This window comes from Gossypium raimondii, chromosome 8 (assembly GCF_025698545.1).
Source record: "Gossypium raimondii isolate GPD5lz chromosome 8, ASM2569854v1, whole genome shotgun sequence".
NCBI lineage: Eukaryota > Viridiplantae > Streptophyta > Magnoliopsida > Malvales > Malvaceae > Gossypium > Gossypium raimondii.
Genome location: NC_068572.1, coordinates 22,236,181 through 22,308,269, shown reverse-complemented (window position 1 = coordinate 22,308,269; position 72,089 = coordinate 22,236,181). Strand labels below are relative to the sequence as shown.

General features: G+C 33.1%; 3 protein-coding genes and 2 non-coding genes across 10 annotated transcripts; 3 read left to right on the top strand and 2 right to left on the bottom strand.

Annotated features, from left to right (window-relative positions):
* Window positions 1–8,383: 8,383 nt before the first annotated feature.
* On the top strand, window positions 8,384–8,489 carry LOC128032231 (small nucleolar RNA R71). The gene has a single exon (XR_008188359.1). It is a non-coding gene; the product is annotated as a small nucleolar RNA R71 (small nucleolar RNA).
* Window positions 8,490–22,735: 14,246 nt separating this feature from the next.
* On the bottom strand, window positions 22,736–22,842 carry LOC128032189 (small nucleolar RNA R71). Its single transcript, XR_008188317.1, has one exon. It is a non-coding gene; the product is annotated as a small nucleolar RNA R71 (small nucleolar RNA).
* Window positions 22,843–44,804: 21,962 nt separating this feature from the next.
* On the bottom strand, window positions 44,805–45,435 carry LOC105791038 (alpha-mannosidase At3g26720-like). The gene is made up of 3 exons (XM_052635367.1): window positions 45,260–45,435; window positions 44,986–45,054; window positions 44,805–44,897 (listed from the first exon to the last, which is right to left on the bottom strand). The coding sequence occupies exons 1-3, from the start codon at window positions 45,374–45,376 to the stop codon at window positions 44,820–44,822; spliced, it is 264 nt and encodes an 87-aa protein (XP_052491327.1). The 5' UTR covers window positions 45,377–45,435; the 3' UTR covers window positions 44,805–44,819.
* Window positions 45,436–50,220: 4,785 nt separating this feature from the next.
* Window positions 50,221–52,380, top strand: LOC105791036 (actin-related protein 2/3 complex subunit 3). 4 transcript variants are annotated; one of them, XM_012618904.2, is made up of 6 exons: window positions 50,252–50,375; window positions 50,643–50,680; window positions 50,817–50,898; window positions 51,017–51,125; window positions 51,214–51,483; window positions 52,046–52,380. In XM_012618904.2, exons 3-6 carry the CDS (start codon window positions 50,896–50,898, stop codon window positions 52,186–52,188), a joined length of 525 nt encoding a protein of 174 aa, XP_012474358.1. In that variant the 5' UTR covers window positions 50,252–50,375; window positions 50,643–50,680; window positions 50,817–50,895; the 3' UTR covers window positions 52,189–52,380. The 4 variants fall into 4 exon arrangements, with proteins under 4 accessions (XP_012474357.1, XP_012474358.1, XP_052490251.1 ...); XM_012618903.2 differs by lacking the exon at window positions 50,643–50,680 and having other exon boundaries at window positions 50,221–50,375; XM_052634291.1 differs by lacking the exon at window positions 50,252–50,375 and having other exon boundaries at window positions 50,558–50,680.
* Window positions 52,381–52,530: 150 nt separating this feature from the next.
* LOC105791035 (ubiquitin C-terminal hydrolase 22) lies at window positions 52,531–58,913 on the top strand. Of its 3 annotated transcripts, none has more exons than XM_012618901.2 (4): window positions 52,531–52,778; window positions 52,958–55,453; window positions 55,623–55,747; window positions 57,490–58,913. In XM_012618901.2, exons 2-4 carry the CDS (start codon window positions 54,591–54,593, stop codon window positions 58,263–58,265), a joined length of 1,764 nt encoding a protein of 587 aa, XP_012474355.1. In that variant the 5' UTR covers window positions 52,531–52,778; window positions 52,958–54,590; the 3' UTR covers window positions 58,266–58,913. The 3 variants fall into 3 exon arrangements, with proteins under 3 accessions (XP_012474355.1, XP_052490250.1, XP_012474356.1); XM_052634290.1 differs by having other exon boundaries at window positions 52,889–55,453; XM_012618902.2 differs by having other exon boundaries at window positions 52,531–55,453; window positions 57,493–58,913.
* The last annotated feature ends 13,176 nt before the right edge of the window (window positions 58,914–72,089 follow it).

The following is a 72,089-nucleotide window of genomic DNA, read 5'->3' as shown; positions in this document are numbered from 1 at the left end:
TGAACGAGTGCATAACAAGATTACCTTGTGGTTTCACGTTATCTTAATAGTCCTTTAGGGGAGTCACAACCTAAATTTTTCGGTTTATTCAAATTACTTCAATTTGTTACAATTTAGTATTTTATCCAAATGGTTTAGTTTATCCACATCTCTATCAACCAACCTCCTTAAAGGTTTAACTACACATGCTCAAAGTGAAGAAAATAAACATAGTAATGGAAAGCAAGGCATTCATGTAAAACTTGAGAAAAATATAAAACTTAAGACTTTTATGCAGGAAAACTTAAATAGCATGAAACCAAAAGCATTTAATAGAGAAATCTAAAGCAAGAAACATAAAAGGAACAAGCTTAGACAGATTTAAAGTAAAATAAACTAAAATACATTAAACTAAAGCTTAGAGAGTCTTGAAAGAGAAGAAAAGAGACTGGAAATGTAAATAAACCTTAGCTACAGTGTTAACCAACTTAACTAAAATAAAAAACAACAAGAATGCGAGTTAAATGCACAAAAATAAACTCTAATCTAAAGTAGTGGAAGAGAAAATTAAAAACCTTAAAAATGTAAAGAAAACCTAGAGAAAACTAATCCTAAATTATCTAATGTGTGTGTCTCTCCTCCTCAGTAATTTTTGGCTATTTTGAAGTGTATTCTGATGACTTTTCGATGCCAAAAATGCCTAACACTTTTTGTGATTGGCGGGTTGGGTAGAGAAAGGTTGCCCTTTTTGTCTAGGTTTTTCCCTCTAACGAAGGTGATTCGCGATGCCCAGAAGAGGATATCGCGATATCTTAAGCAGTGTTGAAACTTGGGGTCTTCCTTGGGAGGTGGATATCACGATACCTAAGGGGATATTGCGATACCACTAAAGGTAGTCTTTGTTCTTCTACACTGTCGGAGGTATCGCAATCCTAAAGGTTGGATATCATGATAACTTTTCACTTGGTGTCGTTCTCGCTCGTTTTCAACCTCCAACACGTCCCTACATCACTCAAATACACTTTAGGCCTCCAAATGGCACTAACAACCAATTTGGGTCAAAAAATAAACAAAATTCAGAAATTGTCACTTATTATCCAAAAATATGAAAATAACGAAAAACTATGCTAAAACCTTTATTTTGTTCTAGAAAAAGCTACGTTGATTTGTGGGAAATTAATCTGTCGCACCCAAGTCTTTGCTTGTCCTCAAGCAAACACACAAAAAATGCAAAAATACGACTCTTGGACTACATTAGGTAATTAAGTTATATAGTCGCACAACATCAAATTTGTAAAAGAATTACTTCACATTCAACTTAGGAATGATATCTAGCTAATTTACTTACTCTTAATGTAGACATTATTGGTTTAAGAAGTTAAATTGTCAATAGAGGTAGAGGCAATTTAAATGAACATATGTATAAATGTTATCCTTCAAAATAAATTATATGGATCGCTCATAGATATTTAAAAAGATTGTTCATGCTCGTTCTAACAAATGCAAGCTATATATAAATTAATGTGTCGATGACTTATTCAGGTCTCAAAGGTCTTTTAGGCTTGTAATGTTCTAAGGCTAACTTGGTACTGATTCAAAGGAAGTTCATCTCAAAATGGTTCAAGCATTATGAATAGTATAACACACGGCATTTTTCTCAATTCCCCCCAAATGTGATCGTTACATCTCACTGTCTTATTTCTCCTTCTCTTGCCTTCCTTATTTCTCTAATAATGTGGAAGAAAATGGTTGATATAGCTCATTTTTGGTGCACTATGATTTCAAGACTATTTTATGCTCCATTCTTTTCATTGTTTTTGTGCATTTTTATACTTTGTTTGTTCTTTTCTCTTGCAATTCTTTTGATCCTCACTTTTTCCTTTCAAACTATTCTTTTCTTTTTAATCATTATTTCTAGCAAGAATCAATTACGAGCTAGCTCGACCCCTATTCACTAATCACTTGAGTACATTTTTTTTTGAGAAGCCTCTATAATGTTCTGACCTAACTCTCGATGTCCATGGCCTAACATCCATTCAATAGTGCATTACAAAGTTCAAACACTATGCAGGGTTGAGTTTCGAACTCAATTTCAGCTCAAGGTTTCAAACATAAAGGTTCATTAAGAAGGGCAAAATAAAGCTCAAATTCGAGAACTAGGGATAATGTAATGTTTAAGGTTGGTCATTTAAGCCCAAGGCTATACAAACAATTCCTATGGTATTTCCCAGATTAGTCACCTAGCAACGGTCTATTAAGCATGCATATATTTAAACTAACAATTAGCAATTCAAATTGTTTATCTACAATGATTCATATCTATTATTCATCCCACAGTACATTTTATACATTTTCATTTCGGTTATTGCCTCTAATCTATTATACCTATTAACTAAGTGAACTAATTAATCCACAATTAAGAGTAAGAAATTATCTAGTATCATTCAAAATTTACAAGTTTGGCAATCCTATATACGCATTTGATATGTAAAACTACTAACTTATTACTTAATATTAGTCCAAACACCATGTAATAAAAATAAAAACAAAGAAGAAAAATATTTTTGAATTTTTTTGAAAATGCATAAAAACTAAAATAAACATAAGAAAATAAACACACATACAAAAGGAAGGTTAGTAGGTTACCAGACTTCCTTAGAATGGAACATCAGACTAGCTCGGGTGTCTATCTCCTCGTTGAAGCTTTATATGTTTTGTAGCCTTTTAGTGTAACTCACTGCACATAAGAAAAACAAACAAAGAAAAAGAACAATAACAAACATAAAATAAAAATGTCCAAAAAGATAAGCTAAAGGTGTTGAATAGTTTACATGTCGCCTTAAAAATAAAATACAAAAGACATGAAACTAATTCGAGTCATCCTCATGGGCCTTTGCTCGGTCCTACTATTTATTTTCACTTGCCTTGCACGGTTGACTTCTTGTAAGGCAATTTAGATTGTTCGGTTGATTCTCTGATGATAGGGCCTTTCGTGGATGGTTGTGTAGACAAAACTAAATCCTCGAAGTTGTCACAGTATGGTGTCGCGTCATCATCTTTCGTAGCTTCATCATCATCACCTTCTTCCTCCTTGTTCCCTTCCCCGTTGACTTCCTCCTTCGTGTCCTTATCATCGGACCTCGTTGGTCACTAAATAGGATATTTCCCTTAGCTCTCCATGAATGTATTCGTGAAAAGTTTCATTGCATCCAATCTGTGGTTAGCATATTGGATCTCCCTAAACAACTTTTCAAGTTGTTTTTTGAGACCCCTATATGCGAATTTAGTAGATGCTTTCTTCGGACAGTACGTGGTATGTCCATATTATTCTTCCATTTTTGGTTCCAGTCTTTGATTTATTCTCGGTGAAGAGCTTGGAACTGATAAAGCATCGAGTCGCCAAGTATACTGTGGACCATTTGGTGGGATTGCTTCATTGGGTCTATAATCACCTTCATCTTATGGCATAAATTTGTAATCAGGTGAGGAATATAGATCCCAACTTTACCTCCTGCCACACGCTTTTCATTTCTCAATTAATCTAGCGGCCTAAGCAGATACACTTATATTGCAAAATGGAGAAAAAAAAAAGCACAGCTCGAAATACGTTAACAATGTTAGTGTTGAGTAAAGGGCTAACATGTGTGCAAATGAATTGCATCCACATTTTAGCTATAGGGAACATAATTTCTTGTTTAAAAGAAAGTGGAAATTCGGTGGCCCTGTCACATTTCCATACGCCTAGGTCCCTGATTAAAAATTTTAAACGACATTCATATCTATGTTTGTAAAATGATCGAGGTCCATGTTTTGAATATCGCCTCTTTGATAAAATGGGGCATCGTAATGTTCGCAAATACATTGAGGGGCAATGTCTATCCACTTATGCCTTACATATATCTGATTATCTCTTGTAAATTTTAAATTAGTGTAAAACTCTAGTAGAAATATGGGTATTACTGCAGGCGTGGTTGGTAGAATCGTAAATTGATTCCACTGATGCTGGCAAACAAAGTTCCAAATTTCGTGATAATCCGGGGTGGCTAAGACAAAACCACGTTCATAAATGAATGATCAACTTTGAATTGATTGAAAATATTTTTCCACCTCTTCAGACTCAAATTTGTCCTCATTATATCCCAATGATAGGACAGGTTTGGATTGGGTGCGAGATCGTTTGGGGGCTCTTAGTGGCATTTTGAAAAAAATAAATTGTTTCTTTTAACAAGCAATTCATAAGACAATACTATAAACTAGCCTACTAACCAACAATCAAATAACAACGGTAATAAAAAAACAAAACGAAAGAAACCAAAAATTCAAGAACATATTAAAAGAAAAGGAATATTTAACCAAAATGATTTGATGTTCTCAAAGGGGATTGACGCAACGTTTCTCTATTGATCCGATGCAAGGATGAACTCAAACCTGTAAATAAAAAAACAGAAATCAACTAACAAAAGCGTGATTAAAAGAATTGAAGAGAGAATTGGGAGAGCTTGGAAGAAAATATGAAAGGAAAATAACTATTTCAAGGATTTATGTTGCAAAATATAGAAATGATGAAGATTGATTGAAATTTTTTAGGGTTGGTATGCTTAAAAAGCCTCCTAAAATGTGACGATCACGATACCTGAAGCTGGGTATTGCCTGACCTGACTTGGATATTGCTATACCCTATAGTGGATATCCGATATCCCCTACTTTGGGACTCCCCACATTCCATTCTATTTGAGGTATCGTTATACCAAAGGTTGGGTATCGTGATACCACAATGTAAAACAAACTTCTAGGGGTACTGCGATATCAGGGACCCAATATTGCAATACCTAAAAGATTTTTGGTTCCTCTTGAAATTGTCTAGAAAATCACGATCTCCTTCCTAATTTCCCACAAATCAATGTAGCAGATTAAACTAGTTTTCGCACTTTAGGAGCTTGAAGACAAGCGTTTTCTTAAGTTTTAATTATGTTTTCTTAAGTTCACATTAAGTTAATAAAATGTGGAAATTGAGTCTTTTATTGAGCTTGGGGCCGAATAAGGCCCAAGCATGAGCTAATGAACTTTATAAGTGCGCAGAAGACCATTAGAAGGCGTACCAAATCAATACTAGTCACTATGACACAACAAGAAAGGTCCGATGTCGCAACATAGGGAGTAGAATTGAGAAATCATGAAATGCCTTCAATGTCGCGACACAGCCTATGGGTGTCGCGACATAGCCTTGGAGATAGCTCAAAAGGATTACGCAGACTGTTATGTCCCGACACAGGTACTAGTGTGTCGCGACATTAACACTAGATGAAAATTAAAGATGAGACAGGGGTGTTTTGGTCCGCACAATCAAACTTAAAGCTTGGGAACGTCAGCTGACCTAGGGTTAAGGATGACGGCCACTTAAAATTTATAAATAGGCTCCTTTGTCACATATTATTGACACCATTCACTTAGCCTAGATTTAGTCTTTTAATTTTACTTTAGTTTTCTTCTTTCTTAAGTTGGATTTATTTTCATTTTTTCTTGTTCTATTTTGAGAGATATGTATTATGGAGACAGTCAAACATTGTGGATTCGCAATCAATCTTAATACAATTAGGCTCTTTTGTAAACTCTATATTTTCTATTTATTTAGCATGTTTTCTCTTTATATTGATTCTATATTGTCTATGGAACCATGAGAAACTAATCTCTTTATAGGGGATTAGCGAGCAGAGGTATGATCTGTTAACTATTTTGTAGGGATACTCAACGGGTCAATTGTTTGGTAAAGGAAGAACGTGAAACAAACCCTAGGCCTGACAACCCTGGGAAGTCATCAAGGTGGGAATTAACCCAAAATTGGTATGGCCCATCTGTGAACACCTGCACCCTAAACCGATCTGGATTGTGAGGTTGGAAGATAAGTAGTTCTCGTCAACTCGTTATTTGAGTAGAAGATCGAAAGATCCTCCTGGGATAGCAACTAGATGATTGACGAGGAACCCAAAATGACAGTTGATGGGGATTATCGAAGCAAGCTAATCACCCATAACCAGATTTGATTATTTCTTTTCTTCAATCTCTCAAATTTTAGTTATTTATATTATTTGATTTTTATTATTATAAAAACCTTATAAACTCCTTTTATTTTACCTTCATACTATAACTAAACTAAAGTACTAATTAGATCTTTCAATGTTTACGTTAAAATTGATCTAGCACTCGCCTCCCTTGGGTACGATCCTCGGAGTCTCACCTACTCCATCGTAACTATATTACAATTGGACCCGTATACTATGGATACCACCTTGTTAATATATCTTTTACTACAGTATTCACCCTCTGGATGTTAGTACGTCCAGAGGCGGTCACCCCCTAGGTATTGCGATTTTATTGAATTATCCCAAAGCCACGAAAAAATTATTAATTTTCATCCCAATCCTCGAAACTTTGACCTACCAAGTTTAGAATTAAACTAACACAAATTAAAATCCTAATCTAAATGCAGGAAATAAATGGAGTCCATGCTCAATACATCTAATTATTTAGAAATTTTTATTCATTCGCCACAGGCGGTGAGTTAAAAATTCAACTTCAGGCGGTCAGTCACACCATCGAAATGGTGTATCATCGGTGTCATCAACACTCGAACGCGCCTAGAGCTTGTTAGGAATCACATTTTTCATCTTATCCTCATTTGCTTCTTGTTTCTTTTGCGTGGCCTGTGAATACCTAAAAAATCAAACCGTTCTCTGAAATTTGAAAATTTGTTAGCATGATAAGTCTTTGTTTCAATTACTTGACACTTATACTCTTGTGATGGCTGCACTTCCTTAGACCTAGACTCGGGTTTGAAACATTTGAAAACTTCTGTTTCCCCCTTAATGTCCATAGTCAATTCACCCCGTCCTATGTCTATAGTAGCCCTAGATGTAGCCAAGAAAGGTCTCCCTAATAGTATTAGAATTTCTAGATCCTCCTTGAAGTCAAGCACGATAAAGTCGACAAAAACATGAATTCCCTAACCCTCATTAACATATCTTTAAGGACTTATTTGGGACATACTAAGAATCAGTTGGTTAATTATAAAGTGACTTCCGTGTTCTTAAGCTCTCCCAAATCTAATCTCCTATAAATTAAGAATAGCATGAGGTTAATACTGGCACTTAGGTCACAAAGGGCCTTCCTGAAAGTCACCCCACCTATCTCAATGGGAAAGGTAAAGCTACCGAGATCCTTAATTTGAGAGGAACTCTTCTAGACACTACTGCGCTACATTCTTCTTTAAGTACAATTTGCTCTCTTCTCCCTATTTTCCTCCGACAAGACATAACTTCCCTAAGGAACTTGGCATATTTAGCAATTTTCTCAAGGAGTTCTAATAAGAAGAGGTTCACATTCAAGGCTTTAAACATCTTAAAGAAGTCTATGAATTCATCGCCATCCCTCTTCTTCTTCTCCTTTAGGTGGCTCAAAAAGGGTATGGGTCTTGGGCTAGGTGGTGGTAGTGAAATGGTCTTATCCTCGGTTTCGACTTGTGTAGCATCACTCTCAGGTTTTTCCTTCTCTACCACCCCGTCTCCAACATTAGCAATGCAAATGCTCTCATCCTTCTCACTCACTTCTTTCTCCCCACAATTTGGTCAGATAGGTTCCTTAACCACAACCCCAAATCTAAAGGTGATCATTTTGGCATGCTCCTTTTCTTCTCTCTTCAAATAAGGTTTAGTATTACTGAGTATGCTAAAGGCTAAATTGTTTTGCAAAAGTTGCAAAACTTGGTCAAGTTTTCTATGGATTTGGTACACATCAGCTTGCATTACATGCAAACCTTCCTCTACCTTACCCTAATTGGTAATGCCAAGTCACTACTATAGGTTGGTTTCCTCTCTTGGTCTTGGGTGCTCTAAAAGGAAATTAGGGTTGGTATGGTGAGTTGGGTTTTAGAGGGTTAACATTTTGCTTCCTTTGAAACGAAAGTCTCGTTTGGTTCCCTCCTCACCTAAGGTTAGGATGGTCATGCCACCCGGGGTTATACGTGTTGGAGTAAGAGTTATATCCTTTATTCCCCACATAATTCACCTCTATATGGTTTCTCTCCTCATTGTGTCCTACATTAAAATTAGTTAGATTAGGCTAGTTCTGGACTTGCACCTTAGTCGCACTCATCTCTAATTGATTAAGCCTTTCGAGGACTTATTGATATTTATCCTCGCCACTAATAATGTTTGTTGTGGCTTGTTTGTCTCGATATGTGAACCGCGCAGCCGGCCACATGTAGGAGTTCATCGCCATATCCTCGATTAGTTGACAAGCTTCAGCATAGGTCTTTGACATGAATGCTCCAGCAGATACTCCATCAAGACTAGAGCGTAAATTCTTATTAAGTCCGTTGTAGAAGACCTGAAGTTGGAGCCAATCTTGTAAACCATGGTATGGACACTTGTGCAACATCAATTTGAAGCGCTCCCAAGCCTCATATAATAACTCTCCTTCCAATTTTCAAAAATTTGTAATGTCTATCCGAGTTTTTATTGTCTTGCTTGGTGGGAAGTATTTTGCCAAAAATTTGCTCGCAAGCTTGTCCCAAGTGTTGATTGAATCTACTGACAATGAATCTAACCACATAAAAGCATCGTTAATAAGAGAAAAAGGGGATAGCTAAAGACGAATAGTGTCATCAGATACCACATTATACTTGAAACTATAAAAAATGGTTAGAAACTATTTAAGGTGTTGATTTGGATCCTCATTCATAGGCTGTCGAACAACATTTATGTTAGGCATCACATAGTCACGCAAAGTTCTTTGCTCTATGGGTGGTTGTGATGGTTGTCAAATTTCTTCTTGTGGATTTTGAAAGATTGCTCTCTCGATAGAAATGGTATGTCTCTCGGATGTTGCGCCTCTTTGCATCTATGATGATACGTTTTGGTTCCGGCTCAAATGGTAAGACACTGTTACTGGTTTAAGTCATACAACGTTCCTACAAGCATGAAAGATTGAAAAAACATTAATTAAATCTAAAATCAAAATAAAACCAAAAGAAACTAAAGTCGTTTCTATAAATCCTATTTTGGCTACTTATCTTTATTTAAAAGTGTACACTAAAAATTACACAATCTTACACCGTCTTCCCCCTGCAACGGCGCCAACAACTTGATCGACTGCGCGTATGCGAATTAAAACACTGAATTTATATAATAATTTTTAAAGCTCGATTTTACTACAAGCGTATAGGTCAATTGTAATATTTATAGTGTTATAATGAAATACCAAAGTATTCCAAGGATCGAACCAAAGGAAGAGGCGATTAAGCAATAACTAGCATACACAATAGAGTCTAAATGACTACTAATATGATTTTTGTCACATCCCAAAATTTGGTCTAGAATTTTCGAGGTTAGTTTTGGAAATTATAGTCCAAAATTGGGTTCAAAAAATTAGAATTTGGTAATCGGAAAATGTCTTCGTTAAATAGCTTTTGAAAATAAAATTTAATTATGAAAGAAATGAGGAAAAGGTTTTTAATTTAAAGAAAAATATTTTTTTTGTAAGAGGGTTTAAGTTGAGAGTAGCTCAAGGGCAAATAGACCAAAATTTTAAAATCAACCCATTTTTCCCCCTTCACCTTACAATTAACGCATAAGACCCCTTCTTCCCCTTTCTTTGTCGTCAATTGAAACCCCTAAAATCCTCAATCACTAATTTTAATCTCTAGTGCTCCAAACTTTTTGATCTCTATCGTCTTCCACACACCAAATCTTTTCCAAATTCAGATAGGAACATCAAGAACACATTAATTTCGTTACCATATGTCTTGTGTGTTTTTCTTTCATTTGCATCAACCATTCATTTTTCTTCTCAATCAAGGTAATTTTTGTTTTTCTAATTTATTTTGATGCAAAATAGCCTTTCAAATCAAGTTTTAATTTGTTGAATCAAGAATTTCGCATGATTAGCTAAAATTGGGGTCGTTATTGGTAGAATTTATATTTTTGAACAAAAATATTGTTTCTATGTGTTTCTCAACTTATTTCAATGAGATTAAAAGGTTTTTAAACTCGTTTTAAACTTTCATTAAAGGAATTGAATATTATATTAAGTTTTCTTTAAAAATAGCCATGGATGTCGAAATTTTTTGAAACCATAAATCTGAATAGTTCTGGGTGTTTTAAAGGTTGAAAATAATTCTTAGATGAACAATTAGATTGTTAGAATTGATTATAAGCAATGAGAATAAGTTTAGATTAAGAAATCTGAGTTTTGAATAAGCTAGTCAAAACTTTTGGTTCCAAGAGGAGCTAGTTTTAACCTGAGTTTTTGTTTGAATTAAGATGTGTTTTGGCTATTAATTGTTTGTAGATGTTGTGTGGCTAATATGTGAGAAGATTTATAATTTTTGGAACCCTCTACGAGTAGGCGAAAGGCAAGGAAAAGCTAATTTGAACTTTTGGCAAACAACAAAAAGCGTGATCGGTGAGTGTTTTGAGTCGTTTCTTGTAGGCACAATTCATAGTGTTAAAGAGGAGCTTAGGAGTAGCCTAAACCCCTATCCTAAGTTCCAAGTGTAAGCCTTCTTACTCTTTTTTTTTTCATTGTACAAAGCTATGAATACATGATTGTGTTAACATGTGACATAGAATTATTGTTTTATGCATATATATGTATGTGTGTGATTTAATATGGTTATAGCTTGTGGAGCAATGTGTGTGATTTAATATGGTTATAGCTTGTGGTGCAATGTGTGTGATTTAATATGGTTATAGCTTGTGGAGCATTATGTTTGCACTTGTGATTGTATCAATGAGAAACATGGTAAGCAAGCAATGTGAAAGTGATAATGTTGTGCGTACAATGGTTAAGAGAAGCTATAATATGCCTTAAAATGGTAACTAATAATGTGTGCAATGGTGGGTATTTTTCCCTTGTGATTTCTTGAAATCGTTGGATATAGTTAACATTGAGGCTCGGAACAGATTAGAGAAATAAGGGAATATGAGCTAAGCTCCATTCATCGAGATATTTTGGTGTGTTGGAGAGTGATAGCTTGATGCTACACTTATAGGATATGTTGGACTCTCTGAGTCATTGGTGTGTTGGAGATTCGTATATCCAATGTGTGGTGATAGAGCCCACTCTTATGTTTCATAGTCTCTAGTGGACAAATTATCATAAATGATTTATATATATGTTGTATGTAAATGCATGAAAAATGAAAGCTAAATATTTGAGTTAACGAAGCATGAACATGATAGATTTCCTGTTACAAATGTGCTTGAGAATGCCTTTGTTTTAAACTATGTTGATGTGCATGCTTATGGTAATTTCTGATACATTCACTAAGTTTGTTTAAGCTCACACACTCCTCCCTAAATTCTTGCAGATAGTTAGCATTTCTGGTGTGAGCGGTGCGGCCAAGGAAGTGATCCAAGCTAGGCAATAAACATTTAAGTAGGTGGTGTTATAAACTTTGAGTACTTTTTGAATAAAGCCAATGTGGGTTAGAATTTCAGTTGGTTATCATCATTATTTTTATTAGATTTTTATGATTTAGAGTTTTGGTTGATTAATATCATTGTATTATTCATTCTACTATGGTTTTGGACTTTGTTATTGGTATTTGGATGTATGATGCTGTGATTGGTAATGCATGTGAGAAAGATATATTGTTTAAGCATGAATATTTCTCTATTTTGTCGTGTTTTTGTTGATTTGTACAGAGGTATCAAAACTTGGGGCATAAATATCGATACCTCGGTGTTGAACATATGTGCAGGAAAATAGTAGCTCAATTTGGTATCTATACCCATTCACGATTATCGATACTCGGGATAAAAATATTGATACTCACGCTAGTGTATCGTGTTAGGGCCTATTCTGCACTGCTTTAAAAAAACAGTTCTAGCTCCAAAAGCACTTTTGGAAGAAAAGTTGTGCTAAACAAGCTACTTTTGGCTGGAATTTTTAGCTTTTCAGAAGTGCTTTTTAGAAGCACTTCTGAAAAGAAGAAGCTAAAATTTTTAGCTTTCCCTCTCCCAAAAACACTTTTAGTGCTTAATTACTTTTTCACCCCTCCAATAACATAGTACTTTTCCTTTTTCTTTCTTGGTGTTTAATTACAAATGTGTTAAAATCATTAATTAAAAATAAAAAATATTTTAAAATACTAATTACAAATATTTAATGGTTATATTTAAATATTTAAAATATAGTTTATATATTCTAATTAAATTTTATAAATAATTAATATTTATTTCTTAAAATATTTAAAATTTATATTTCATATATTAAAATATTAACAACAAGTTATAATAATTTTTATATTTTTACTAAAATATAATAATATTAACTAATTTAAATATTATTTAAATGCATATATGTTACTTGATAATAACATGTCTAAAATGGACATTTTATTTCTCAAAAGCACTTTTTGGCAATAATGCTAAACACTCAAATTTTAAACCAAACTTTTCAAAAACACTTCTCTAAAGCACTTTTTTACAGCACTTTTCAAAAGAATTTTTCAAAAGCATTGCCAAACTAGCCCTTAGAATTGTAAAATAAATCTGAAATAAAACTTAATAAACTAGGATCTATCATGTCAAATCATCACGAATAAATCAAAAATAAAACTAGATGCGGAAGCGGAAGCGGAAGCGTACCTGAATTCATCGATTTCTTGAAATCTACGAATCTTGGGGTTTTGATCTTCCAAATTAGCACACAAGAAATTTAGAGAATATTTGCTCTCTCTTTCCTAAGGATGGGATATTAGAAAGGTTATCTTGTATATAATTTGGGGACCATAACCCTAATATATATAACTTTGGCACATTAGCCCTAATTCTTAATTAGCCCATCATTAATTAGAAATTGATTAGAACTTAATTACTAGAGTATCTACACATATTTGACCTATACTTTATTTAATAATTAAAGCCCAATAAACCTTGACCAAATTATATCACTTTTAATTTGGGCTAACCTATCATGATAGTAAATAATAACATGTAATTACCCTTATTATATATGTGATGTCCATATTTTCCAAAAATCTCCCACTTGGATCACACACATATATATACTAATTACTCTATAATTACATGTCATTATATAACCTTATGATCTCAAAATTTTACTATCATATCCAAAAGGTATTTCAAAGAATCTCGTCCATTAATTATGTTAACAGAGAACCAAGGCGACTTTCGTTACATTAATCGTAACTAAATCCATCCCTGATCACATATATTAACACAACCAAATGACTTAGATCAAGTCTGGATGTGTAGTATGGAAATTACATGTATTATGATCTAAACATGTCTATTTCCAGCTGGTCCTTCTTAGTGAAATCAAACTTTACCAAAATTAGAATGCGAATAAATCAAATAAACTTTATTTCTGTAGAAAATAAACTTGATATCCGTAAACTAAAATAACTAGAAATGTGTCTATAACATAAAAGCATTTAAAAGTACAAACTCCCACTAAAACCAAATATCCTTAAATGATATTACACCCATATAAGCAATGTGTCATGAAAAACCTTGGGTGTAGTCCCTTAGTAAGTGGATCCGCAATTATGGAGTTTGTCCCAATATTCTTTATAAACACCTAACACTTTAAACTTTTACTTTAACAACCAAGAACTTTAAGTCTATGTAATTTGACTTTGATGTGCTCCTGTTGTTATTGGAATAAATGACTACCAATTATTGTCACAATTTGCACCCTAGTGACAAAATTTTGCATCACTATTCCATCAAAATCAGAGTTTGTATACTTGATGATCTTTAACCTATTAAACCTCCGATACGTGAGCATGTAATCTTTTGTTCTTTGAAGATACCTCATAACCCTCTTTCCTGCTAACCAATGGTTCATACCAAGGTTGCTTAAGTATCTGCCTAACATCCCAACAATGTAAGCAATGTCTGGATGCATACATACTTAAGCATACATTAGACTGCCACTCTTGAGACGTAGGGAATCTTATGCATTTCCTTAATCTTAAAATCATTCTTGGGGTATTGGTTGAGACTTAACTTATTATTGACAAGTAGTATGTCCTTAACATATAAAACCAAATATAGAACCTTACTCCCATTGAACTTGTGGTATATACAATTATCGACCAAATTCATCTCTAAATTGAATGAGATAATCATTTGGTAAAATTTGTAATACTATTGACGAGAAGTCTACTTAAGCCCATAGATGAAGTTCTTTAATTTGAAAATTATTAACTTTGCATCATTAGACACAAAGTTTTCTAGTTGCACCATATAAATGTATGATCAATATTACCATTGAGAAACCATTAACTTAATATTCATCTGATGTAGCTTAAGGTCAAAATATTCCACGAAAGTCATTATAATCCTTTCTCTAGTGAACCCTTTTTAATGAAATTCATTCTTGAGGTTGTTGAGTTTTTTTTTCTTGACCAATTACCTCATCTTGAATAGGGAATTGTTCAACATTGTCTTATTGAGGTTCTGGATTCACTTCTTGATTAGTGATAGGTATGAGAACCAGAACATCATCAAAAGTGATAGCAGGAATTGAGTTAGAATTCAATTCCTCCTCAAAAGCAATGTCTCTAACTTTATTTCTCCCTCCAAACTCAACATTCTAAAAAAATGTTGTAGTTCTCATCTCAAAAATATTCCTTATTGTGGGATCATAAAACTCATAGCCCCTAAATTGCTCAAAATAAATAATAAAGTAGTTATTTACTGTTTTGGAGTCCTTTTCATGTTGCCTATAAGGCCTTGCCTCAAGTGGACATCCCCAAATGTGAAAGTTCTTTAGATTAGGTTTTCGACCTATCCAAAGCTTATAAGGTGTTTTTGCAACTTCTTTAATGGGTATTCTATTCAAAATGTAAGTTGTTGCCTTTAGAGGCACTGATCAAATGAGCACTTTCACACTTATCATGTTTAAACCTTTCTTCCTTTTGCACACAATAAGAAATGAGTTCATTTAGAGTCCATTTCTCTTATTGACAGATCTAACCAATTTTAAATTGGTTAAACCATGCAGGAAGCGATACAAAAAACCATAAGAACAAGCAATTCCTCAAAACGCTTGATCTTAAGTGCCTTAAGTCTTGAGGTAACAAGAAACATCTCTATAATGTACTCCCCCATGTTTCCTTGACCCTTACACTTCATAGACATGAAATAATTCAAAAATGATGTCATCTTAACCTTATTGTTTGTAGCAGAACGTTTCTCAATTTCTTCAAGAAAACACTTGGCCTGAGTAATCTTTTCAGATTTTGTGCCTCAAAAGGCTTCTGGGATGTTGTGTTTCATGATCATTAGACTCATGCGATTTAAACGATCCCACCTCTCAAAATCCCTCTTAACATCAAGGGCGCTTTCCGTAGTGAGAGGTGTAGGTTGTTCCTCCCTTAGTGTAAGGTCTATGTCCATATAGATGAGCACTATAAATAAGTGTATTTTCCATTTCTTAAAATTAGTCTCACTAAACATGGGTATAGAATTAGCAGATATTGTGACAGCAAAAGATAAACAAGTTGAAACCAAAAAAAAAAAGATAAAAACAAGCTCACATTAATATTCATAAGTAAACAATAAATTCAAAATAATGGCTAATCTCATCTCAAGATACCAAACACAACATTAATATCAAGTCTTTGGTCAGCAATATTAACAGTAAGTAGTACTCTTGTTGTAGCAATCAAACATTGACAAAAAATTATGTCTAACAATGAATTAATCTTTGGACTAACATATTGCTCACATAAAGTACCTTATAACTGTCACACATTTATCACCACAGTTGTCGTTGAAATTCTGCCAAATATTAACTTACCTTTAGGTCAATTAATAAACTCACAAATCACAAAAATAAGTAATCATCTTAATATTTAAAAAAAACTAATATACGCAAAAAAAGGTCACTTTGGCGGCATTTTGTTTCAACTAATCTATTTAAAATATTAAATATACTTAATTAAAAATCAAAGCCAAAATTTGAATTTATTTATTTCAAAATATTTTCTTAATTTCATCTTTCAATCAAATTAAAAGATAATAGCATATATATGTATATATATTTATCCCAAAACAACATACAATTATGTTGGCAAATATAATAATAGTTGAATAAATCAAAATAACCTCACATAAGACTTTAAATTTAAACCAAAATAATTTGAATAAAGGAAAACCTCATATCAAGATATCGGACACTCCATTAATATTTCATCTTTGGATAAAATATTAACTTGTAAGTGATATCTTGGTGTAGTAATCAAACATTGACAATAAGAACACGTCGAACAATAAATGTTCCTTTGGGCCAATTTATTGCTCACAAGTAAAACCGAATAATTGTCACATGTTTATTACCATAGTTGTACATGTAATATTATTAACTTTCATTTGGGCCGATCAATATTAACATAACTTAAGTTACATGCATACAATCTTTTATATTTTAAAATAAAATAATTTATACAAAAATCACTTTGGCGACTTATTGTTTTAATTAAGTTATTTTAAAATATATATAATTATACCAATATTCAAATTTAAAATTTACCCAATAGTCAAAGGTTAAAACTAAAATTTTTATTGCACTTCGAAATAACTCAAAATAAGGATGTCTTGATAGTGCAATAAAAAAACTGAAAACCTTAATATTTGACTCTCTTTTTTAACCATATATGTCAAAACCAAACATAAATAATGTAGTGGTTCAAGGTCAAATAATTAACAAGCACATGTAGTCATAATTTTGGCATAGACAAAACACCAAAACAATTCACACATATACGTGTATTCAAAATCAAATAGAAAAACTTACCCTACATATACCACGTAAACCCAAAATTGTAATTACAATTAGACAGAGATTCGCATGAATACTTGAAAAATACTTTCAAGCGAATAAATCTAAAAAAAAAACATAATTATAATAGTTGGCATATCCCACAATTCATACAATAAACTATATTATCATAATTTAACCAAATATTTGGAATCATCATATGCCAAAACCTATATAATAGAACCAAATTTAAAACCAAATTCTTTAAGTATCTATAATGATTGGCATAAATTTGCATCAAAGCACCCCAAAATATTGAATATATATTCATGGAATTAAATTAATAACTTCAATGACTATCCATTAAACCAATTTGGAAAAAATCATAATTGAATCTATAAATTTTTATTTTAATAATCTTAGCATTAATACACACAAAACTTAAAACCATAAATATTTATAGATTCAATTAAAACCAATTCACACATGTAAAATCATGTAGTATACTCTCAAAAATTGTTTATATGTAAATACATATAATAAAAATACTACTCACTTATCTTGCATATACAAAATAAATCCGAAACTGTATTTATAATTAAATAGATTCGTATGAAAAAATCCATTACATATTCTCAAACATATAATTCCTAAAATAAATATAAATATATATATGAATTAATTATTCTAAATACTCAAAAAATAGATGAATTCATAGTTAAAATATTGTATCCATATATATTTAAATAAATGAAAGAATAAGAAATCAAAACAATATCACTGCCCCAATAAGAGTTGAACGTGGATTCAACTTTCATTCTTTCCTTTAAAGAAAAATAGAAAGCCGCGATTTCAATCAAACTAGAAACACAAACCTTCTTCATCAATTATCATTGTAATGGAAATCAAAATCATACAAATATCATTAATTTTCCATTCAATTCGGCATTCAAGAATCAAACTGAAGTCATCATTGATATATATAATTGGAGAATAGATTAAAATCAAAATTATATATTTATAAAACCCTAAAACTTTGATATAATGAACCAAAACTTAAAAACTTTATCAAGAATCTTAAAGATTCAACATAGTATATAATTGAAAAATCAAATCCATAAAATTTGAAAAACAAACCAATCCAAAAATAATATAGAATCAATTCGTTTTCAATGATTCAACATAACTTGGCTTTGATACCACCTGTTAAAATTGTAAAATAAATCTGAAATAAAATTTAATAAACTAGGATCTATCATGTCAAATCATCAAGAACAAATCATGAACAAAACTAGATGCGGAAGCGTACCTGAATTCATCGATTCCTTGAAATCTACGGATCTTGGGGTTTTGATCTTCCAAATTATCACACAAGAAATTTAGAGAATATTTGCTCTCTCTTTCCCAAGGATGAGATATTAGAAAAGTTATCATGTGTATATAATTTAGAGAATATTTGCTCTCTCTTTCCTAAGGATGGGATATTAGAAAAGTTATCTTGTGTATGATTTGGGGACCATAACCCTAATATATATAACTTTGGCACATTAGCCCTAATTTCTAATTAGCCCATCATTAATTAGAAATTGATTAGAACTTAATTACTAGAGTATCTACACATATTTGACCTATACTTTATTTAATAATTAAAGTCCAATAAACCTTAACCAAATTAGATCACTTTTAATTTGGGCTAACCTATCATGATAGTAAATAATAACATGTAATTACCCTTATTATATATGTGATTTCCAACATATCTATAAAACGTTTTGGTTCAGAATTGATGAAAAATAACAGAATGCTAACCTATCATGGTCCCTAAGCACGTATTAAATTGTTTCTAGTGCCGAATAATGTTTGTTTAGTCGCAAACACCTTTAATTAGATGCTTAAGTGTAATAACAGTTGTCCTTGCTTGAAGCTATGTGTGCATGTGTTAAATTACGGTAGTGATGTAACATCCTATAACTCAAGTCTAGCGACCGGGCCAGTGAGGGGTGTAACAATTTTATACTAAGACATTCCATAAAAGATGATTTTTGCAAGAAAATTAGATATTCTACCCTAAGGACTAAATTGCAAGAAATGTAAACTAAAAGGACTATCCAACAAATAACTAATGGGGATTGGTTGAATTTGATTTAGTTCACCAAATTTCAGACTCGGGACATAAAACGATTAAATTACTGACACCATTTTATCGTCTGACCTCACGAGTTAATCCAGGACCAACGAATGCGTGCGCAACAAGATTACTTTTCGGTCTCACTTTATCTTAATATTTGCTTAGGGCGTCACTACCTAAGTTATTAGTTCTATTCAAATTAGTCCAATTTGTTAAGATGTAATCCTTTGTCCAAAGATTTTAGTTTATCCACATCTCAATCAACCAACCTCCTTAAAGGTTTAGCTACACATGCTCAAGGTGAAGAAAATAAACTTAGTAATGGGAAACAGGGCAACCATAAAAGTAAAGCTTGAGAAAAATATAAAACTTGAGATTTTCATGCAAGAAAACTTAAATAGAATGAAACCATAAGCATTTAACAGAGAAATCTAAAGCAATAAACATAAAAGGAACAAGTTTTGACAGATTTAAAGTAAAATAAATTGAAATACATTAAACTAAATCTTAGAGTCTTGAAAGAGAAGTACAGGGATTCGAAATGTACATAAAGCTTAGCTATAGTGTTAACCAACTTAACTAACTTATCTATACTGTTAACCAACTTAACTAACATGAAGAACAACAAGAAAAAGAGTTAAATGTAGAAAAATAAACTTTAATCTAAAGTAGAAGAAGAGAAAAATAAAAACCCTAAAAAAGTGCAGAGAAAACTAAACCTAAATTAAGCTAATGTGTGTGTCTCTCCTCCTCAGCAGTTTTTGGCTATTTTGAAGTGTACTCTAATGACTTGTTAATGCCAAAAATGCCCCTACACAGGCCTTGTGTGATCGATGGGTCGGGTAAACAAAGATTTCCCTTTCTTCCAAATTTGTCCCTTTGATAAAGGTGATATCGCGATACTTAGAAGAGGATATCGCGATATCTCGAGCAGTGTTGAAACTTAGGGTCTTCCATAGGAGGTGGATATCGCGATACCAAAGGGGATATCGTGATGCCACTGAAGGTAGTAGTTGATCTTCTACATTGTCGGAGGTATCATGGTCCTAAGGGTTGGATATCGCGATACCCTTGCCCTCAGTGCCATTCTCAATTGTTGTCGACCTCCGACATGTCCCTATAGCACTCAAACACACGTTAGGCCTCCAAATGGCACCAGTGGTCAATTTGGGTAAAAATAGACAAAATTGAGACATTTTCACTTATTATCTAAAAATAATGATAAACTGTGCTAAAAACTCTATTTTGCTCAATAAAAAGATCCTTAAATGCACCAGCAAAGCCTAATTTGCAACATCAATTTGTGGCAGATCACTACTCCTACTTTTGACTCTCAGCCCAAAACAAAGATTAAGCTCGCAAGGCCCACTAGCAAACCCTAGTTCGCCTGATTTCTGGTGAACCTAAGCTCGTCAGGCCTACTGGCGTACTCCAACTCGACAGGCCTACTGGTGTACACCAGCCCACCAAGCCTTCTAGCGAACACTAGCTTGCCAGAATCAAACTTCCAAGCCCTATTTTAAGATGTTACAACTCTCCTCCTCTTTAAGAAATTTTGTCCTCGAAATTACCTATGTCAATACAAATGTGGATACTAATTCTTCATTACTTCTTCTATTTCCCAAGTCGCTTCTAATCTTTTGTAATTCAGTGTAGCAAATTAAAGTATTTTTCGTACTTGAAGACCTTGAATACGAGAAATTTTAGTATGTTTTAGTTATGTTTTCTTAGTTTAGTTTACGCTCAATAAAAATTTCATTTTGAGTCTTTTATTAACCTTAGATTTAGAATGAGGCCAAAAGGCGAGCTAACGTACTTAGTTAGTGTTCAGGAGACCATTCAAAGTCAAAAGAACTTAAAGTTGGTCGTTTTGTTGCAACACGGGTAGTTCAATGTCACAACATAGGGAGCAGAATGCCAGAATTTCTATACTATCTTGGGTGTCGTGACATAGCAAAACGATGTCACAACACACTGCTGAACCTACCCCTAAACCATGCATACTACCTTCGATGTCACAACACAGGGACTAGGGTGTCGTGACATCAGCCTTGTATAGGAATCACTTATGAGACAGGGGCGTTTTGGTTCACACAATGAAAATTAAAAATGAAAACGTCATTTGACCTAGAGTTGAGGACGACGACAACCCTAAATCTATAAATAGGCTCTTAAAACACTTGTTTAAGGAAAACTTTTTCATACTTTAAGTTTTCTTTGTAACTATAGTTTTCAGTTTCACTTTCCTTTAGGCTTTGGGTTTATTTTTATTGGTGTTCTTTGGAGAACGTGGTTTGTAAACGCAATCAAACGCTAGTGGATTTCCTGCACTTCATCTATCAAATACAATGGGATTCTCTAAACTTTACTCTTGATTTGTTATTTATGTTTATCCTTATATTCAAGTTTATTATGTTCATGAGATCCATGAGGAACTAATCCTCTTATAGGGGATTAATGGCTGGAGGTGTGATTAATTGATTATTATGTAGGGTTTTCTTAGCGGGTCAGCTATTTTGGAGAGGAAGAACTTAAACCCTAGGCTTGACGACCCTAGGAAGTCATTTAGGTAGGAATTAACCAAAAATTGGTATAGCCTATCCATGAACACCTTAGCCCCAAACTGGTCTAGACTGTGAGGTCGAGAGATGATTAGTTCTTGTCGACTTATTAGTTTTATGGAAGATCGACAGATCATGTTAGGGTAATGACTAGTTGATTGAGTAGAAACCCGAAATAAGAATTAGTTATGACCACCAAAGCGAGCTAATCACCCATGCTTAGAATTGATTGAGTCTATAAATTAGTTTTCTGAAGTCCTTTTCATTTAGGTTTTTATTATTTCTACTTCATTATTTATAAAAATCCAAAAATCTTTATTTTATGTTTTATCGTAATATAATTTGTTTAAAATACTAATTAGATCTACTTACATTTAAATTAGAATTAATCTAGTAATTCGCCTCCCTTGGGTCAGAACCTCGGAGTACTCACCTGCTTTGTTGTAAAAACTATGTTACAACCTGACTCGTATACATATGGACATCACCTCAATTTCATATCTTTTAGTTGCAATATTCATACACTGAACATTAGTACATCCGAAAGTAGTCAAGTTGTTGGCGTCGTTGCCAAGGAGGCAATGTTACTAAATTGATTTTAATTTTTATGTTTTAATAGAATAATTAGGAAATTAATAAATTATAGATACAAGTTTTTTTATTGTTACTTACATCTTTTATTTTCTTTTTGGTTTTAGTATATGACTCGTAGTAGGGAACACCTATAGAACTAACTATTGATACGGAGAGACTAATTCATCAAAATCATCAACAGCAACAACAGATGCAGAATCAACCACTTGCTGCAGGCAATTTAGCACACGATAATCCACTGTTTGACGAGATTACGAAAATAACCCACAAGACTTACCACTACCACCACAGCTACCCGCAAACATACATATGGCATGCAACGAAAGAACCCTAAGGGATTATGCGCTACCTAACCTGAAGATGGTTCAAGGAAGCATTAAAAGGCCAGCCATCACGGCTAAGAATTTTGAAATAAAACTGGTCATGATCCAGAACAATTTACAATTTAGAGGCACAATGAAGGAGGACCCAAATCAACATTAAAAGCAGTTTCTTCAAATTTGTGATACATTTAGATACAACAAGGTCACCGATGATGCTATTCGTCTTCAGTTGTTCCCCTTCTCCTTAATCGATAACACCTTTTTTTTGGTTAGATTCGTAGGCACCATGATCCATCACGACATGGGATGAACTTGCAGAAAAATTTCAACAAAAGTTCTTTCCTATTAGCAAAACGGTCCAACTAAGGAGAGAGATCACAATGTTCAAACAATTAGAAGAAGAGAGCTTTCACAAAGCTTAGGAGCATTTCAAGACTCTAATACAAATATGCCCACATCATGGATTACCTATAACACCCCTAACCCGTATCCATCGCCAGGATAGGGTTACGGAGCATTACCGTAAAAATGTAACTTTAAAACATACATATCAAATCTCAACATAAACATGATATAAATCATTCAAATACATGCATATAATCCCTTAATCAAGCCTTCAAGGCCCTAGAAAAACTTTAGAAACGATTCGAGACTAAATCCAAAACATTTGGAACATTTAAGAAAAAGTTGGAAAATTGAACTGCAGGGGTCACAAGGCCGTGTGGCCAGGTCGTATGACTCAAACGACTAAGACATATGCCTGTGTAACTCTCGAAATAGCCTCACACTCCCGTGTGCCAGGCCGTGTAACTGCCTAACTTGAATGCTTTGAAACCTACAAGGGACATACGGCCGTGTCACATCGCCCATGTCTCAAGTCTTGTGGACATGAAATTGGCCAAATTCAAGTCATTTCCATCACCAACCCAAACATGTACCTACAAGCCTTTTGTGCCCAAATTCAAGGCATTAAAAACATACAAATTCATGCATAAAAAAACCAATTCAATAGACCATAATTCCATCCAACCAATATGCCAACAAGGCACCTCAAATGCATTCAACCAAATCTTACCTAAACATGGAAACATTACCACATTTCATACCTACACACTAAGATCAATACCATTTCTAAACCTACCCTATCTTGACCACATGAAATCTATTCCATCACATACTATATTAGCCATTAAACATGCATTAAAACTTATCCGTATAAACATATACCATCAAGGCATCAAAATTACTAAAAGTACATCAACCAAAATGACATATACATGCCAAACTATCAACCAACATTCAACTATACATCAAACATAAGTCCACCTATACATGCCATTATAACCTTGGCCAAAACATCAAAAACTACCGATATAATCACTAGATAGTATGATAGATCTCCGACGAGCTTCCAAACCGATTGATAGAGGGTTGCGCGTGGACCAAGATTGAGTTGCCAAGTCACGAGAAACTCTTACGAAGGCTCTAAACGAACCAGATCTGAAAACAAACAGCAATTAAGATTAAAGTAACCAAAACTAAAATCAAATCCCCAAAAACAACTAAGAACAGCCAAGAAGTAAAGAACTTAAGAATAAATGGTTTTCGGAATGCAAGAACGCAAAAATCGATCTCCAAGATTGATTCCCCAACCAGCCGAATCCAATTGAACTCCCAAGATGGTTTCCCCCAAATTACAGCAATCAAATGCACCCAAGAAGACTAAAGATGAATCGGCAAGAACCCTAGAAATTAGGGAATTTTGAATCGATTATGTGCTGCCAACAAGAGATTGATTAAACGAAGAGTTCTTGGAGTTTAAACAAATCTGAAACGCGACAAAGAACAGCAAAGAGATTAGATCAAGATTCAGCACAATCAGAAACAAATAAAAGAACTTGAACAGTAAGAATTAAATTAAAGTCCTAAGGATCCTTGAATTCCCGAAAGACTTCACAAATCCCTTCAAACGGCTCTAATCTCCCCTCTAAAGAATATCGATGGCAAGAAGAAGGTTGAAGATGGCTCCCACAATCAAAAGATTGTTAAAACAACTTCTTGTTAAAACAACTTCTAAAGAAAACTCAAGAGAGAATGCTTGGAGAAAAACCTCAAAGAAAATTCTACACTTAACAAATCTGAAATTTTAATGTAATTGTAATGTGTATACAAGGGGTGGCCGGCCATCACTTATATAGGCCTCAAACTAATCCTAACCTTATTAGAAAACTTAAAAATTAACCCTAAATAATAAAAATAATAAAAGAATTTTGGCCTAACACTTAAATGGGCTGTTTTGGGTCGAATTTAACATGTAATATCTCTAGAGCCTAAAAATTTAAATTAACAACTAAAATGTTTGCAAATTGGGCCCTTTGACATTTTTGCCTGATTTTCAACTAAGTATGTATGGATTTCTTGATTGGGCTGGGAATTTGCTTATTGGGCCTCGCCTTCAAGAATTTGGGCTTGTGATCCATCTTTACCGAAATTGGGTCGTTGATGCTCGTAACGGAGATCCAATGCTTTTTGGCAGCAAGATTCGGTTTCTTGGACCAAGATTTCCAAGATTTGAAATCTTGATTTTCTTGATTCTTGAAATCGCTCCAAACAGCAAAATTGGACCAAGATTCAGTTTCTTGTTCTTTCGTGTATGCATCTAAGGCCTTGCTAACAAACTCTTGAATGGTCCCATTTAGTTTGGAATGCATTTGTCGGGCCTTTGATCTCGTTATTGGGCCTTGTGGTAATTTGAGCCCATCACGTTCTTGAACTTGGATTGGGCCTTTGTGACTCATATCACCGATCATGCTTTCAATAATCTGAAAAGTAAAGGAAAATAATAAAGTAAACAATGAATTGTTAGTAAGCTCGTATACTTTAAACATAACATTCCATTTTAATAATGAACTTTATAGGGTAATTATAAACCTATACCACCACCACAAGATTTATCAAACTATATAATCATCAACTCACAAATGAGTAAGTCCAACAACATCACATATATTTTTCATTCCTAACATAATAGGATTTTATAAGACATATTACACAAACATTAACCTTTTCATAAGACTATGAACCACTCCATTTACTTATCATTCCATTTACTTACTTTCTATTTCATTTACTTAGCATAAGCTTAAATAACATTATCAATTCACGAATTAATGTTTTTATTCATAACGTAGGTAAATTCATACATAGCATAAGTAAATTTCTCACATATAAGTAAGTCCTTTAACTCATCAATCCTTTTATATTATCACATTACATCTCAATTATGAACTTACCATTTCATTGCCTTTTTTACCTGTACCATTTGCATAATACAAGACATAAGCATAAACATCAACCAATTACACAAGACTAAATATCATCATTAACCCACAAGTTAGTGCATTTATATATAACTCTTTTGGGATCAACCACATGATAAGGCATTTCATAAGAAAATATATCTTTTGATTCATACAATCTTTTCATGAACATAAGCATATTTTTATTTGGATACTTACCATTTTAACGTATATCATTAAGATTAAGCATGATATAATCCAACCATAAGCTTGGCACAAGCCTAAGCACCATCCACAACACATGTTAGTGCATTAACACATAATTCACTTGAATTAACATAAGATAATTCATTATACATGAACAACATCACTTGCAATCATCAATTTTTATCAACATAGACATACTTTCATTGAACATTTCTTTTTTCATTCTTTTTCATAGATTCATGACATAAGTCATTTGAAAACTTACCGTTCTTTTCCTTTTCATGCCTGTTGAACCGTTTAGAATAACACCGGATACGTGGGAAAGCTCACACAAAGTATGCTAAATATATAGTCGTAACCTTTCCTTTTCCTTTTCCTTTTCCTTTTCCTTTTCCTTTTCCTTTTCCTTTACATCATAGCTCACGTAAGCTGTAAAATAGGTATGCACACACAAGCTGATGGTCGGAATGTAAGGTACGCAATACTGCTCACACAAGCTGTTGAGTATCCGCAACAGATGCAGGACCTCAGCCATCGGTAGGACATTCAAGACCAGCACCTGAAACATGGTAACCCTAAAGACATGCCATTTGTATCCTACGTATTCCTAAGGGTCAAACAGGGATCAATAATTATCGTAACATTGTAGGATTTCCACCTTTAATTTCATGGCAATCAATACCTGCAATTCAATATAACATTAAAACCTTATTTAATCGTACGAACTTACCTAGCTAATTTGCAGCAATGACTAAGTACAAGGGTTATTTGGTAATTTACTCTTTTCCTTGATTTTCCACTCGTTCTTGATCTAAACTAACAATTTCATTCAATTCATTAATTCAGACAGTGAAACCAATTCATTTTATGCAATTTAGTCCTTGAGCCTAAAACATGCAAATTAACCATTTTTACTCAAATTTAAGCCAAGCCAAATTTACCGTAAATTTACTACAGCCCATATTTGTAACAATTTCACATCAAGTCTTTTAATTATTATTACTTTATCAATTTAATCCCTAAACATTTAAATCATTAAAAAATTACTTAACAAAATACTTATAAATAACAACTAATACTTCAAATTCATAATTTAACATCTAAAATCACAAAGATTCATCAATGGCAACATTCAAAGTCTTTAAAATTTTCAAAAAGAAAGTACGGGCTAGCTGGACCTAGTTTAACGATCTCAAAAGCATAAAATTTACGAAAAACCAATAAATAAATCACTTACATGCATCCATTTTTTTTTGGCCCAACCTCAAGCTATTTTAATGGAGATCTTCACTTCAACATTTCGGTGCTAAAGAATAATGAAGATGATGTCTTTTTGGTTTTATTATTTTAACTTTTTTATTATTAAATCAATATTATATTAAAATATTTTTTCACCTAATTGAACATACAACCGTCCATTCTTCACTAAAAAGGTCGACTTACCTTTTAAATCCTCCAAAAATCGTTAATAATGCCTTTTAGCTAATAATAATCAATAGCGATTAACTTTAACGTCTTTTACGATTTAGTCCTTTTTCATTAATTTACATTTTAACGTTAAAATTTATTAACGAAACTTTAATACAATCTTAATAACACTCTGTAAATATTTATAAAAATATTTACGACCCAGTCTATAAAAATAAGGTCCCGATACCTCATTTTCTAAAACCACTTAACTTTAGGGTCATACCACTTAAACCTAATTGTTCTTCCATTTAACACAAATAATTAAATCAAAATTTATCATTACACCATATACTCTTTTTAAATATTAAATAATAATATTTATGAATTCATACATCGAATTTGTGGCCCCGAAACCATTGTTCCGACACTTTAGAGAAATGGGCTGTTACATTACCTAAGTGGATGAGATTGCAAATGTTCTATAATGGGTTGGATGTGCATGCACGTTCAGGATTAGATGGAGCTACAGGAGGAGATCTAATGAACAGAACATACAAAGATGCATATGAGTTTATAGAAAATATGGTGATGAATTCCTACTAGTGGCCAACTGAATGCTATACATATGGCCAAAAACCATCTACGGTAAAAGTTGTCCAGGAGGATGGTAGATATCAACAAATTGTGGCCAGACTCAACTGCATAGAGTCCTCATCTAGTGCGTCATCTATATATGAATGAGACAAACCTATCTTCCATTACATTAATAATCCAACTGAGGATGTCAACTACGTCGAGAATAAGGTTGGAAATCCTTATTCAAACACTTATAATCCCGATTGGAGAGATCACCCGAACTTGGGATGGGGTGGAAACCAAGGAGGAGGTAATAGTGCACAACCAATTAAAAATACTAATTATCAACCTCCTTATTTATAGAAGCCTTAGGAAAAGGCCAAAACAAATGACCATATTGTATGTGGTCAACGCTTGGATCGGATTAAGGGGAAATGCAGTCGATGAGAATGAAAGTAAAACATGTACAGTCTGGTGTACCAATAACACAAAAACATTAACTAAGCTAGAAGATCAGATGAACCAGTTGATGAGCATGATGGGATATAAAAAGGAAAATTGGCACAGGAATCCTGAGCAACACAGAGAATAATCATCAAAGAGAAGGAAAGAAACACGTGACAGCGATTGTGCTTCGTTCGGGAAAAGTACTAAATAGCCCAGAAAACCAAACTTGAGAGGAAGAAAAGGGGGATACAAATGATCTTCATAAAGATCCTTAAGAAGCTAATGTTGAACCAGAACCAAAGAAGGAAGCTAAACTGGTAACTGAGTCGGATGACGAGCCAATAGGAAAATCTGCACTGACAAGGGTATCGTTCCTTTTACAACTAGAAGATTAACAGAGACATGATAAGAAAGAATTTGTAAGTTTTTTTAGCTTATTTAAATATCTGAATGTTAACTTGCCCTTAATAGATCTAATTGAGAAAGTTCCTAAATACACCAAGTATTTAAAAGAAATTATGTCTACGCATAAGAAAACAAAAACAAGAGCGAAAGTTAGCATAAACACCTCATGTACTGTGATTACTTCAAATAGATACCCCCTAAAATAATAGACCAGGGGAGTCTCACAATACCTATAAAGATAGGGGACATCCATTTTAGCAAGGCTTTATGTGATTTAGCGGTTAGTATTAATTTAATGTCTTTATCTATTTATGAAAAACTCAAGTTAGGGGAACTTAAAAATACACAGATCACAATACAGTTAGTTGACAGGACTTTAGTACAACTGAAAGGTGTACTTGAAACTATGTTGGTTAAAGTAATGAGCTTTATCATCCCAACGGATTTTATGATTTTAGATTTGGAGGAAAACCGTAAAATACCCATTCTATTGGGTAGACCATTTTTAGCAACTTCAAGATCCATCATTGACCTGGAAAATAATGAGTTAAAATGAGGATCAATGGTGAGACAAAAATCTTTAAATGTGGTCACTGACAAAATGAGGAACATAAGGAAAAAGTAGACAGACAATGCTTTGGAATCTCTGTAAAAATTCCTAACTACCCTAAACCAGGGAAATTATTATTTGTGATAATTGTAGGATGAAAAAGTAAGTTCAGAGAGCGAGATAAACGAAGGAAGATGGAGTGGCATGATAGATGTTGGACCAATTCTAACAAAACCACAACTAGAGGACGATCTACATATACATTAATCGAGTTGATGGATGAATCTGGCAACAAGACTTAACATTCTTAATTGAATTTTAAATTTATGCACATTATTGTATTTTTAACTGACCAATATTTTAAACTGAAATTTTTATTAATTTTTTTCTAAATAGAAATCAAGACACTTTGAAAATGGGAAATTTCGGCTAAAACAAAGTCAGTGTCGCAACACGACACCATGTCCAGAAGCAAGAGAATCGAGAAAATCATTTCGATGTCATGAAACAACACTTTTGCGTTTTGACACAGAGGATAGTTTACCTAGGATTCCAAAATTTCAAAGTGTGTCACGACATCGGCATCCTACCAGGGGTGTCTCGACACAGAACCCCTGTGTTTGTGTCGCGACATTGTTGCAATTTTTTGCAGACTCGACCCAACCCAATTGCACAACCCACTAGCTTTTAACTTAAAGTTACCCAGTTTTTAACCTTAAAATACCTTCTTTAAAATATAAAAATCCTTTTAACTAAAACTTAAAACCCCATTCACCTCTAATCTCTTTCAAATATCTTAAAATTCTTCAAACCCTAACCTTTCCTTCTTCCTCCTCCCTCTTCTATTTTGTTACAATCTCTTTTTTTTATTTTGGTGCAGGTTATACGTTAAGTATCCATACGGGAGGTCACACTGACACACTTTAAGGAAATGAACAAGACTTCGAATACAAGGTTAAGGGTTCCTAACCTAGTTTTACTGTTCCATTGAAAATATTGCTTGTTATTCCAATAGTTTCTAGATTAAATAGGATTGAATATACCTTCGAGAAAATTTAGATAGAATACGATTGAATTGGTTTCAAAGCCCTCAAATTTTTCGAATCAAAACATCAAAAAATTACTTTTTAGAACTTCAAGAAAAGACATTAATTTAAGAGCAGAGGTTTGAACTGTCAATGATGCTATGTCAAGAAATATGGCCCTTAGCCCGATACCATAGATGGGAACGCTTCTGTGTGATCCCGAAACACTCCATTGTGGTCTCAGTAGTTCAGGAATTTTTTACATCTTTTTAGGATCAAGAATCAAGAAACACAGAAGGTACCATATGGGAAACGGTATTTGTGTGAGGGAAAGATGTGAGAATTACCCCTCGAGTTATTTGTGAATTATAACGCTCCATAGTATGAAAAATATTTTTGAAGAAGAAACTAATTTAGAATATTTTAAAGACATAAATATGGATAACGTTATAAATTATTTAACAGAAGGGAGGGGTGAATGGAAGCACTACTATGGTACTGATATTCTCGTATCCTTTAATCAAGCGATACTCATTCTCATTGCAAAGATGTGGATTCAATTTTTATGCACTTGATTCACTCTAGCGTTAAATGTCTCTAATGTCAATACCTTTCGAGCGGTTTTGCTTTATGTTGTTTTACAGAAAAAAATAGGTGTGCATCAGGACATGGATATACAAGTATATGAAAATGTGCGTTAGTGGCCAGAAAGTCGAGATTTTCTTTCCCCACTTAGTGACAACCCTGTGTAAGATAGTCGACATTCCAATGATGACTACTGAGTAGTCTATGAAGCCTTCCAGAAGTATAATAGGAGATACATTGTGTACTTAGTACACGGAGCTTCGAGAGAAACAAATAAAAGATTGGAACAAATGCCGAAAAGAGAAAATGGATGTTTTGGCTTCAAGTCAACAGAAAGAAAAGCCGACAACTCAACAAGAAATTGGCATAAGCAACACTAAAAAATTAGACTAGATGATCCACTGGATGCAAGAATCGGGCCCAGTTTTCCAAGAATACGTGTGGGAGAATAACATAAGAGTACCAAATTATTCGCCAAACATGTTTGGCCCAACGCATCCAGAACATGAAAAAGATAAGCAAGAGAGTGATGAAGAAGAAGAAAGCGAGAATGAGAAATGAGAAGAGGAAGGGGAGGAGATGAATTGGGATGAGGAGGAAGAGGACTAAATTTTTAATTTTTATCTTGGGATTGTATTAAATATTGGGATAATTGTTATTTTGTCATTTTACTAGTAGGATTAATCGTAAACTTTTATATTTGTTTCTTTACTTCAAGTTTTCTGTGTAGGAACCCCGTATGATAGAAGCATGAAATTTTTCGAGCTAACAACGAAAAAGGAAGAACCCACTAGTAGATTTGAACAATATCACAATCAATCAGGCACCTTCTCTCCTTATCTTTTCTGGTCTATACATTGAGGACAATGTGTTCTCTAAAGTGTGGAAGGTAACATAGGAAATTTTTTTATTTTCATGATTTCCTTTTTATTTTTTATTGTCAAATGCATGCTTGAGCTTGTAGAAATATAAGTGATTGGTTAGGAGTATGTATATAGGTTGATTGTGTTTTCTATAAATTTGGCATGATAATAAATGACTTTAAATTTTTTATTATTAGGCTACTAAGTTCTATTTATTACAATGTAAATAGGTAGTGAGTAATTGAATATACTAAATGATATAAAGAATACAGGGAAACGAGCATGCTAGTATGTATGATAAATAGTTGAGTTTTTGATTGTTTGATTGATTCATTTTGTGAATATTGAGATACCTAAGGATGACCTAAGGCATTGTTAGGTATACACCTAAAGCCAAAAAGCTAACCCTATTTATCAATCTTTAGTACCTATTTTGAGCCAAAAAACACTTCTTGATAAACCTTCATAGAAAACTCGAGCCAAAAACGTTAATTTCTATTTACCCTTTTTCTTTGGTCTTGAATAGCATGACTATAAACGTCTGGCCATACGTATTGAGGGCTAAGTAGATACATCATGATGGATTTTGTAAAAATAGAGTGAAATAGGAAGTAGTGTGATATAGTAATTATAGGTTAGTCAATATGTGCAAGACAAAAGAAGATTTCAAAAAGAACAGTCAAAGCGAGTAGAAAAAGTATGTGAAAAACAAAAGCATTGTGAGTGAGATGTATGAAAAAGATCAAAAAGTGACAAAGTCACAAATGTAGAAAAACTCATTCATTTATGCACAAAAACTCATAAGTTAGTCGTAATTGCTATATTATGTTGTGACTTCCTATGTTGAGAAATCAGGAAAGTGAGTGAAGGAGAAATAAGGCGGTGAGTGGGCAAGGGCTACTAAGAGGAAGAATAGGGAACAATACGATATGCCAAACTATTTTCATGCTTGAAACTATTTTGATGCTTCCTATTCTTGAAATTCACACTTGTCCTAAGCTTCAAAACATTACAAGCTAAAAAGCCCTATGTGACCTAGGTAGACTTATTCATGAATTGACATCATATTAAGTGATTGCATTTATGATTGCTTGTTTTCTGCCAGGATAATCAAATTACATGTACGATTTATTGATTGATACATATATTTGAAAACCTTAATACCTATATACTTTGTAATAAACTGAACTTAGGTGTTTGATATTGAAAGTGGTAAGTCGTTTATATATCAAATCAGGATTATGTAACACCCCTAATCCGTCTCTGTGGATTAGGATTACAGAGTATTACGACACTAAACAAATCAAATGAAAATATAAAACTATTTAAATATTAATTTAAATATCAAATATTCAAAACCAATCATCATTGATAGCATATATACTAATATGGGTCCTAAATCGAGCTTACAGAACCTTAAAATCAATTTGGGAACAAATAGGGACTAATTTGAAACAAAACAGAAAAATATGGAAAAATTTGAAAAAAATGGGTCACACGGCCATGTGGCTCAGGGACATGGTCGTGTGGCCAGAACGTGTAACTCACTATGACAGTGTGAACCAACCTGTACTAAAAATCAATAAGACGCACAGCCGTGTGAGGAGGTCGTGTGTGGTACACGGCCGTGTGACAGCCTGTGTCTCAGGCCGAGTGCATCTAAAATGACTACTAAAGCAAGCAATTTCAACTACCATTTCTTAATTAACAAGCCAATCCATTTCCAACCATTTTCACCTATTCAAAACACATTTAAACATTCTAAAAACATCCAAATTATTGAACCTATGTGCCTAACTAATGTACCCTCATTGGTACCACAATTTAAATATCAAACAAGTTCACATTCAATAATCACAAATCCTTGATTATAAACATACCAATCATGCCATCTCATTTCTTTCATTCACATTCATTTTACCAAATCATCAACCATTTTCATAAGGCATGAACCAAATAACCAAGAGCACTCGTATGGACATACATGAGCCAAATTACTACATATATACACATCACTAAACCTTACTTAAACAAAGTTTGAAACAACACTATTAAACTCAAACTCCTAATATATGCCACTTATAACCTAAATCAAAATAATCATAATTTATATCGAATCATTGAACGGATAGTGTGAGCTCTGACTTGAACTTCCAACCAACATAAACTTCTGATGATCTACAAGAAACCAAATACAACTGATGTAAGCAAATCTTTGCTTAGTAAGTTCTTATTAAACTTAAACTTTAAATTACCGTAAAGTTTATAACTTAAACATTTCGCAATTAATTTCATAAGCAAGGTCATGAGTTCATTAATAACCTATACATATCATAAATCTCACAAGGTCAGTGAGTTCATATATACATAACTTATAACATTATCATCTCATAAAACATATACAAGTAAACACATTTGATATACTATTCATTCAACATCTAATCATTTAACATTTCACATTTCCATTCCAAATGTTCATTTTAAGTATCTTTTTTACATATCTATCCATATAAACATTTTGTATAAACACTTCATTTAACTATTTTACGATATCCGATTCATATAATCATTTTGTATATCTATGTTATGTATAACCATTTCGTATTACATTTAACACACAATTCTTCTGTAAACCACATTTTGTTTCAATAATTCATATCAATTTCTCCATTCAATGTCTCATTCCAAATAACCATTTTGTGTTACCCATTTCATTATATACATTTAACACCTGATGAACCAAATGAAATAACATCGGATACATGGGAACAATGGTCACACAAAGTGTGCTTGTAACTATAACTGTAAATGTGTAACTTTAATGCTCACACAAGCTATGAAATGGACCTGCTCACACAAGCTGTGGGTCAGGATGTTAGGCTACACGACGCTGCTCACATGAGCTGTGGAGAATCCGCAACAAATGCAAGACCTCAGCCATCGGTAGAACATCTACGACTAGCAGCCGAAACTGTAATAACCCCTAATGACATGTCATTTGTATCCTAAGTATTCACGAGGTTCATACGGGCCATATGTCATATCTATATTATTTATTCATATACACATTATTTCATTACAAGAACTCATCCATATAGTTTCCCATTTTTAAAACATAACCTTTAATTTAAATAACATTTCAACTTAGTCCATTTCATCAGTTACCATTTAACCAGTAAATGAACTCAATCACAACATATATAGATAGATAGATATTATATCACAAAAATAGAAACTATTTAATTTAACTAAGTTACGAACTTACCTAATCACAATAGCTATGAACACTTCAACGACGACTACTCGTCAACTTTTCCTTTCCTACAATTATCAACAAACTGATCCGTTTCTTGATCTAAATATAATATTTTCATTCAATTAACCAATTCAAATACTTTGAAACACTTAATTTCACATATTTGACCCTTTAACAACATTTTACACTTTTACCTTTTATTTAATTTAGTCCCAAAACTTATAAATTAACCATATTTAATCCCAAATCATACTAGCCTAATTTCATATAGTCCTTGTATAGCCCATATTTAACACATTTTCGTAAGAATTTCACTCAATTTCACTATTTTAACAATTTAGTTCCTAATTACAAAATTTACTTAATCAAATAGTCCCTAAACATTTTATAGCTTCAAAATCTAACAATTTCTATATAAAAAAAACAACTAAGATTCATCAATGAAAAGTTTTAAAATTTTTAACATTTTTTAAAACAGAGATACGAGCTAGCTAGACCTAGTTGCAACGATATCACAAACATAAAAACTAGGAGAAATGGATGAAAAATGGCTTACCATGCATGAATCTTTGTTTGGTTGAATTCAATGCTTCAAAATTGGAGATTTTAGATTTGGTTTTTGGTGGAACAAAGAAAAATAAAAGATTATGTTCATTTTTTATGTTTTTATGTTTTATTTACTTATTTTAATTATTTTAACTTTTAATTAATAAATAAAACAAAATCAAAAGCTCACTAACTATCCACACCAAGTAAAAATAGCATATTTGCCTTATAAATCCTTCCACTTATAATAATTAAGCCATTTAATTAATAAAACTCAAGAATGATTAAGTTTTACACCTTTTATTATTTAGTCCTTCTTTAATTAACTAGTCAAACAATAAAATTTCTAAACTGTAACTTCACATGCCAATATAATAACTCCGTAAATATTTAATAAACATATTTACAAGTTTTTTTTACAGAAATGAGGTCTGAATACCTCATTTTCTGGAACCACTTGACTTTTAGTACACACCATTTATACTTAAATTTTTATTTAATTGGCAAAATTTAATCAAATCAAAATTCATTAGTCATATTTGACCCATATAAATAAAATAATAAAAATTACAGATTCATTAGTCAGATTTGTGGTTCCAAAACTACTACTTTTGGCACCACTAAAAACGAGTTGTTACAAAACCAATCTAGACTGTCAGGTCGAGAGATAAGTAGTTCTTGCCGACTCATTAATTTAGTGGAAGATTGAGAGATCCTACTAGGGCAATGACTAGTTTAATGAGTAAAAACCCGAAATAAGAATTAGTTATGACCACCGAAGCGAGCTAATCATCCATGCCTAAAATTGATTAAGTCTATAAATTAGTCTTTTGAAGTCATTTTTATTCAGGTTTTTGTTATTTCTATTTCATTATTTATAAAAATCCAAAAATCTTTATTTTATGTTTTATCGTAATATAATTTTTTTAAAATATTAATTAGATCTATTTGCATTTAAATTAGAATTAATCTAGTAATTCGCCTCCCTTGCGTACGATCCTCGGATAACTCACCTATTTCATACAAGTTAAAATAAACAATCATGAATAGATTTAAGGAAGCACAAGCTCATGAATTCACTTCGCTTGCTTCATGATACATAGCGGCAAAAACATGTGAACCTATTTCGCTTGTAAGGGCTTATCTTACTATTTTCCTAAAGTCATAAATATTTGAAGAAAGGAATTCAAGAACATGTGAACCCTAATTTTTGCAAAACAATGTACCTCACATAACATAACAGTTCATCTATCTAATATTGGGGTTCACACCCCTATAATGCTTGCACATTCTAAGTCTTTTATGGGGTAAGTTTCTTTCAATAGATAGGTTTCACGAACCACATTTATGTGTTTACATATTGCTAACACGGTTCACGGGGTTCTTCTTAGACAGTATATCAAAATCCATTAAGGATTCAAATATAGCAATTCATTAATTGCTGGGGTTTGCGCTTAGCATAGTTCGACAACACTATCAATTTGCAGCAAATTTGGTGAACTCCATATAAGTTTGTTAATATTTCATGTTATTGCCTATGGAAAACACTATGTTTAGAGATTAATCACTTAAATATGAACTTGTAAATTAAAAAACATTTAAACAATCCTAGACTATATTCATATACTTAAAATTTAGATGTGTTTATAAATTATTGTTTCACAAATCAAAGCATAAAGAAACATAAGAAATCATGAAAATAACTAATTCCTAGAACATTTGGAGAAGTCAATCAAAAAGATAACTCTAAGCCCAAGCAATTTTCCTCATTGTCTTCAATCTAGAGTTTGCTTATTTCACCTTTTCAATAATTGCGCTTCTCCTGGATCATTCGCCTTGCTACTACTCACTGTATGATCTAACTGTCTGTAGTGTTTGGAAAGGAGTGTGTGAGTTCTTGTGAAGTTACTGAATATACAGGAAAGAATAACCGCATAACATACACAAATCATAATATAAGCAAAAGCTTTGACAATGTCACAAAATTGCGAATTAGGTGTGCCATACTTACGCACAGTCCAATTCACAAATACTTACTGTTAGATAGCTTTAAAACTGTAAAAATAATATTTCAAAAAACATAATCTTGTTCATATGTTTTTTATTGTTGGATGTGCGGATCTTCTTAAAACGCTACGGAATGACTCAATGAGTCTTAACATGTCCCATAAGTGTATCATAAAGCTAAGAACTCACCAACACACCAACATGTCTCATTGAGTGGAGCTTAGCTCGATACTCCCTTATCTCTCCAACCTGTCCAGGGCCTCTCGCCCAATCATAAAGCATAAAGGTGAGTACTCACAATCCTATGGCATGCCATTATATCCAAAGGTTTCATAAAGTTATAATGCCAAAACATTTACTTAAAACATGGAGCTCGCAAATCATGAAGAGCTCGTAGAGCATTGTTCATAAAAACACATATTTAAACACAATCACAAAAATAGAGTTTTAGAGAAGGCTTACTCTTGAAACTTAAGTTAAAACCTTAAACTCCTGATTAACATTATGGTTCACACATACATGTGGCAATCCCTAAACACTCACCAATTGCTGATTAACATTATGGTTCACACATACATGAGTCTTACCTTAAATCCCAAGAGCAAGGTGTTGGGTTCTTAGAACTTGATAACAAAATAATCGATGAAGAATTTGTAAGAGTTTTGTTGCTTAATAAAATATGAAATTTCTAATGAAAAGGGCTTAATTATAGGCACTTAATGATTTGGTGTTCTTAGAATACCCTAGTCGTAGTAGAAATACGAAATGGTTACTTGCATAAATGGTGTGGTAAAGAGATAAATAAGTTGATTTCATAATTTTGGTATAATTGCCCTTTGACTATTCCTACTTTTGACCCTCAGGCCAAAACAAAGATAACAACTCGCCAGGCCCACTGGTGAACCCCAGTTCACCAAGCCTTCTATCGAACCCTAGCTCGCTAAGCCTATTGGCGTACTACAACTCTCCAGGCCTACTGGTTTACTTCAACTCGCCATGCCTACTGGCGTACACCAGCTTGCCAGACTCAAACTTCTAGGCCCTATTTTAGGATGTTACAACCATAATATTTTCCAAATATTTCCCTTTCTCCATTTTCATTTTCATTTTATTATGGAGAAAGTCATAATCATTTCCAAATGATTTTCATTTCTCCATTTCCATCATTTCTATTCATTTGTTTCAACATGTAATTCATTTCTGGTTTTAACGAGCTAATGGAGGGACCGATTGGACATATGCAGTTAAGGCTCAAATAATTAATAATTAAGTTCTAACTTTTCACCTATTAATTATAAACTTATTCAGTTATGAAGTCATTCAACTATAATATCATGACTAAGCTCTACCCAATGGCTTACCATTATGAAAGCAACTCGATTAGTACTCGTCCAATGAACTGGTCATAAGTGTGTTACCCTCATAGGATATCCTAAATATCTTTGAGATAATATATGTTCTCCCAATATGATCCTATTTTATCTCATGGTATCCATTACATCTTCTTTCATGAAAATTCAATTACTATCAAATAGTAATCAAGTCATTCATCACAACCCTTATATGTTTCCTTTTTCTAGTCCTATAGCAGGTTGGAGTCAATGGCCCGGTTCATCTCTATTTTTGATTGCGCCGAGTGGACCACTGATTTATAGGCCAACGTCGCACGAGGGATCGCAAGAGGGGCTGTCGGGGAGCTCTTCTTTTTACCAAACCCCATCACCTTATGAGTTTCAAACAGGTTCACCGTTGGTGATGTAAACACCACCACAGTCACTATTCTATCAAGGTGGCTCATCGTCCCAACACCAACAACCAAATCCCCTACCGGAGGAACCAGAATCCCCGCCAAAACAACCACAACCCCTGCCGAAAGCTGGACAAAGGAGGAATCCAACGCGTAACCGTCAACGACCGCCATATGGCACTGAATCCGGCGGGCACGGAGATTAATTTTTATTTGTACAAGCATTTTGAATATTTTGATATTATTTGATGTAATAAAATAGAAATTATTTTATATTATTTCATGTACTAAAATAGAAATTTACTTATACATTTTTAATATAATAGAAATTCTTTTAAATAAGGTAATATGTTGAATATTTCTATATTATTTCATTTAATAAAATAAAACATTGTTTTGAATAAAGTAATTGTAATTTACTTTAATATTTTTAATAAAATAGATTTTCTTTTAAATAAGTCAATATTTTGAATATTTGTACCAATTTTTGATTTAAAAAAATACCGAGGTGCATGTCCCATCCACAGACAGAGTTCGTGCAGGGGTTGTGTATTCCACACCGCTACCAAACATGGGCTGTTTCGTGTTTTGTAACCCATTAACCGAGTGTCGGGCAAGGGTTGCGTATACCTCTCGAACACCAGTCGCAAGTGCATCATTTGGCAATGTAAATTGTACATATAACTCAATATAGGGTGCTCCACTAGCGAGATGAGTCTGCACCATTGCCTCCAAGCTACGAGCACCTTTTATGTCGAACGAGTCATATGTCACCGGATCAACAGAAGAACAAAATCGATACATTATAGAAAGAACTTTCATTGGCGTTGTTCCGAATATTTTACGCCTAATACTTTTACGAAGTTCTGTCAAATCTATGTTCTGGTTAAAAACCAGTCGCGCTATATAAAAAAACAACACCGTTCTCGATGTGGCAAATCTCACCATTATAGTAAATAACAGCACTAATATGTTCACTCATCTTCAATTTCTATCCTTCTTAGCCTCTCTAAATTTTTTTTGCTGTAACTTATGAAATCTGAGAAAAAATTTTGCATCATTTATAGCCTCAGACCAAACATGCGCTACTGTAGCAAAAGCGCGTCCACGTGGGAGCTTCTTTCAGTACTTCTGCTGACAAAGCATCCTGTTTAAAGCGTTTTTGACACTATTTTCTCAGAATCGTCTACTCGAAATTATTTTTTCAAGAGCTACTGTAGCAAAAGCACGTCCGCGTGGGAGCTTCTTTCAGTACTTCTGCTGACAAAGCATCCTGCTTAAAGCGTTTTTGACACCATTTGCTCAGAAACGTCTACTCGAAATTATTTTTTCAGGAGTTACTGTAGCAAAAGCGCGTCCACGTGCGAGCTTCTTTCAGTACTTCTACTGACAAAGCATCCTACTTAAAGCGTTTTTGACACTATTTGCTCAGAAACGTCTACTTGAAACTATTTTTTCAGGAGCTACTGTAGCAAAAGTGCGTCCACGTGGGAGCTTCTTTAAATTAACAAATAATTTAATTACATAACCCTAAACCCCAAACATTAATTTATTTGAGTTCTTACTTAAAAACCCTAAACACTAAACCCTAATCTAATTTTATAAAAATTTATAATTAATTTACTCAAGTAACCCTGAACCCTAATTTATTTAATTCTTCCTTAAAAACCCTTAACTCTAAACCTTAATCTAATTTTTTTTAAATTAATTAAATTACTCAAGTAACCTTAAACCCTAATTTAATTGATTTTTCTTAAAAACAATAAACACGAAACCTAATCCAATTTTGAAAAATTTATAATTAATTTAATTGACAAACCCTAAACTCTAATCCTTTATTTATTTAATTTTTCTCTAAAACCCTAAACTTAAAAATAATAAAACCCTAACCCTAACCCTAAACCAATAACCCAATCATCGGAGACACGGGCAAAACGCGTCCTTGAGGAAGCGTTTTGCCAACTTGGACATAAAGCGCGCCTTTAAGGGAGCGATTTCTGTCTACGTAGGCAAAACGCTTCCTCAGGGACGCATTTTCCTACCACGTCCCCTGACATTGAGCTGACGTGGACACGCTTTCGGGAAAATAGGGCCATTCCGGTAAATAATTATTTATCGGGCCCATTTCGATACATTTTTTAAAAAACGGGCTTTTATATGTAATTTTCCCATTATATTTAATTTTAATGTTTTATTTTTAAAATATAATTGTTAAAGAAAAATTTGAAAAAAAATAAAAATAAAAATTTATCTAGAATAATTTGTGAAAATTAAAAAAAATAAACTTTTTACTGACAAAAAGACCACCAATATAAATCAAAAACCTATATTGATGGTTAGTGACAGTTGGTGAAGATATGTATAAAGGGTTAGGAGAAGTTGCTAACACTACTTTTATTGATGGATCATTCCATAGTTATAAGGTAAAAGTGTATATCTCTGAATAGTTTCCATAAGGATAACTCTATACCGATTATCCTTTTTCCTAGTGGTTGCAATTTTGTCAGGGTAGCATTTTCTTCCGTCAGTATAGAATACATGGTGTTATACTGACAAGTTTTTTGTATTTATCAACAGATTTTTTACCGTCGATAAATGACTTTCTTTTTAGAAAATAAAGAGGTTTATTTCTTTTGGTTGAAACTTTTACTGAATAATTCCCTTACTTTTATCTAGAAACCAATCTCATTCTTTAATATTGGAATCTATTGAATTGATAGAAAATAAAGTCATATTTCTCAATGCAAATCCTATGTGCCATGATTAACTTTGGAATGATGTTTTTTTTTCCTTTTTATTTTAAAGCGATAATGGGTTATTTAAATAGATGTGACGAGGTTAGGTTTTATTTCTCTTTTCTTATTGTGTTGTCAATACTATTTAGGATGAATATAAATTTTATTTTTATAGATTATTTTTATATGTTAGAAAGTTTTTATATTTGATATTTATTTTAGATATCTATTTAAAAAATCTCAAAAAAGTTAGAGGTTTTCATTTTAAAATATTTTATCAAAAAAATAGGAGGTTAACACTACACCAAAACAGGCTTTTAGAGGCGCTTTTTTAGGCCTTTAGCGGCGCTAAAAAGCGCCGCTAAAAGTATTTGCGGCGCTTTGAGAAGCGTCGGAAAAAACGCCGCTAAAGATAGCGTCGCTAACTTTAGCGGCGTTTATAGAAAAAAACGCCGCTAAAGACCAAGACCTTTAGTGGCGCTTCTCCCACAAACGCCGCTAAAGACCAAGACCTTTAGCGGCGCTTCTCCTACAAACGCCGCTAAAGACCAAGACCTTTAGCGGCGCTTCTCTCACGAACGCTGCTAAAGACCAATACCTTTAGCGGCGCTTCTCTCACAAACGCCGCTAAAGACCAATACCTTTAGCAGCGCTTTTCTTACAGACGCCGCTAAAAACTAGGACCTTTAGCGGCGCTTCTATTACAAACGCCGCTATAAATTTGACTTTTAGCGACACTTTTTCACAAACGCCGCTAAAAACATAACTTTTAAAAAAGATTAATTAAATAACATTTATTTCTATAATAAATATTATATTATGTTTTATTTTTGAAATTTAAACTTTAAACTATATAATTTTAAGGATAAAAAAATTAATTAAATTAAATTTTCTATTAAAATTTTAACTTTAAAGGTAAATATAAAAATTAATGAATTTAAATTTAAATTTAAATTTAAAATATTATGTTTAAATAAATGAGCAATCTACCTCACAACTCATCGGATCTATATTAAATCGGTCAAATATAAAACACGTAATAATTAACAACCATGATTAAAGAAGCTAGTACACAAGGTAGCTACAAAACCCTATTTCAATAACACCTAATTCAAGTTCCGACTAAGATAAACGACCATGGAATGCAACATTAAATAACACTCTACTTGAAAAAGTGCTTAGCCTTGGCTTTTCCAGCTTGAAGAGATTGAATCCTCCACTACACCTTCAATATCTAAAGGATGCAAAACCAAATGATCAGATAAACCAACAAACTTGGTAAACAACAGAGATGTTAAAAATAAAAAATATATTTAGACATTAAGGCTCAAAAAATAAATATAACAAACAATTATGTGCAGCTTTAGTAGCATGTTGAACCATACTAACAAACAATCTCAATCCTAGCTCTTCCATGTGTCACAAATAGGCATTCTTGCTAATGATTGTCTAAACTATTCAATTTTTTAACAAGGAACAATAGTATTAATTTGCAAAAAGCAGAACAGAAACATGCTGCACTACTGTTGTTTAAGGTTATATAGAAATGTCTTATATAGCATAAAAGAGAACTAAGGCACAGAAAAAAGAACACCATAATAATTAAATTGATCATTTATATATTCAATTTTTCCAATACAGGTATATTCAATTTTTCCAATTTTTTCCATGAATCTGAAGGGTCATAACTCTATACCCATCATGTCCAAACATGATTCGAACATTGGTGCCAGACTCAGGTATTTCAAGAAAAATAAAAAATCGTAGCAACATTGGCCAACAGAAGGGATAACGTATACCTTGGTCAAACAAGATATCGCCGCCTTGTCACCAACATAGTAAGTGGAGCATGTGTTGCCTTCCTCATCAAAGACAACCCTTGTCCCCACAGCCTATGAACATTGATCTTCACTTTTTTTCTTCAAGATCCGTGTTGCTAACTCGAAAATAAGAAACCACTCAAAACTGATTTCAAGTAATGGACTACAAATAAAACAAATCATTAAGGTAAAACTACCTGGGGCATACATAATTGACTAACGTAAAACGATCTACCTATTCCCAGAAAAAGAAAAACAGGATCTGTGCAAGTTAACACATAACCAGGTAAGCTTACGAGCCAAAGCAGCTATATAAAAGAATTTACCATTTAACCTACTAGTACATAAATGAAATTATTTTTTCATTATTGCAACTAATATAATCATGAATAATTTAAGAAAACAACTCTTATCTACCTAAAGCATAAGAATTCAAAATCTTTTAGATTATTTGATAAATAAAATATTTTATCTTTCTTGCCAATAAAATAAAAAACAAGAATCAAATTAGTTCAACCCCAAGTCCTTAGTCAAATTTAATTAAACCTCAAGTTCTTTGTCAAAAGAAAAGAATATATATAAAAAACCAAGAAAACACATACCTAGTTTGATTGGCAATTGATAAAATAATAAACTGGCCATTGATATAAAATAAAAAAAGAAAAGAATATATATAAAAAAGCCAAATCCACATCTTCCCTGCCAATTGATAAGCCAATAAGGAGTTAAGAATCTGGCCAAACATAAAATAATAAACTGGCATGAGTCCCAGGCAGTAGAGATCATAGAAAGACTTCATTTACCTGAAAAATGTAGCTGTTGATATACTTCATCCAACAGGGGACCCCGCACAACAGTTAAAGGAGTCTGCAACAAACAAATCTCCATTTTCCTTCAGATCCTCATTTTTGAAAAATATAATAAATGAATTGTAAAGGGTCATTACTGATAGACATGAAATTTGTTCAAATAAAAATAGATGCCTGGTTTTCAGATTTAATGGAGAATGTACCATTTGGACGAAAAACATATGCCCCAGAAGCCTTTATAAAACATAAGTATTTTGCAATTAGTATATTATAATATAATACCTTTTCTCCAACCACAAGCTCAATGAAAGAACAAAAATACCTGAGGATCTTTATCAGTTCCATCATTTCCCGAGTAATAACCATAGGATTGCTCAGCAAAGGCCGTAACCTTCAGCAATGAAATTAGATTACAGACTAACTGGCTTTAAATAACATTATTTTATAACACAAGAAAAAAAGATTACAAAGAATAAAGAGAATCCAAATAAAATATGAAATACTGAAAGAAATTTAAAAGACAAATAAACGAAAAAAATCCAATAATTATAATTAGAGAGACACAACCAAACTGAAGATTAGACAGAATAGTTTACCGAATTTCTGGTATTAACATAACGAGTAAGTTTTCCTTCATCTGCTGAGTAAAGAAGCTTTAAACTTCCTTGGCCAACTTCAATGGTATTGTTTTCACTTGCTTCATAGGTATTCATGGTTGAGATGGTAGGGCTACGGCCTTCTGAAAATTTAATAACAGTTCATTCTGTTAATAACTTAGAAGCATAAGTCAAAATCTTCCACTTTATTGACACATTAAAAAAAAATGAAGCAATAATGCCAACCTGTCTCTGTAGTAGTTGCTACAATATAAGTGCTGAAACCTAAAGGAGGTACTAAAACTGAAAAAACAACCCAATATTTAGCTATTTCTCTAGGCTTTTTTCCCAAATATGCTTTGATGTATTGACTTCTTATGCATAAAGTGGAATTTGAAAGAGGGATAAGTTGTGATTCGATTTCTCTCCCTTCAGAATCCTTGACAACAACCCTTTCGGAGGAGACCTATCACAGGTTAAATCTCACTGAAAAACAAGCAAATTTCATGCTCTAAATGATTACAGTTAGATTTTATCAGTTTTTGTAGATAAATTGCAATTCCTCATTGTGTGTCGTTGTCTCTGGTTGGATATAGATTGCAAGCTTGCAGGTTGTATCATTTATTCACTCTATTGTTATTTGAAGTACCATCACAGATGCAATTATAATATGAGACACAAGAAATACATAAATGATAAAAGAAACTCAGCCCCTGGAATACACAACTTCAAGCACATATTAGAAACATTTCGACCGAGCTAAAAGTGTCAAAAAGAAACAGATTATGCACAAAACAAGGAATATTTCAGAACAACTAAAACAGAGCTGTTTTTCATGAACAACTTTAGTCACTCTTCATATGTTTGAGTCAATCGATAAGTGGTTCTATTAAATATACGTGGTTGACGAATGTATTCAAAAGTAATACACAAAAAATAAGGGGAGAGAGCCTAATGTACAAGTATTGTAGGAATCAACATGAGGAAAATAGCACATTGAAAAAAAAATCTATCACGCCCTCTAATTTTCAATAACTCCATCCACTAATATCAAAATAGAAGAGGCGGTAATCCTCACTATCAAACTTTTAAGTTCATTGACATATAAAATCCAAGAAACAACTAAAAATAAAACCGAACTCAAGTGAAAATATTGCATCCACAAGCTTTATTGAAATTGAAGCACTTCACCACTAGAAAATGAAAGTAAATGAATAAACTTAAAAGGTATACTAAGAAACTTACCTCATACATGTACAAGTCAGACTTGCCTTCCAGATCCTTAACCACCAGTAAACACAAATCCAATATTTTGATTCGATGTCATGTCGATGGATCATTTTAAAATAGAAAATAAGTAAAGATCTCCAACAAGAGTGTTAAATACTGCCTTGTATCTTCTTCTTTTTCCCCTTTTAACAATTCTGCATCAAATTCATCATGCATCACTTCTGTACATCCATGCTTTGTGTAGACTATACAGCTAAAATAACCACAAAAACATAAGAAGAAAATAATAGAGACTAACCTCAATCGCTAACACTCCAGCTTTTCAATTCCAGTCTCTCCTTGAAGAAAACCCAAACTTTACACTAAAAAATAAAAAAAAATAATACAAAGATTGACAACTCTTCCGACTTCGCCAATGCTAAACCCTAACTGAAACACCGATACTTCAATGATTCTTTTACTCGTAAGCAGATTGGAGAGGGTAAGATCCGACGAGGTCGCTCTTAACGCCATGGAGACCGAATCGCAGCGCGCCGTTCTGGGCTCCTCGATTTTCATGCCGAATGGTCTTTGGTGCCTCCATTTTCCTTTTCTTTTTTTCTTTTTGAATATAATCGCTTATTGTTAAAATTTTCTTTTGGGATTTTTTTTATAATGTCGCAGAGAGGGAGGGAGGGAGAGAAAGCAAGACAGACGGCGTGTTTGCAAAGTGAAGAGTTTTAGGGGGAAAATTAGGGGTTTCATGGGGGGAAATTTGGGGATAAAATGGCGGGATTTTTTTAAAGTAATATTATTCTTTGCTATAAAAATGCTACTATTGCTTATCTTTTGCGGCGTTTTTTGAAAAACGCCGCAAAAATTTATTTCATTTTGAATAACACGACGTCGTTTTGCTTTGCTAAAAATTTCTTATTTTGTCTATTAAAAATTATTAGTTAAGTGATTTTATAAAATATTTATTATTACTATTTTTTTATAAATTAGATTTTTATAAAAAACCAAGTTATTAAGTTAGAAAACAAATATCGTATATTTTGCTAGATCTAATTAAATTTAAATATAAAATAATTTTTATTGTTTTAAACAATGAAATGGGTGATTCGGTAAAACGAGCTTGAAGTTAGAAAAGTTTTTAAAATATGTATTAATTTGTCTATGTTTAAAATTTTAATAAATGAAAATATATATAATTAATATATATATTAAATTAATAATAATACTGAGTGGTCTAAAATAGATTTGAGTTAGCTATATAAAATAAAGACAAAATTTATGTAAAATTAAGACTCGTATTTCAAGTTAAGCTAGGCTTGAACAAATATAATGCATGTTAATAGAATACATAGGTCCAACAAAACGCAACCTATGATCTCTTCAAGTTAGGTTTTAGTTAAAATTAATTTTTAATAGAGTTAATTACACCATGCATCCCTAAACTATAATTTTCATTTTAAATTGGTTCCCAAGTCTTTAAAATATTCTAATTACATCCTTAAACTAACGAGGTTATATCAATATGGTCCCTCCATTACTAAAATCATTAATTTAATAGTTAAATGAGACGTCAAGCCTTAAGTGGCATTGTTTAAAATGAAAATTTTTAAAATATATTGTAAAAACATATTAAAAAGGAAATCCTAGAGCGAAATAAGAATGAAAATTAACCTTGTACTTATTAAAACATTGTGAAACTATTTAATGTCAAATTCTTTGAAAATATTTAAAACTCAGATTATTGTTTTATTATTCCCTCAACAAATATAATGCAGCTTTAACGGTTTTAAATACACCAAAACAATTTTGAAGAACCAAATCTTCACACGATTTTAAAGAACCAAATTAATATTATCTATTTTACAATTAGAAAGCACTAGTTAATCTAAACCCTAAACCCTAAACCTAAACCCTAAAACCCTAAACCCTTAACACATAACCTCTAAACCTTAAACCCCAACCTTTAAACCATAAACCATAAACCATAAATCATAACCCCTAAACCCATAATCCATAAACCTTAAAATAGTAACTCCTAAACTTTAAACTCTAAACCATATACCCTAAACCAAAAACCTTAAACTATAGTGATAACTAATTCAATATTTTAAAATTAATACTATCTCTTTTACAATTATATAAGAAATTATTTAATATGTAAATTAAAAAACACTCAGTAATGTACCCAAAAAACTTTAACAAATAGTATTTTAATTTTTCCATTTTTAACAAATATTTTTCTATGTTTTTATTTCAACTTATTTCTATGTGTCATTATTTTTTTGAAGATTTTGAATATTTAATTAAAATATATTGAATTTTAATTAATATAAATAAATCAATTAAATAATAAATAGACAAATAAAATATTTTTTTCGGCGCTTTTCCAAAAACGACGCTAAAGACCCAAGAATTAGCGGCGCTTCTTCAAAAGCGCCGCTAAAGACCTAAGCATTAGCGGCGCTTCTTGAAGCGCCGCTAAAGACTAAGCATTAGCGGCGCTTCTTGAAACGCTAAAGACTAGCATTAGCGGCGCTTCTTCAGAAACGCCGCTAAAGACCCAAGCATTAGCGGCGCTTTTTGGAAAACGCCGCTAAAGTCCCAAACTAACAAAAACGACGTCGTTGGGCTTCGGTTTTTGCGGCGCTTTTTGGAAAACGCCGCTAATTCTCATTTTTAGCGGCGTTTTTAGAAAAGCGCCGAGAATACTTGATCTTTAGCGGCGCTTTTCTAAAAGCGCCGCTAATGATTGATTTTTAGCGGTGTTTTTTATCCAAACGCCACTAAAAACGCCGCTAAAAGTTTGTTTTGGTGTAGTGTAAGTTTTCAAAAAAAAACAAGAAATTTGAAAATGTATGAAAAATAAAATTGGCTCCTCAAATTACTTATTTTGTTTAAATAAACCCTTAAACTATTTTTTTATAGTTAAATAAATCCTTAACTTTTGATATTTACATATAAAAGTCATTGATTATAATGTTAAAGTAAAAGTATTTTGAATTTCAAACTCTTAATTTAATTTTTGTTGATGCAATAAAATTATATGCACTTTAACATCAACATAAAACTTTAACAAGTAAATTGATTTTTTAAAAAGTGATTAATTGCGATATGTATATATAGATTTTTCAAAAGAGTGGTTAATTATGATATTTATATAAGCACTTTCAATAAATTTTAAAATTTTATTTTATTTTACTTTCAAAAATATTTTTATTTTTATTAATAAACTATTTTCATCAAAGTCACATTAATAAATTAGGTTTTTAATTTAAAATACCTTTTTAATTTAATATTAAAATAAAGGACTTTCATGAGTAAAAATAATAGGATAGATACTTATTTCAGTAAAAAAAATAGTACAAGATCTTATTTAAACAAGATATAATAGTTTAGGGTTTTTTTGGATATTATCTAATAAAGTTTTTATTAATATTTTTATTTGTATAATTGGGTTTAGTTTAAGTCTATTGGGTTTAATTTTTTAGTTGGGTTTGTGTTTAAATGTATATTTAGGTCTATTGAATTTGATTTTAAAAATATATTAAGATGATAGGTATTTTAAATTCGATTAACTCCACTGTAAACCAATAATTTGAGATTAGGAAACCGATTTGACCCAATTTTTACAAAGCCCCTAGTTTTGGGAATCTTATAAGTGGTGTACTGATGACAGAGGTGGGCCTTATGTCTTCTTTGTTTGATCATATGGGCCATTCCTTTTGTATTTCAATCTTCGCCTGGGCTTTGTCGTTTAATCTTCAATCTCAATTCTTATGGTAGCAGTAGAGGATCAAGAGATAAATGGTTTTAGCTCAAAGAAATCAAGCGAAGCCAGAGATTGCTGTTGAAACTTGGTCTCGCCCGTTTAGATGAAAAGCATTTGTTGGCAGTAAGTTGCTCCATCTTTTCTTTTGTCCCCCCCCCCCCCCCGCCCCCCGGTTTCCAACTTATGATTGTATTCATCAACACCCTATTGGTCAAGATCAACCACAAAATTTTTGTTAGGAACTTTTGTTGCTATATTCCCCCCCCCCCCCGCTTTTATCTACCCTTAAACGTTTCTCTTTGCTCATACAGAATTGAATGAATTTCTTCTTACTATAATGGGTTTGCCCTGATTTTTCATTTAATGGCGTCTGTGATTTGATGGGTTTAGGTTATATTTTTCGGATCTCAGGTCTTGCTCACTTCCATGTAAAGCAACTATCTGAATTGAGTATTTCATATGTTTTTTTCTTTAATTCTTATATGTTGTGGATAGGGAATTTCTTACTTTAGTGTAAAAAGTCATACTTATTGTAATTTTGTGTTTTACTGTTGTTCTTTGCAGAAACATTTGGTTGCCCTCTTTCTTTTGAGGGAAAATCTGATTGCCTCGTTTGGTTGTTTGGGAAAAGAAATCAAGGAAAATGGTATTTGAATTAATCCCTTACCTCCCCTTCCACTGCTAGATTGTTGTGCATGTAGTTCACCAGAGTTCTAAATATGATTTTTTGGTTCATTCATTTAGAATTCGTTATTAAATGCCAGGTTTATCACTCTAGTTTTGTTGGTGAGGAAGGAATTACTAAAGCTTGTGGCTTCCCTTTACTTCCTTTGAAAAGCCATATAAAGGGTCCTGCTCCTGTTTCAGATCAAGGTTGGATTATATAACCTTCATTAGGTAGTTCTCAATATTATATTCTTCCTTAATTTTTGAGTTGGTAATTCAAGATGGTATTTTGCAGGTAAAACTGATATTGTTGATGAAGCGATCACATTCTTTCGTGCCAATGTGTTCTTTAGAAACTTTGATGTTAAGAGCCCTGCAGATAAGCTCCTTATATATTTGACTTTCTACATAAATGTGGCTTTGAAGAGGCTTGAGGGCTGTAGGACCTTGGCTGAAGGGACCAAGGCAATCATTAACTTAGGCTTGGAAAACGTTCCCGTACCTGGAGAATCTGGTTTTCCTTTTCCGGGGCTCTTTGTGCTCCCACAGTCTCAAAAGGAAGCAGGTAAATCTCTTACTATCTTCTTTTTCATTTGATATATCATATATGTGACATAGATTACTGAAGTATTGGGTACTTGTGAAGCATGTTCCAAGCATCGTAGTGAGTTGTACTGAACCCTTTTAGTTAGCTAGCTGCCTCTTTGTACTTAAATCTTTTTCTTGTCTTCGGGCAACTATAGATCGACTTGTTTTTGCATGGAATATTGAGAATTATGCAAATAAAATGTACTTTCTACTTTCCAGTTATTGTTTCGTATATGTGATGCAATCCTTCTTGACTTTGTGGCTTATGCTCATCTTAACTTGAAGGATCAAGTAGTTTAAAAATCCTCACTTTTGGTCAACATGAAAATGTTGTCTGTTGTTTTTTCGGATATTGCTTTGTCTATCAGTATGCTGCAAGTGTTGTAGGAGGTTTGCAATGCTTGGAATATTTTTGTAAAACTTTTCATTTCTGTCTGCTACAGCAAATTCTTGATCCTTTCTGATGTTACATTAACCACTTCAAGTACCAAATTTTTGATAACTTGCTACCATATAATTCGTTGCTTTCTTAAATGCAGAACTACTTAGGAATTATCTGAAGCAAATCAGAGAAGAAACGAGTGGGAGACTGTTGAGTGTCGCGTATAGGCCCAATGGAACTCCAAATAAATGGTGGTTAGCTTTTGCGAAAAGAAAATTTATGAATATAATTATTCCATGAAATGAAAAACGTTGTATATTGAATCAAAAGTAGAATGCAAAAGCCTACCAAATATTATATGTTTTGAAATGCCTGTAAAACAATTAACATGTACATTTCATCACTTCCTTTTGATGGAAATTCATGTGTTTGTCATCTTGAATGCTTCATGAGACAAAGGAGCAGAAAAGGATCATTTTAAGCTTCTTACAATGCTTTCTGCCTCTGATATTAAGCTTGGTTATGAGTTAACATCTGAATTGTTTACTTGGACATGTAGCTTATAAGCACACACCCTAACTATAAGGACTCTCCAAATATTTGGAAAAGCTCACCTGAGCCTGAGTAACATAGCATCCTGATGCCGCAGGTCATTACCTATTATTGACATTTTGAAAGCCTAGTACTCAAATGGTAGTCTGTCTATATGTTGCAATGAATTATATGGTTCTTTGTTTTGCTCTGCATTGGCAATAGTGTAAATGCTTGTTTCTGTTATCTTGTGTAATACAAACACTGTATCAGATCATATTAGAAAACATTTGACAGGTCTTGGAGCTGCCATTAGCTGTGAGAATTTCCTTTCATGTCCATGATGTTAGAAGTTCCAGGTACATGTTCCTAACAAGTTCCATTCTTGCTGGTGGCGCTTTATTTCTAAATTTGATGCACCCAAAGCTTCATTTACATGAAATATTGGTTGCCTTTCATTAATTGCCAGTCTAGAAGCTGAACAAACATTGCTAAACCCATTTAAAGCCAATGATTATCGACGTTCCTTTTGTTATAGTTGGAAAAGAAGCTGCCATGATTGATGTTTATGATCTTGGTTGTGCTCTCTGCTTAAATTGCTAAACTGAGACCGTCTTTTTAGGCATCATTAAAGCAAATTATGTCAACCAGTGGATGATATGATGAAAAGACTAACAGTAACAGGTTTGATCTTTAACCCTTTAGTCAAGGTGAAACTAAAATGTCTATACAAGGTGGTTGGGTAGACTTGTCAATTCCAGTATGTCTCACAGTTAATATTTAAAGTATTATATTTTTATACATATAAATTTGTGTTACAAATATTTATGTTGGTATTATTGGATTTCGATGATAACGGGCAGTGGTGGTTTAGTTACCAGACAACCAAATTATTGAGCTTTGGTTGGTGGGTTCATGAATAGTCTCAGGGACTGTATCATTATAATTTTATAAAAGGAGAAATAGGGGTCCTCGCATGACTGCCGAAATGATTGGAGGCCATGTGATTTCCAGGATAAGGATTAGTAGTTTATTAACTACATATTAGCCACCGAATTTAACCCAGGTTAGCATTCTTATTTTCAGTCCAATATTTATATCATAGGAAAGGACCGATTTTAATTTTTGTTAAGTGTCAACTTATAATATGAATACATAAATGTTTCAAATTATATGAATTATTAATATAAAATATGGATATTAAAATGCCGAAAAAAAAGGAATATTTTCTTACAAAGATGCGTCATTGCATTGTAGATATGATGGCCCTCTTCCTTGCCTTGAGATACAAGTGCTTATGAGGAAAATGATGCCCCCTTTTCTTTATCTGCTTAAAACCAAATCCTACCTTTTAGTTTACTTCACATGAAAGGAAAAAAAACCCAAATTTCGTTGATCAAAAGGATAATATTAGGTTAAATTAAATATAGGGTCCGAAATTGTTAAAGAGTATTTTATTCAAATTGGTCCATTTAATTTATCACCTTACTTCAATTAATCTCTCATTTTATATATAAATTGATACGAAATTATATTGCAGATATGAACACTAAACGCAGCATGTAAAAAACAGAACATAATCCTGTATGAAAAATTACATTATTTTAACACAGACATGAATGTTTTAAATTATGTATATAATAGAATTACTAATATATCAATATTTTTACTTGTACCAAAAATAAGATGCTTTATAATACAATATAATACACAAATTATCACGTTTATTATGTCGGAAAAGAACAAAAATAAAGGAAGAAAACAAAGGAAATTACTACTATTGAAAAGAAAGGCATAATTTATTATAAAAAAAATAAAAACACCAAAAATGAATGTTTCCTTCTTCAGCAAGTATTCAATAGCTTTTCTATTTTCTATTTCATTCATTCTTGGAAGAATGCATAAAATATATATATATATAAAAAAAAAGAAAGACAAAAATTACATTTTATTTCTTAAAAACTACATATGAAATCCGATCAATGCATGAGCATGGACAAGATCTGATACATGCTCCCAACATCTTCTCATCAAACTCAATGCTCCTTCACTATCAATCGAACAATCTCAGCCGTTGATCTTCCCCTTCCCTGATCCAGATCCATGACCCTTATGTCCTTCATATCTAGGGTTTCTATTCCCAACGCGACTTTCACCACCCCGCCACCACCATGTCTTCCAAGATCAACGGCCACGTTTCGCCTCAGCCGTGTCCTCACCTCCTCGTCTTCCGTTCCCGCAACGGCCCCAAGCCCTTTCGCGCCCTACAGGATTGTATCCGCGTCAAGCCGCCCGGCGGTCGCGCCGCCATAAGGAGGGAACCTACTGAGGTCCCACGATGCGGCACGTGCGAGGAATCTTCCCGTTCGAGACTCTACGCGTGCGTCGCATGTGCCGCAGTGTTCTGCCACGCGCCTCTTCTTCACTCCCACGCGTCTGATCACTCGCTTTCCATCCCCGGTCATGAGATCGCCGTTGACGTCGACAGAGCTGAGCTATTTTGCTGTGCGTGCGGTGACCAGGTATACGATCGCGACTTCGACGCTGCCGTCGTCCTCGCACAGACTGTCAACGCTACCGCAACCACCTCCACTTCCGGATCCACCGCAATGCAGTGCAGCGTTGCTGGATCTCAACCGGAGAATCTACGAAAGCGCCGTCGAGTAGATTATCGTCCGTGGGAGCCAGATTCAGGAGAACACATTTCCAGGGGAAATCAGTCGATCCCTCTTCTGGACGCGACGAATGCCTCATTGGTTTCGTCAACACAACAACCTTGGGGATTTCGTGGATTGAATAATTTGGGGAATACCTGCTTTATGAATTCAATATTACAAGCGTTGCTCCATACGCCGCCGTTGCGAAACTATTTCTTAGGCGATCGACACAATAGATATTATTGTCAGCAAAAAAATGGTGCTATTAATGGCACTAAAAATTCAAGATTGTGTTTGGCTTGTGACATGGACGCGCTATTCTCGGCTGTTTTCTCGGGGGATCGGACTCCTTATAGTCCAGCTAAGTTCTTGTACAGGTTAGTTTCGTCAAAATCAATTTTTAATAAAATAAAATCTGAGAGTAATAAAAGCCTTTTTTTCTTCCTTTTTTTGTATTTTTTTTTCACTATATTGGTATTGTCTGCGTTGCTAGTATTTGTTTTGTGGTAAAAGAAGTGGGATTAATGTTAAGTAAGGTTTTTGTAGTTGGTGGCAACATGCGGCAAATTTGGCTAGTTATGAGCAGCAGGATGCCCATGAATTTTTCATTTCCATGCTTGAGGGAATTCATGAAAAGGTGGAGAAAGATAAAAGGAAGTCCCAAAGTCCAGGTGACTACCTTTCTTACTGTTGTAAGGTTGTGGTAGTGACTTTAAGTTGCATTTCTAGAATGCGATATGAATGCTTATGCTAGGATTGTTCATAGGTGGAGTTGGAGTGTATTATTTATATAAAGTAACCCATAAATTGAAGCAACTCCTAAATATAAGGAGTTTGATTTTGGGTCCGGATCTTCTTAAGTTCTTCATGACTTTGTAATTATTGGCTAACATTTGTTCAGTTATTAGTAATTTATGTGCTATTTGCATGCTTGTTAGTTTCTCCGAAAGGTGTTTGTTCTGGAAGGATATTTATCTTTTGCATTGATAAAAAAATGTGAATGTTTTGAAGTGTCGCACGTCAAGTTACTAAGATAATCGTCTTTAGTCTAACTTTACTGGGTTGTTCATTTTAGTTTGGCATTCTGGAAAATAAATTTGTCTGCAACTCTGCATTGGTCAACTTGGAATTACAGTTAGGATTATTTGTCTGCAACTCTGCATTAGTCAACTTGGGATTACAATTAGGATTGGTAAATTTGGTTAGGAATCTTCAGTATGGTTTGTGCTTAGGATGGGGTTGTGTGGTGCTGTTGTGCTTAAATGGCCAAATCATAGTTACCAGGAGGCATATGTGAATCTGCATAGAATAAATTCCTGGAGAAAGTAGTTAGTTGAAATGCAGAAATCATGCAGTGAAAAACTTGCTGCTACGTTAATGCAGTCATGTCAGCTAATGGTAGTTTGTTCCTCTTTACTAAGTAATTTTTTTTAAATCAATATCAACGGAGATTTTTCTCAAGATTAAGAAGTAACCCTGATATTAACTGCAGGGCATGAGGTTTAGGTCTCGTCTTTCTTGCCCTAGGAGTTGGCAAGTGCTCTCAGATTTAGAACTGCAGGCTTGATGATGTCAACTGCTTTACTTCTGTAAGTCAACCTTCCTTAGCCTACTTGGTTTCATTTTAGGAGTTTCTCACCTCACTTAATTCTCACATTACTTCCCCTTTGTCATGTATAGGATCCCATCCTCTAAAAAGATTGATCCTGGTCCCAAAAGAGGAGAGGGAGTGTCTTTTAGTTTTACAAAGATATCTTGAAGTCCTTTGGACTTGAAGTTCGGGCTAGTTGCATGCAATGTTGTCCGAACTTAAACCATATTTTCTCTACCTCTTGCTCCATTACTTGCTATTTTCTGGTAGTATTAGTAATGACTAAATGTTGATTATTCCTTGGGTTCTGTTATGGTATGCTGCTGCTCTTTTCATTTTTTTGAGTTTAATATTCTGCCTGGAAACACAAGTTAAAGATCTGACGCAGAAGTAAGAAATACTAACCATAAGTTGTCGTTGAGGCTTTGGTTGGGCTGCAATGAGTGAAACATTATATATCACTCCCTTTTTTCTTGAAAAGGTGAATCCAGAACTAGCAATCTCCGTTCTTGGTCAAAATAAAGTCGAAGAAGGGGGGGGGGGTTGATTCATTGCTTTCTCTTAACTGTAGTCAGAAATTAGCATCTACAATTATAATTGCTTTCTTTATGAAGTTTGCTTTGGGAAACCTTTTTAGAAGCATGTTACTCAATTTATTAAAATTGAATGCATGTCCAGTTAAATATTTTTTTTCTGTAGTGTTTGAATGGAGAGCTTGTGTTTGCAGCTTTTGATGCCATTCTTTATAAATGAATTAGAATTTTGGGTGATAACCAATCTCTTATAGTTGGTAATTTCATGACCCCATTCCTTGATATGCAGCAGGCAGTGGAGATTGTTGCATTGCACATAGAGTATTTTCTGGTATTTTGAGGTCGGATGTCATGTGTATGGTTTGTGGTTTCACATCCACAACATATGACCCATGTGTAGACATCTCCCTGGACTTGGAACCAAACCAAGGAGGTTCTGGGAAGTCTTCATCTGCAAAATCCCTTAATTCTTTCAATTTTGAGGCAGACTGCATGCGTCCGAATCAAAACTGTGGGATATCTACCTTAAAGGGTTGCTTAGAACGATTTACGAGAGCTGAAAAGTTGGGGTCTGACCAGAAACTTTTCTGCCAAAAGTGTCAGGTGAGGCAAGAGTCCCTTAAGCAGATGTCCATAAGAAAGCTTCCCCTGGTTTCATGCTTTCATGTTAAAAGATTTGAACATTCATCAATACGAAAGATGTCAAGGAAGGTTGACAGGTATCTGCAGTTCCCATTTTCATTGGACATGGCTCCTTATCTTTCTTCTTCCATTTTGAGGAGTCGATTTGGAAACAGGATTTTTCCTTTTGATGGAGATGAACAAGATGCATCCAATGACTTGTCAACTGAATTTGAGTTGTTTGCTGTTGTGACGCACTCAGGCAGATTAGATGCCGGCCATTACGTGACTTATTTGCGATTAAGTAACCAATGGTACAAGTGTGATGATGCATGGATTACTCAAGTTAATGAGAGCATCGTGAGAGCTGCACAAGGATACATGATGTTTTATGTACAGAAGGTGCTATATTATAAAGAAAGTGAAAACCAAGGCACATCATGATATTGATGAGAGATAAGAATTTGGTTGTTTGATTCAAATCATGCAAAGGCATAAGGTGGTCTACATCATTTGAGATTGTGATTAAATATGGGCTAGTTTCGTATACGAGGAAAACAAGTTGGGCCAGGTTGGTCAAAGTTGGGGACGGCTTGCTCTATCAGTGCACTTCGAGGGATAATTTATAATACTCGATTGGAGTGTTAAGTGAGCCTAAATTTTTGAGGCACTCCAAATATTCAGGAAAATCAAGTTTATGAGGTATTGATTCCTTAAATTGATTTCTGAATTTCATATTAAGTGTTGGCCTATTGATTCTTTTATATATATATATATATATACCTTTGACCCTCTCAAAGGATCCGCTGAGAGTTATAGTTTACTAATTGTTTCTCACATGGAATACCATGAGACTGGAGTGCAATTTTCCTTTTTTTGTCATAGAGGCCAAGGTTCATTTTGTTACTCGGAAAGCACTCAATACAAAAGCCTGATTGTTGATCTAATATTTGTGTCTATTATGAACTCTGTAAAAATACAAGCAGGCAATAAAATATTTTAAGTTAAATCTAAAACCCTAGAAGGTTGATAAACTGTAAAGCATAATCACATTAATTTAAATATCAAAATGTTCCTTCTTTGGATGGTCAATTAAGCTTTTATTAAATTGGATGATAGGTGTTTTGGTTGATTCATGATCCGTGATTGGCATTTGTCAATTTTTTAGTCACTTCTTTAGCGGTTTTTATATTATAGGCCTGCTTTTTATTTATATTTTCCATCCCAAATTGGTCATGATTGATTTGTTGTCGGTTTAACAATCATCAATCTGATTAGTCAATATTATAATTATTTAAGGCATGTACGGACATTTGTTGATAGAGCATAATTACATCATAATTTCTTATTTTATTATTTTATGTTTGGTCGTATGAATTGTAATTATACAATTATATAATTTATAATTTTAAAAATATTAGTATGATAAAAATAATTTCTAAACAAATAAAAAATTAAAATCAAATCATCATATGTATTATGTTAGTTTTAAAAAGTAATCGATAATATGATTACTAATAAAATGAACAGAAAATAGACATCATATGCAATTTTATTTGATTGTTTTAGTACATATTTATTAGGTTAACTCATGCTCTTATAATCATCTGTAGAGTCTCAGAATCGACTTCATCATTATCTGAATTCGTATCTACATTATTAAGATTATTAAGATTTTTTCTTCCATGAACTTTTTGAAATATGGATCAAGCTTAATTCCACTTATGATTAAAGTTATGAAATATGAAACATGCTGAAATAATCCAACATTGTTTTTTTATTATGTTATACTAAGGTGATGTTATTAATATGGAAAATATTTTTTAGAACAAATATCTTCTCAACTACATTTTAAAGCCTTGAATGTCTTAAATTACGAGTTGTTTATAGTGCTTGCATCGACATTTTCTATTTGTGTAGTTAGCATCGATACAATAATATTTGGATTCAATGTCTAAATGGTTCGTAGCTTTAATTATGAAATATAAACTTATTTTGGCGAATGACTTATGCTAGGTTATATATCTTTTATAATATGTAAATTAAGTAAAATTATAATATATAACATTTTAAAAATATTTTATAAATTGTCCAAATTTTTAAAACACTTCTTATAGATATATAATTTTACAACTTTAGAAAATTATTTTTTTATAAATAAGTTATGATAAAAAAACTATAATATTTTTATAAATAAGTATAATATTTTTATAATATATAGCGTATACAAATAAATAACTTATGTCCATATTTCATCATAACTTTTTATAAATAAATTAGTATATTATAATGCTTTTATAACATGTAAATTATTTTTATAATAAATTTTTGACCATAAATTTAGAATTTTTAAGGTTTAAATAGTTTTTTTATAACTTTATAAAATACATAAACCTTTTTATAATTTAATTTTTAGGAATTAGGATTTATAACATAAGAAATTTTGTCATAACTATTCTAAACACTCATACATATTCATGCTTATAATATAATTTTTATAACTTGTATAAAAATAATTTTTAAAATTGAATTTAGGTGTAATTATCTACATAATTACTCCAATTTTTACCTTCTCTAAGAATTGAAAAGTGTAATTGGGTACTCCAATTACATCAAATTCGATGGGACCTACTAATTACAATGGATACCCAAATATACTATCTTTGTATAATTACAAATAATTACTCTCAAATTTAATTATTAAATAACTTTCTAAACACTCATAGGATTCAATTAAATTGAAGTTGGTTGGAATTCTTAAATAAGGAGCAAGGTCTGATTGGTATTTGTGTAACTTGTTAAGAGTAAGTACTCTGGGCATTATTCGAATATGAGGTTTTACTAAAGAATATCAAATTATTTTTTTATTTTTTTTTTATGAATCTAAGTATTTTTTTTATTCTAACTTGATAAACATTTGTTTGTAGCTTGTTATTTGTTTTTGGCTTAATGCTTAATTTGCTTCTTGAACTATACTCGTTTTTTATTTTGGCACTTGAATTTTTTTTTAATCTTAAATTAGTATTTAAACTATCATTCCGCTATTTGATTAACTTTTTTTTTTGTAATCGGTCGTCACGGGGCACATCCAACTGATCACATTGTGCCAAATGACAATTAAGTTTATTTAAAATAAAAATATTAAATTTAAATTTAAAAGCATCTTTGACTTTGACTCACCGATGATTGATGTTGACCAATATTAATCATCCATGTGACGTTATCAGAACGTGGCGTGCATCAATTTTTTTGTTTGTTTTTTTTTAATATTATACATATTATATTTATTAAAATGAAAAAAAAAGATGTATTTAATATTAAGAAAAAACAAAATATAGGATACGTGGCGTGTTTCAATAGTGTCACGTGGATGGTCAATGCCGGTCAACGACCGAGTAACTGTGAGCCAAAATAAAATGTTTTTTAAAATTTGAATTTAATTTTTTTATTTTAAATAAATGTAATTGCCATGTGATATATTGTGCTTGGTTGGGTAAGCCAAATGATACATCCAGGTTGGCGTGAAATTGATAATTTAAGTACTGAACGAATAACAAAATGATAACTTAAGTACCAATCTAAAATAAAAAAAATTCAGATACCAAAGTGAAAAAATATATATAATTCAGGAGCCAAATACGTTTATTTTTCACTCAGTTAGTGAATAAGAAAGAATATTTTGTTTATTGTGGATTATGATATATGTATATATCTTTTGAAGTCCATAAGCATTTACAACAAATAAAATGTGGTAAAAAGAAACGAAAGCAATGCGATCAAATAGAGTAATTCAGATGAAAGGGATATAAAATGGTGAGTATGCATGTCTGATGAACTAATTTCTTCCGGAAGTTAACATGCGTTTTGCATGGAGATAAAAGACATTTTTAGAACTGGATTAGTGATCAAATCAGTTAGAATATCAATGCATCGATTTAATTGATCTTACTGGTTTAATTAAATAAATTATTAAAATATTTTTAAAATAAAACTATAAAGAAATAAAAAAATTTCGGTTCAATCGTTTTTTTGCCTGGTTTTTGAGTTAACCGATTTAATGGCCTTTTGTAGATCGATAATCCAGTCAAATCCTGATCCAATCAGCCAGTTCGATCAAATTCAAATAACATTGAAGTGGAGCAATTTTATAAAATATTATCTTAATCAATAAAATTATGAAATGAAAAACTATATTTATCTTATTCATATATTTTAAATGAATAGAAAATTTAAAAAGAAATATTATTATCTTGTTATGATTTTTTTTTTATTTTTAAGTGCAATTTAAAAAGTTTTATAGAATGCCTAGGAAATTTTGTCTTTTTTGTCAAAAACATAATACCTATCGCTGGCAACAATGGTTAATCTTCTCACCGTAGATAGGTGCTTTTCAAAAAGGTAAATAATTTTTCCGCAAAATTTTGTTATTTTTTATGAATGAGTGTTATTACCCTTCAATGAAAACTTCTATTCGTACCAACTTTTTAAAAGGATGCAAGTTGAATATTACATTGCTAATTAATAAAATCTTTTGATGAAAAAATTTAAAAAAAATGGGATTATTTAAGGTCCAATTTCACCCAATTAGGCGAAGAGCCGTAAGAGAGGGAGAGATTGAGAGAGGGAATAGGTAGAGAGAGGGCAGAAGTTCTAATGAATGTTTGTTGCTCCCTGGTGGGCTTTTACACGGGGGACTGAGGTGCCACATGGGAGCATCTTATTGGTAGATGAGTCACCTCATTGTCTCTTGGTGAAGAAAATGGCGTGACTTCGTAAGATGATGATGCGATGTTATATGTTGAGTGCCAAAAATTGTAGATTGTAAATTCATTATTCATGGGCACTTATTCAAATTTAAAAAGTGATGATTTATTCATCCAATGGATACATTTGATTTCCATAGGACGTTTTTTTTCTTCTAAGAAGCATGTCCTACACAAATGGTTGTGGCTTTTCAAAATAGTGTCCATTGAGTGCATATAAATAGATCGACTATGGTGCTCACATGGATCATCACAATCAATCCAATTTCAAAAATTAGAGAAAGAGTTAGGGAATTCCTCAATTTTGCTAGTCAAAGGAAATTCAAAATGCTTCATTGTATCCTGAAAGGACCTTTGTCTTAACCCTCTAGCAACTTTGTGTGGGGGCAAATAGTTCTTTTTGGAAAACATCATTCGTGCCTCAAAGTCTACTATTTTAATTCTATATCGTCTTCAGGTCTATCGTCTCCACTCAATTTCTCCAAAAATCAAAGAGAACTATTTTGGAAATGGTGACGGAGGGTACCACCTTCAAAGTGATGAACCAAGAGTTTGTGAAACTGGACCGATTTGATGGCTCAAACTTCAATCATTAGAAGGACAAGATTTTGTTCCTTCTTACCGTCTTGAAGGTGGCGTACGTTCTGGATCCAAACCTACAACCCGTGGAGGATCCCACCCCTAATGCAAACCTCGAGGAAATTGTGAAAGTGGACGAACTAAAAAAGAAGCACGAAGAAGAAAATTTCACATGTCATGGTCACATCCTCAACACCTTGTCTGATCGATTGTATGATCTCTACATGTCGGTGCAATCCCGGTGGAAATATAGAAAGCTCTTGAAGAGAAATACAACACTGAGCGACAAGGTACCGATAAATTTTTAATAATGAAGTATTTTGAATTCAAAATGCTCGATAGTATCCTGATCATGGATCAAATCCATGAACTACAAGTCCTTGTAAGCAGCCTTTGTGACCTGAAAGTTGTTATTATGAAATTATTACAAGTTGGGGCTATCATCTCGAAGTTGCCCTTGTCTTAGTACAATTATCGGAAGAAACTTCTGCATATTGAAAAAGAAAATCAGAAGCGTGATGTGGTGTATCTTCCCCAAAGTTCTAAAATGAAACATGTGAGCAAGTCTAAAAACTCCCGAAATGGTAAGCGAAAGCCACAACCGAGACCAAAGACGTGCAAGGCAAGAAGAAAAAATCTCGCAATTATTATAATTGCAATAAGAATGGACACTACATCAAGGATTGTAAACTTCTCAAAAAAAAAGCAAGATGCCACAACTTCCAAAGCCAATACGGTGGAGAACATGAACTTAATGGCCATGGTTATGGAAGGGATCGAGAGTTTGGAGATTAGTATGATTACCGAACTCAACATAATCATGACCGATAAGTCCTATAATTGGTGGCTCGACTCTAGAGTTACTATCCATATGTGTAATGAATGACAACAATTCAAAAGTTATGAACTATTGGCAAACCCTAAAGTGTTTATGGGCAACTATCAATCGGTTAAGGTACTCGGTTAAGGGACAGTGGAACTCAACTTCACATCTAGGAAGAAATTGACTTTAACTAATGTGTTACATGTTCTTGATGTGAGAAATAATTTAGTGTCCATAAGTCTTCCATGTAACAAGGGGTTCAAGGTTATCTTGGAATCCGATAAGTTAGTCTTACTTAAGGGTGATATATATGTAGGAAAATGATATTGTAATGAGGGCATGTTCAAGTTGAGCATTGATATGAATAAAGTCAATTCTTCTACTTATATTGTTGAATCCTATCCTTTGTGGCATGCGCATTTAGCACATTTTAATTTTAAAACTTTACAATATATGCAAAAGAATGATTATATTAGTCTAAGTAATGATGAGTTTGTTGATAAATGTGAAGTTTGTATTAAATAAAAAATTACCAAGAAGTCATTTCCTAATAAGTGTGAAAGGAATTCACAAGTGTTAGATTTAATCCATTCGGATGTTTATGAATTAAATAGAATGCTAACAACAGGTGGAAAACGATATTTTATCACTTTTATAGACGAATTCTCTAGATTTACTTATGTGTATCTCATGAGAAGTAAAGACGAGACTTTTTGTATGTTTAAATGTTTTAAAAATGAGGTTGAGAATTTGTTTGGTAAGAAGATCAAAGTACTTCGCAGTGATAGAGGTGGTGAATATTTTTCAAATGAATTTAATGTATTTTGTGAGGAACAAGGTGTGGTACATGAGTGTTCTGCGCCTTATACTCCGCAAGAAAATGGTTTGGTGGAATGAAAGAACTGTACTTTAATAGATATGGTTAACTTGATATTATTAAATGCTAAACTTCGATATAATCTATGGGGTGAAGCATTATTGATTGCGTGTTATATCCTTAACAGAATACCATCGAGAAAATTTAAAGTATCTACATATGAGTTATGGAAGGGTTGGATGCCGAACTTAGATTTTTTCAAAGTGTGGGGGTGTTTGGCTCACTATAGAGTTCCCGACTAACGAAGAACAAAGTTAGGACCAATAGCCGTCAAAGGTGCATTCGTTGGATATGCCCAACACTCTAAAGCTTATCGTGTTCTTGATTTAGTGCCAAATACGATAATTGAAACAAGAGATGTCGTATTAATTGAAAAGAAAGTTTTCAATGATTCAACAGATTCAAAAAAAGAATATCAACCAAAGATCTCAAGTGATCAAAGCAAGAAAAGTCTTTGAAACAATAAGGATACAAAGCCGGGGAAAAGTCAAAGAGTGAGAAAAGTAAAGAACTTTGGTCCTAATTTCATTTCTTCGCAATCTCTAGCATTTCTCGATGAGGGAAATAGAGAATATGTAATTAGAAAGATCCCCATAATGTTTAATGTGGATAGTGATCCACAATCCTATGGTGAAGCCATGACTTCTAGGGATGCGACATTTTGGAAAGAGGTGATCAATGATGAAATGGGTTCAATATTGTCTACCAATACTTGGATCCTAGTTGATCTTCATCAAGGATCGAAGCCTATCGGGTGTAAATGAGTGTTTAAAAGGAAGAATACTCCAATAGAGGGTTCTCCAACCTTTAAAACTATGTTAGTGGCAAAAGCATTTAGGCAAAAGGAATGCCTAGATTATTTTGACACCTATGCACTGGTGGCTAGGATGACCTCCATTCGAATTCTTATGGCACTTGCATCTATCCATAAATTACATGTACATCAAATGGATGTTAAGACGACTTTTTTGAATGGTGATCTAGAAGAGAAGGTTTACATGGAGCAACCAGAAAGCTTTGTGCTTCCTAGGAATGAACATAATGTGTGAAAGTTGATCAAGTAATTATATGGTTTAAAACACGTGCCAAAAAAGTGGCATGAGAAATTTGACTTGGTTATCTTGTCATATGGTTTTTTACATAATGATGCGGATAAATGTATTTACACTAAATTCACCGATAGGTACAGTGTAGTCATTTTTCTCTATGTAGATGATTTGTTAATTTTTTGGATAAATATGCAAGGTGTTCGCGAGACCAAATAGTATCTAGACTCGAATTTTAAGATGAAGGATCTCAATGAGGTCGATACAATTCTAGGTATAAAGGTGCAAAGCATGAAAGGGGCTTTGCACTAAGCCAATCTCACTACATCGAGAGAGTACTGGAAAACTTCAAACACTTGAATACAAAGATTCGAACACTCCATTCAATTCGAACTTCAAGTTAAGTGAGAATAATGGTAGGGCTATAGCGCAACTTGAGTGCGCCAACGCAATTAGAAGTTTAATGTATGCAATACATTGCACTAGACCCCATATCGCATTTTCTGTGTGCAAATTGGTGAGATTTACAAATTGTCATAGTATTGATCATTGGAAAGGAATTTATAGGATTTTTGGCTATCTTAAAAAAACAAAAAAATTTGAGATTATTCTATAGTGATTATCTTGCGGTACTAGAAGGTTACTCGGATGTAAGTTAGATTACAAGTCTAAGTGACAATAAGTCCACATCGGGATGGATTTTTACAATCGGAGGTGGAGCCATTAGTTGGGCCTCTAAGAAACAAACTTGCATCTTGTAACACCCCTAACCCGTATCTGTCACCAGAATAGTGTTATGAAGCATTATCGTAAAACGTAACTTTAAAACATATATCTTAAACATTAACATAAACAGAACATAAATTGTTCATTTACTTGCATATCATCCCTTAATCGAGCCTTCGAGGCCTTAAAAGCACTTTAGAAACAATTCGGGACTAAATTGAAAACATTTGGAATATTTAAGAAAAAGTTAGAAAAATTGAACTGCAGGTGTAACGCCCAAAATCCAGTCTAAACGTTATGATCGAATATGGCGATGTCACATTGTAACACTCCTTACCCGTATTCAACGCCGGAATAGGGTACGAGGCATTACTAGAACATATATACTTATAAACATGTTAAACTGAGTTATAAAATTTCATTCAAATTTAAACTCTTCAAATTTTTAACATGCTTTTATAAATCTTCACGTTATAACTTCAAAATACTATATTTGTAACAAATAGGGCTTCTGAGACCCAATACATACTCATGCAATTCAATACTTCATTTCCATTTCATTTAATTCACGATTCTCATGTTCACGATTCAATTCAATTTCTCAATCCAATATAGATTTCAATACCACAATAATTCATTTAATTCACATCATATCATTTGCAATTTCCATTTAATTCACGTACAATTCAATTTCATTAAGTTCAATATTAATACATATTTATCATTTAACTTAACGTCCCCTTTTTTGCATCATTTTACACTTCAAGCATGAACCTATTATCTCATTTCCTTTCCACTCCTGTTTCCTATGCATATCACACAATATATAAACATTACACTCAACCATAGTCGCAAGTTAGTCTTTTTGAAGACTAACCACATGATAAACTATTTTAATAAAGATTACAAACTTTAAACCTTACCACCCTTTTATGATCACAAGCATATTTCCATCTAGACATGTACCATCTCAATGCATAATTTTATAAATTTAATGTGGTGTAATCCAGCCACAACTTGGCCAAAGCCTAAGCATACATACCAAACATGCTAGCCAAATAAACATATAGTATAAGCATTATAAGCATGGATAAGCACCAAACTTATCAACATGAGTTAATTCATAAACCATTTCTGACATTGCTACATACCAAATCATATACCAAGTATACCACATACATATACTATGAAACTTTATTTTCTCTCATGAACTTTAACTATAACTAATAATGCACAATTATAAACATCATTTCTTTTCAATCGTTTATCGATTATAATCGAGCATATGGCTAATTATACACAAATCATTCATATTTTCTTCCAATTTTCCTCCTCCTCCTCTCCATTTCACATCCTTAATGTGTATAACACACTTAAACAACATTAACTACAATTTCACTATTCACTCACATGTATATTCAAAGCTGTCTATTCGAGTCAGAGTCACTAAATTATTTTTACCTGGAGCTAAAAAACTCCAAATTAAGATCCGTAAATTTTTCCCAAAACTAGATTCACATATATTTTTACCATAAAATTTTCAGAATTTTTGGTTTAGCCAAATAGTATAGTTTATTCTTTAAAGTTTCCCCTGTTTCACTACTTGATAGTTCTGACCTCTCTTCACTAAAAATTAATTATTTCATTGTACAGAATTAGGATATTGTTTTCATTTGTTTCTCTTGAAAATAGATTCACTGAGGATTCTAAAAATATAAAATTTATCCTATAATTATTTTTGTACAATTTTTGACAATTTTCCAAAGTCAGAACAGGGGATTCCGAACTCATTCTGACTCTGTCTAACTAAACTTCAAATATCTCAAAATATATAACTCTTTTGCTTGCTCTGTTTCTTTTATGTGTAAATAGACTCATTCAGCTTCAATTTCCTCTAATTAATCTCCACCATTTTTGGTGATTTTTCAAAGTCACACAACTGTTGCTGTCTAAATTGTTTTATTGCTAAATGTGCTCTTTCATAATTTCAGTTTTTCACTTTCAATCACAATTCAATTCAAAATTCACTTTTCCATTTCTAAGTCGATATTCAATTCAATTCCACACCTATATTCATTATTCAATTACACTTAGTCATTAGTCAATTTCCCAATGAACACTTCGGAATAATAACAGATACTCGGTGGATTCAGCACATAGCAACCACCTTATTAATCAATGATGTCCGGTGGAATCAGCACATAGCAACCACCTTACTAATCAATGATGTTCGGTTCACATAGTAGCCTGCATATAGTACTACATATATGACCAGTACCATTCGATACATGTAGTAGCCTGCACATAGTACTACACACGTGATCGAAACTATCCGGTACGCATAGTAGCCTACACATAGTACTACACTTGCGACCTATCATTCCAGTACACGTAGTAGCCTGCACATAGTACTACACACGTGACTATCACTTTCACTTTTACATAGTGGCCTACACAGAATCCGTGCCACACATGTGATCATTTCTGTCACTTCATTCATATCCCTTTTTATTCCAAAGGTTCATTCGGGAATTTTTCACTTTTCTTTTTATCAATCAATTTCAATTTCTCGTCTTTCTCGATTTATAACAATACATTTAACTTATATAACCTTCACACTATTCATTCCAGTACAAAAACCATACTTTGGAAAAATTATGTTTTCGCCCCTAAAGTTTCACAAAATTACAATTTTGCCCCTGGACTCGTAAAATAATTTTTATTTAATTTCCTTGCATTTCAGGCCTAACTGAACCATTTTCATAACTATAGCAGTCCACAATACTCACTTATTCACACACTTGTGACATATTTTATAACTTTTACAAATTAATTCTTTTAGGCATTTTCATCGAAAATTACTTAGTATAAACCGTTTTTCACATTCCAAACATTCATATTCTTCCATAAAACATCAAAATACATGCATATCATTCATAGGTAAATTTTTAAACACAAACCCTAGTTCAAAACAATGGTAAAAATAGGTAAATCTTGTTACGAGGATTTCAAAAACGAAAAAATCATTAAAAACGGGGATAGAACGGACTTACAATCGAGCTTGGAAGCTTGAAAAACCCTAGGCATGGTTTCTCCATGCAATTTTCGGCCTAAGGGTTGAAGATGGACAAAAATTGGCTTTTAATTTTGTTTTTAATTCATTTTAATAACTAAATGACCAAAATGCCCTTAATGAAAAACTTTGAAACATGTCTAACCATACCCATTTTTGTCCACCAACTTAACCAATGGTCTAATTACCATATAAAGATCTCAAATTTAAAATTTCATAACAATTGGACACCTCTAACATATAGAACTCAACTTTTACACTTTTTACAATTTAGTCATTTTGACTAAATTGAGTGCCCAAACGTCAAAATTTTCGAACGAAATTTTCATGAAATCATTTTGTGAAATCGTAGACCATAAAAATATAATGAAAATAATTTTTTTTCAAAATTGTGGTCCCAAAACCACTATTCTGACTAGCCCCAAATTCGAGCTGTTACAGCAGGGGTCACACGGTCGTGTGACTCACATGGCTGAGACACACGCCCGTGTCTCAGGCCGTGTAACAATCAAAATAGGGACACAAGGCTATGTCCCAACTCGTTTAACTTTTGAAGTTGGGTCACACGGCCAAGCCATACGCCCGTGTGCTAGGCCATGTAACTCTCGAAATGGCCACACAGCTTGACTTACAACCTTAAAACCTACAGGGGACACATGGCCATGTCACAGGGCCATATGTCACACACGGCTGAGTCACAAACTCGTGTCTCAAGCCGTGTGGACATGAAATTGGCCAAAATCAAGCCATTTCCATCACCAACCCAAATATGTACCTACAAGCATTTTTTGCACAACTTCAAAAGTTCAAAACCTTACCAAAACATGCATGAAATGACTAATTCAAAAGATCAAATCTAGTCAACCAATATGCCATACAGTCTATCAGCTAAATGAATCTGCTCTAAGGCCGCTCAATCAGTACAACGGCCCAATACCAACAGTCGCTGTCAGAGATGCTGATATAGGTCCTCTTAAGGACCCTATAAAAATTGTAAAAATAAATGGCGTATGTCGGAGGTAGGGCCCAACGATGAAGTTGCGCCCGGAGTCTTCCGCTTTTTCGAAGTGGGAACTGCGATCTTAGATTTTCCTCTCGTGTTCGTCATTATGTACCTAGAATAAAATCAAATATCAAAAGAATCAGGATAGATAGTAAAAAAGAGAATAGAGAGACAAATCGGTACATCAAATAAAACAACTATTCCAGTGTATTAAACCGCATGACATATATCGATTCCAAGTTGAAATATAACTATATACTGACATGATAAAAATAGTACTAACAGAATAAGAAATCATAATAAAATAAAAACAACTAGAGCCTAGTAATCAAAATACCAATCAATAATGAAACACTTAAAATAAAAATCACAATAATACGATATAATAATCATAATAAAATACAGATAAAATGAATAAAAATAAGAATAATATGAAAAACAACCAAATGAAAATAACCACCCCAAGAATCAAAAGAAAAAGAAAAAGAAATATAAAGTACTAAGATAAAAAATAAGAAAAATACTACTAATAATAAAACAAATAATAAGAAATATAAGTAAAGGAAATAGGAAATAAATAAATAAATAAAGAAAATAAAGGAAGGGGAAAACGGTGGGGGTTGATGGCGCAGGGGCGATGCACATGGCGGTCGACGCAAGGAACGTATAGGGCAAAAGGGGAAAGGAGAAGGTCAAAGGTGGGGCATTGTTTGATGATGGTGAAAAGGGGAATGATGATGAGGATAGGTTACTGCTTCGATGGGAGAGGGGAGGGGTTTTCTTGACGAGGGAGAATAGGGGAAGGGAGCAGGCCGGATGGGTGAGGGGATGATGGCGAATGGAGGGTGTGAGGGTGGCGGACGAACTAGGGAAGGGAGTAAAATATTGGCGGCAGCTAGGGTTTTTGGGAAAGGGTTGAGGAGGTAGAAGAAAAAAATAGATGAGGGCTAAAGTTAAAAATAGGGACATGATCATGTAAAGGCCCGTGTTGGGCCACACAACTGTGTCACATGCCCGTGTGGGCATTCTTTAGCCCGTGTGTCGTTTAAAAATTAAGCCCATTGGTCACACGGCCTCAGACAAGCCCGTGTGTCCAAACCTTGTGTGAACATCCTTCACTTCTCCCACGCTCGTGTACAAGGCCGTGCGGGGTACACGATTTCACACAGGCCTGTGTGACAGGCTGTGTCTCGCACACGGTCATGTCTCTAGCCCATTTAACTCACTGTTTCGTAATTAAATTAGAAAATTCACTCTAATATACACACGACTGTGTCACCAGGCTGTGTGGATCACCTTAGGCCGTGTAACAATCAAAATCGAAAAAATTAAGTCACAGGACTTATACGGACTAGGACATGTCTGTGTGTCCAGGTTG

What these genes read in the sequence shown, in the direction of transcription:
- LOC105791038 (XM_052635367.1), bottom strand. Translation starts at nt 45,376, where the DNA reads ATGAATACCTATGAAGCAAGTGAAAACAATACCATTGAAGTTGGCCAA. An exon ending in ATGTTAATACCAGAAATTCG is followed by an intron (nt 45,055 to 45,259) that starts GTAAACTATTCT and finishes TCATTGCTGAAG; the next exon opens with GTTACGGCCTTTGCTGAGCA. An exon ending in GAACTGATAAAGATCCTCAG is followed by an intron (nt 44,898 to 44,985) that starts GTATTTTTGTTC and finishes TGTTTTATAAAG; the next exon opens with GCTTCTGGGGCATATGTTTT.
- LOC105791036 (XM_012618903.2), top strand. An exon ending in TGCTCCTGTTTCAGATCAAG is followed by an intron (nt 51,126 to 51,213) that starts GTTGGATTATAT and finishes GGTATTTTGCAG; the next exon opens with GTAAAACTGATATTGTTGAT. An exon ending in ACAGTCTCAAAAGGAAGCAG is followed by an intron (nt 51,484 to 52,045) that starts GTAAATCTCTTA and finishes TCTTAAATGCAG; the next exon opens with AACTACTTAGGAATTATCTG.
- LOC105791035 (XM_012618901.2), top strand. Translation starts at nt 54,591, where the DNA reads ATGTCTTCCAAGATCAACGGCCACGTTTCGCCTCAGCCGTGTCCTCAC. An exon ending in CCAGCTAAGTTCTTGTACAG is followed by an intron (nt 55,454 to 55,622) that starts GTTAGTTTCGTC and finishes AGGTTTTTGTAG; the next exon opens with TTGGTGGCAACATGCGGCAA. An exon ending in AAGGAAGTCCCAAAGTCCAG is followed by an intron (nt 55,748 to 57,489) that starts GTGACTACCTTT and finishes CTTGATATGCAG; the next exon opens with CAGGCAGTGGAGATTGTTGC.